Source organism: Phaseolus vulgaris, chromosome 10 (genome assembly GCF_000499845.2).
Source record: "Phaseolus vulgaris cultivar G19833 chromosome 10, P. vulgaris v2.0, whole genome shotgun sequence".
Taxonomy (NCBI): domain Eukaryota; kingdom Viridiplantae; phylum Streptophyta; class Magnoliopsida; order Fabales; family Fabaceae; genus Phaseolus; species Phaseolus vulgaris.
In genome coordinates, this window is record NC_023750.2 from 15,730,552 (window position 1) to 15,802,640 (window position 72,089).

The 72,089-nt window shown below is 46.4% G+C and overlaps 2 protein-coding genes across 2 annotated transcripts; one reads left to right on the plus strand and one right to left on the minus strand.

Annotated features, from left to right (window-relative positions):
* Positions 1-29,804: 29,804 nt before the first annotated feature.
* Positions 29,805-30,767, plus strand: LOC137815426 (uncharacterized). The gene has a single exon (XM_068618563.1). The coding sequence runs from the start codon at positions 29,805-29,807 to the stop codon at positions 30,765-30,767; it is 963 nt and encodes a 320-aa protein (XP_068474664.1).
* Positions 30,768-47,466: 16,699 nt separating this feature from the next.
* LOC137815458 (uncharacterized) lies at positions 47,467-48,020 on the minus strand. Its single transcript, XM_068618583.1, has 2 exons — positions 47,643-48,020; positions 47,467-47,553 (listed from the first exon to the last, which is right to left on the minus strand). The coding sequence occupies exons 1-2, from the start codon at positions 48,018-48,020 to the stop codon at positions 47,467-47,469; spliced, it is 465 nt and encodes a 154-aa protein (XP_068474684.1).
* Positions 48,021-72,089: the final 24,069 nt, after the last annotated feature.

Consider the following 72,089-nt stretch of genomic DNA (forward strand, 5'->3'; position numbering starts at 1 on the left):
GAGGCACTCGGGAACGGAGCCTATCGCTTGGAGACACTGGAAGGAGGGGCGATCCCTCGTACCTGGAACGCCACACACCTGAAGTTGTACTATAGTTGAGAGCTTTGTAAGTAAAGACAAACACAAATATTACATTGCAATGTCTCTGTTAAAACAGTTTTAAGGGGGCACTCTTTTTTCCTAAGGAGGGTTTTTAATGAGGCCACCCAATAAAAGAAGAGTTTTCGAAGTATAAGGTGTTTTCAGATCGCATATGTGTTATTTCCAAAAGTTTCGAAGAAAGACCTTGTCATTCGTACATGATTTGAGGCACGAAAAGATATGTCGCGTGTTTTCTAAAGTTTTAAAGTCCTCATCGTTTTTCGGCGATTAGAGGCACCAGTTAAGTTTTAAAGTCCTCATCGTTTTTCAGCGATTAGAGGCACCAGTTAAGTTTTTAAAGTCCTCATCGTTTTTCGGCGATTAGAGGCACCAGTTAAGTTTTTAAAGTCCTCATCGTTTTTCGGCGATCGGAGGCATCAGATGGAAGACCTCAACGCCCTCGCGCGTTTTGAGGCAAGTTAAAGACCTCCTCGCCGTTGAGCGAGTGCAGGCGAGAAAGAGAAAAAGTCCTCCGTGTTTCTGGGAGCGAGAAGATGCAACTCCCGGGGCAACGTAGAGGCAAGTTAAAGACCTCCTCGCCGTCGTGCGGGCGCAGGCGAGAAAGGTCCTCAGTGCATCCAGGGGGGAGGAGATGTACGCCCTGGGCAAGTTGAGGCACCGGATAAAGTCCTTATCGCCGTTGTGCGAACTAAGGCCCATCAAAGACCTCCTCGCCGTCGAGCGAGTGCAGGCGTGAGAAAGAAAAGGTCCTCAGTGCATCCAGGGGGGAGGAGATGTACACCCTGGGCAAGTTGAGGCACCAGACAAAGTCCTTCTCGCCGATGAGCGAGTTCAGGCGAGTAAAAGTCCTTCTCGCCGATGAGCGAGTTCAGGCGAGTTAAAAGACCTACTCGCTTGTGCGCGAGTATAGGCAAGATAAAATCCTTCTCGTCTTGAACGAGTTCAGGTATGGCGAAGAGGGTGGAAGAAGCTTGAAAGGTGGCTAAGGCAGGTTCGAAGAGAACGCCTAGCCAGCCAGTCTTTAGCTCTGAGGTTCAGGGGAGGTAAAGGAAGGTCCCAAAGGGCATTTCTGCCTCAGATAAAGAGATGACTGCCAAAGCCTGAGGCTAAGGAAAGCTGGTGTTGCCAAGAGGTCTAGGTGATCGCGAAAGTTCAAACACGGCGAGAAGGTTGAAAGACTTGTTTGATAAAGCGGGTCAAGTGGGATGTTGTTTGAACCAATGATTGAACCACAGTTCATTGCTCGGAACTTTTCTTACGATCAAGTTAGTGCCTCAAGGGTACGAGTTGTTTAAAGCGATTATTGCTTAAGTTTGAATTGGCTCGAAGCAGTTGCGCCAAAGGTCATGTTTGCAAAATCGCTAAGTTAAACGCAGCAAAGTTAGGCATACAAAGAAAGTAAAGCGCTCAAGAGAAGTCAGAAGACATATCCAAATTTCGCTATTGAAATAAGTAGCTGTTCGAAATACATGTGCAAGAATTTTTACAAGATAAATACAAATGAATTCATAAAGAGGCAGATGGGGTAGAGTTGGTTGAGCCTTCGGCGGGAACGACCTTCCCATCTACTACTTCGTTGTCTAACGACACCATGCTAAGGTCAAGATCAGGGAAGAGGCATGCAAACTGTTCTCGAGCGGCATCAAACCCGGCAACCAGAATCTGAGCAGAGCTTAGCTTAAGTTCTTCAATTTGCTTCTGAAATCCTTCAACCTGCTGCTTAAGCTCCTTGTTCTGCTGCTCCAGCTCTTCGACCTGTTTTTGGAGTTGTTTGTTGGTCTCTTGAGCTTGGAGAAGGTCGTCAGCCACCTTCTTAGATTCTGTTTGAGCCTGGGCCAACTCGGCAACCATCTTCACCTTCTCTTTGTTTGCCTCGGAGAGATCAGCCATGGCGTCGTCTCTTGCTTTCTCTACTTGCCCAAGCAGCTTCTCACGGTCGATCGACCTTTGCTCCAGCTTCTGTACCTTATCGGCGTTGGCTTGAATTTGAGCCTCCAGGTTGCTCGCCTTGGTACGCAGAGGCACGATTCTGCTTTCAAGCTCGACTTTTTCTTGGGCAAGTTCGTGGATTTTGCGGCGAAGGTCAACAGCTTCCTTGCGCGCAAGCCTAAGCTCGGTGTTTAGGGCATCCTCCACTCGAGAATGTTCCATTTCCGCGAGCGTTAGGCTGAATGACACCTTCTCCACCTCGACCTTCATTGTGCTGTTCTCGGTCTTGAGGTTGTAGATGTCATCCTGTAGCCGCCTGGTGGAGCTCTCCACAGCTCTCGTTATGATTGATGGGATATCCTCTGCAATGGTTTTGAGCTTAGCAGTCAGAGGTTCCCACATCCTCGTGACCTCGAGAGAAAGATTTGCAGCTTGGAGAGGCGCCAGGGGGGCTTGTTGAGGGTTCTCGTCGCCGCCTTCCTTAGCAATATTTTCAGTGGTTGCTTCTTGGCACGGCGACGCAATCGGGGACTCGGTGATTAGGATTGGAGAGGCGTGAGCGACCTCATCCCCGATTGGAACGACTCCTGCAGCTGAGGTGTTGGAAGGAGGGCCCCCTCCTGCTGATATATGTGGAGTGGAGGCGCTCGGGGGGTCCTCTAAGAAGTTTGGCTCTGGGGCCTCAGTTGCAGGTGGCGCAGTGGCCAATGGAACCGCTTGGACTGGAGGTGAAGGAGCTCGCGGCGTTGGTTGGCGATGAGGGAGGAGGGGCAGGTGTTGACGGTGGTGTTGAAGCTGGAAGAGGGGGTGGGGCAGATGGAGAAGGTGGTGCCACCCTCTTCCTTTTTGTGACAAGGCCGTCCTCCGTGACCTCGTCGTCCTCTTCCTCATCCTCTTGGACAACTTGGGGGGCCTTCCGCTTTGGCCTCTTAAGGACCAGTTTCTTTCGTTGGGCGGGCGCCTTAGGCGGTGATCGCCCCTGGATGATGGCCTTCTCGACCGCGGAGTTGGGAACCGTCTGGGAGCCGGTCGCCAACCCATGATTGCGGGCGAGTGCCTTTAAATCGGCGAGCATGTTCTTACCCAACATGGTGTCTGCATGAAATGAAAGTGCATGAGTTAGCTCAAAGGAGAAAGGGGTAAGTATACAAGACAATAAGGCAGCAAAGCAGGTATATGCAGAAAAGATAAAACCAAAGTCTTGTGTGTATTGCACAAGACGCCCAGAAGCAATATCAGAAACATGTCGAGACAAGGATGTAGCGTCCTAACCTATTTGGAATTCCAACTGGTCCTCAAAGAACTCAAAGGAAATCAGGGTGGGGGTCAAGAATGTTATGTGGGCATCTGCCACCCTCTTCCAGAAGAGACAAAGGTCTCTGTCCAAAGCTCCCATGCTATCAGGACTTCTGGGCCTCCTGAAGCAGCTCTTGGACTCCTTTTTCCCCTTGTCCACCCAGTACAAGGGGAAACCGTCGAGAAGGGAAGGGTCTTTGTCGTTTGCGCGGACCTGGATGAACTTCCCCTTCCAATCCTTATACGACTGCTGGAAGATGGTGAAGATGGATCTCCCAGCAATGGCGTTCAGACTGACCCACAGGCGATCGCCTGGGTGTTTGGCCTCAAACAGAAATAAAAATACGTCCACTGACGCAGGCAACCCCAGGTGGGCGCACGTTACCTCAAAAGCTCGGACGAACGCCCAGCTGTTGGGGTGAAGCTGGGCGGCAGCGATATTGAGCTCGGTTAAGAGTTCCCTCTCAAATCGAGTGAGAGGGAACCTGAGTTTAACTTTCTTGAAGAGAGTGGTGTAGACGAAGCAGAAGGGCCCGTCGGCGCTCACTTTATCATCTACACACACTGGCAGAGTGGCTGGGCAAGGTAGCACCATCATTCTCTCATCGTGCTCCTTGTGGAAAGATTGGTGGGCCTCGTCCCCATTGGTCAATCGCAGAACCGCTCCCGCGGTGTTCACCGACGACGTTTCCTTTAAGAGGGTTGAGTTAGCCCATGAGTATAACGTCTTGAAGTCTGGCAGTGGGGTGGGGGCTCCTCCAGCGATTGGTGGAGTCGCCTGGGCCAGAGCGGTTTGAGAAGACGCGGGCCTCACAGCCTGCGAAGAGGGAGCACCACGAACTTGCGTAGAGTCGTGTGCTTGTGAATGGGGGTTTCGCGCTGACGGAGGGGGGTTCGGGGTGATCTTCGTGCGAGTCATGGTAGCAACTGCAAACGAAGGAGGAAGGAAAAATGATCAGGAGGGTTACGAAGGCTGACTCAATCATGAATGGAAGGTGAAAGACGAACGAATGTGAGTTCGTTGCGACAATCGGCAAAGCCCTAAGTCACGCAGAAGGAGAAATGGAAAAACAGCCCACAACGTATGCACCAGACAGTTATAGGATGATGCAAATCGGTGAAAATGCAAGAAAACCTGGCAGATAAAGGAAAGTAGTTACCTTTCGATGATCGGGAGAATGTTAAGGGGAGTTGGTGATCTAGAGCGTCGAGTAACGTCGAGAGCTTTCGCAGAAGAGAAGGAGAGCGTATGCAAGTGTGAAGAAAGTGATGGAACAGTAGGAGCGTGAGGGGTTTAGGGGTTTTCGAACGGTTTTGGGAAGCGCTAACGGCAGATGAAGATGGCCGTTGATGAGAGCCACGTGTCGAATGATGCGTGAAGAGTTTGGTGGAGCGTCAGAGCAGCAGAAAGTACTACCGCTTGGAATTCTGCGCCCATGCCACGTAGACCGGTATTAACGAAGGCTTTTTCAGTCTTTTCGCTAGACAAGTCTTCGCTTAAGACTGAGGGGCTTGTGTACCGCCCTGGTGGTCGGATGCGATGACGTGGCATCCTGTTACAGTGTAGGCGTGTTGACAAGGCGCCAGATTGGCAGTTGAGAAGGAAGTCAGGAGGCACGTGTAGTCGCCGATAGTTAAGTTGGCGTGTTCCGGTCTCCAGCATAGGCGATCGCCAGTTTGGGGATGAAGTCGCCAGATGCGGACTCAGGCGACCAGAACGAGCACATCGCCGAGGTTAAAGGAGAAGCAGATTATGAAGGCGGCCGGCGAGACCACAGGGAAGTTGTATGAAGGCCCTACCTCGCCAGTTTCAGTAGGGATCGCACTCCTGAGTTAGCTATGCACTGGGCAGTACCATGCATAGGTAACTTAGCCAAAATGAGAGTAGAAGCAGCGCCAAGTCAGTGGGCCTCCAGATGATGGCACGTGTACGGTTGGACGCAGGCCACGTGTCCAAGCCTATAACTGCCAGGAGAGAGAAAATCACCAGGGATATAAGAGTTCCTAACAGATTTCCTAAGGTACGCACGTTCAGTTCATACACTTTACGCTTGCGAGAGACAGAGCTGTTTGTGAGAGAGATTTGCACGGTTCCAGTTCTTAGTATTTGGTGATACCGCCACTGACTTGAGCGTCGGAGTGCGATCGGCCGCAGCGGCGCCGTATCGTTTCTTTGCAGGTTCTTGAGATAGATCCAGAGGAGGAACGGAAGTGAGAAGCGGCGCGCACGTCGATCCTTTGACGAGGCATTCTCCAGCGCTCCGGTCAACAGGCAGGATCATAATGTATTTAGATAATTTTAATATTACTTATGATTATTTAATTTATAAAATGTTATATATATATATATATATATATATATATATATATATATATATATATATATATATATATATATATATATATATGTTCCGGCTGGTTGACCTGGGTCGTCTTTATGCGTGGCTTGTTCTAACGAGCTAGGGCACCTTCGTTCTGCCTTGTCTATGAGTACCTGAAAAAGAAGAACAAAGGGGCGCCCTCGCGGCCGTTTGCACTCCGACGATCAAGTCAGCTAGCGAGAAACACCAAAGTGACTAAAGACTGTATGATTATCTCAATGACTGGAACTGTGTTGCCCTAATTGCCTTGTGCTCACAGCTGGGTGTGCCGTCAAGAACAACTAGGGTTTAGTGCTCTGTATAACTATGAAAGCGTACCTTACTAGGGCTCTTTGTGCCCTTTATATAGGTGAAAACTAGGGTTTACCTCTGCGTTGCTTGCTATTATCTAGGGTTCCTTGGAGAAGGTCCTTGCGCCGCTATCTTTAGGATCTTAGCGTATCCGGCCCATGGACTTCCCTTATCTGAAGTGCAATGTATAACCTTGCGGCCACTTGGGCTTTAACTTAAGTGTTGTATTTCTCGCGCCACCATACCATTTGGGTGCCCTAATTAATCACGTGTCATGCGTGCAGCCTTCCTTGGAGATCTTTAATGAGCACGTGGACATTGTCACGTGCCCCTTTGACTCGATCATTTATTCTGTGCGGAGGGTCCCACAGTGCCGCCACCCAACTTTAGGGCGATGTCTTACTTTGGGGCGATGTCTACACTCGGTGACGTCTTACTCGGCGACGTCTTACTCGGCAACGTCTTACTTCTGCGCGATGCTTCTCTTGGGCGATGGGCGATGATCCATCTTGGCGGTGACACATCTCGACGATAACCGATTATTTATACTGCAGAACGTCGCTTCTACATACGGCGACTACGTTGACTTCTTGACCACCTACCTTTCTCTTGTCCACGTCATCACACCCGATGACCTGGTCGGTACACAAGCCCCCCAGTCTTGAGCTGATAACTTGTTTTCGGCAAAAAGACTAAGAAGTTCACCGTTTCATTTTCTTTTTCAATACATATAAATGTGCGCATGGTTTTGCTTTTATCTGCTGTGTAATCATCTGATATAACTGACTAACTCTTGCTTTAAAGAAATCGACTTAGCGCCACCTGGTGCTTAGCTCTGTGAAAATCAACTTAACTAGACAAACTATTAGTTTATAACAATAACATTTAACGCAAAATCACTTACTGGGCAGTAGGCGTGGGTCAGTCTTAGTATTTGAAATCTAGCTCGCCTAATCTGCCAAATGCCATGCGCATTTCTATGTCATCGCCTCAAACTCTGCTAACTTAGTTCTCGCCGTGTACTTCTTCTTCCGAGCTTCAATCACAAAGTCGCGGGCTTCTTTGGATGCTATTTTCCTTTTTATCTGCCAAGGTGTCCTCTTGGGAGCGGCTTCATATCTTGAACTATCAATCTGGGAGGAGAGCTGCCTTTAACGGACCCCCTCTGCCTTCCCTGAGCCTTTAATCTGAAACGACTTGATCTGGGTAGTGAGGTGTCTTTTACGGACCTACCTCAGCCACCCTGTGACTTCTTACCCCCTGATAACTTATCTGTTGTGTGATCACCTGATAACTTGGTTGGTTTCTCTCAACCCAATTAACTTGGCACAAACTGATGCTTAATTTTCTGGCAATCCACTTATCTTAAACAAACGGTTAGTCTATAGCAATAACATTTGGCACGAAATTACTTACTGAGCAGTAGGCGGGGGTTATTTTTAGCATCTGAGATCTCGCTTGCCTGATCTGCCAAGTGACATGTGTATTTCTAGGTCGTTGCCTAAGACTTTGTTGGCCTGGTTCTGCACTGAGGACTTTCGAACTTGCCTCAATTTGCTTAAGCAAAGAGGTCTTGTACTCTGTTCTTGCCTGAACTCACTCTGAGGTGAGAAGGACTTTATCTGGCCTGAACTCGCTCGACGGCGAGAAGGACTTTATCTGGCCTGAACTCGCTCGACGGCGAGAAGGACTTTATCTTGCCTGAACTCGCTCGACGGCGAGAAGGACTTTATCTGGCCTGAACTCGCTCGACGGCGAGAAGGACTTTATCTGGCCTGAACTCGCTCGACGGCGAGAAGGACTTTATCTTGCCTGAACTCGCTCGACGGCGAGAAGGACTTTATCTTGCCTGAACTCGCTCGACGGCGAGAAGGACTTTATCTGGCCTGAACTCGCTCGACGGCGAGAAGGACTTTATCTGGCCTGAACTCGCTCGACGGCGAGAAGGACTTTATCTTGCCTGAACTCGCTCGACGGCGAGAAGGACTTTATCTGGCCTGAACTCGCTCGACGGCGAGAAGGACTTTATCTGGTACCGGGGCTAGCTATTCATACTTGAGGAGGGGGCGTCCCGAAGGAATCCCTTAACCCCTGCTCAAGGACTAGGCGCCCGGGTTTGAACTGTTATCTGGTACCGGGGCTAGCTATTCATACTTGAAGAGGGGTGATGAGAATCAAATAAAGGAGGCTTTTATTAAGGGAGGAAGAGGACATCCACCCTCACATTTGAAGTTCTTCCTTCTAGTCTTCTCAAAATTAAAAGAAGACATAAAATAAAGTAAGGATCAAGCCTAAAGCCAAAGAAGTCTTCAAGCCGTCAAAGAATGGGCTTCAAATAAATATCTCTCTTTATAGTTTCTTTTATAAAATGTAGAATGTTTAAATATATAGTTTTTAGGAAGGTGCTTAGAGGGAAACCTTAGATACCTCTTTTGTAAAAGCATCTTTAGGCATTAGTTTAGAATTTTCTAGAAGGTGACTCTTCATGCTTCACTTTAGGTGCTAGAAGTGAGTAGCATGCAAGGGACTTTTGATTAGCTTGTTTCGTAAGCTTCATGACCAGCCCTTGCTCCTATAAAAGGAGGGCTTAGGTCCTTCATAATGCAGATTTGGAATTTGTAGTAAAGAAACTCTCCCAATTTGGTGATTGAGTGAGTGAGATTTGATTTATCCTCTTCCTAGTCTCATCTTGAGAGCCTTGGTTCCCTCAAGTGGCGGCAATTCACACTTATCTTGGAGCAATCACACTTCAAGTGGCGTGTTCATCAATCAAGTTCTTCATCCACATAAGTTTCCTTTCTTCTCCATTTAGTTCTTCCATTTCCATGTCCATATGAACTCTAAAACAAGTGTAGTTTCTTTTATTCGGTTCATCTTCCTTTTCTTGCATTTTTGTTCGGTTCTTTTCAATTTCTTACTGTTTTAATTCAGTTCAGTAGCTCCTTTTCATGTTTTGTTCGGTTCAATTGCTTTCTTTAGAGTTTCAATCGGTTCATTTACTTTCTTGTTCAATTTAATCGGTTCAATTGGCAAGAAATGGGTCTTCCATTTGAGTTTGGTGTTTGGTGCAAGTTTTTGTGAGTTCTTGAAACATAGAACATTGATCCATTTCTATTAAAAGTGCCTATTCATTCTCCAACTCAAGTTGATTCCATAAAATGTCAAAGAATCATCTATATCTTGCTATTGGAATCATATCAAGGGGGCATCCCGAAGGAATCCCTTAACCCCTGCTCAAGGACTAGGCGCCCGGATTTTAACTCATACTGGACATACCTGTCATCTTGCTCTGAACTCTCGCCTATACTCGTTCTTAGCGAGTAGGACTTCTTAATCTGTTCTCGCCTATACTCGCTCTAGGCGAGTAGGACTTTTTATTCTGTTCTCGCCTATACTCGTTCTAGGCGAGTAGGACTTAAAACTTAACTTTCACCTCCGATTGCCGGGTGGTGACAAGGATTTAAAAACTTTATACTTGTGCTTCCGATCGCCAGGTGGCGACGAGGACTTAAAAACTTTATACCTTTGCCTCCGATCGCCAGGTGGCGAGGAGGTCTTAAGATATTTATACTAGTGCCTCTGATCGCGGCTCGGCGATGAGGACCTAAAGCTCATATTTCACCTCCGATCGCCAACTGGCGATGAGGGTTACAACTTAACTTGTGCCTCCAATCGCCAAGCAGTGATGAGGACTTATACCTTATCTTTCACCTCCGATCGCCAGCTGGCGATGAGGGTTTACAACTTAACTTGTGCCTCCAATCGCCAAGCAGCGACGAGGACTTAAAAAACTTTATACTGAATGCATGCGATCTGAATCTGCCCTAAATTACACAAGGACGACAAAGTCTTTTCTTTGGAAACTTAAAATGACAATCATGCAAACTCAATAACTGGGAAACTTTGATAAATTGGATATTAACTTATGATGAACATACATGTTATCTGATTGATTATCTGGTATCTGGCTGCAACGCCTACTTCTGGCGATACTTTGTTCTAGTGATACCTGTTCTTGGCATCGCTATCTCGGCGACGCCTTGTCTTGGTAGTGCCTTGTTCTGGCGACGCCATCTTGGTTTTCTTCTTTGATCTTTGATTTTACATGGAAGGGAAAAACTAAGGCAGATGTATCTTAATCTCTTCTCGCCTACACCCGCTCACAGCGAGGAAGGTCTTTTTAAACTTTTCTCGCCTACGCTCGCTCACGGCGAGGAAGGTCTTTCTCAACTTTTCTCGCCTACGCTCGCTCACGGCGAGGAGGACTAAAACACTTCACACTTGTGCCTCCGATCGCCATATGGCGATGAGGAGTTAAAACATTATGCTTTAAAACCTTGTACTGAATGCATGCCATAATCTTTAAACTGTTGCCTTAAATCTCATAAAAGCGATAAGGTCTTTTTTCTGAAAACTTAAAACGGTAAGCATGCGAACTTAAATAACTTGGAAACTTTGATAAAACTGTTTTAACTGAAACTACTTCTTAAAGAGTGCCCCTTGAAAAACTGCTTTAACTGAAACTACTTCTAAGTATTACCTTGGAGATCTGGTCTTGTGTCTCGCCGTCTAAAGTTTTCCCCAGCTTAAACGTCTTGTCGTTGATCTTCTTCTCAAGCCACTCCTCGACTGGCTGAGGCCTCTTCTCGTTGGTTAACTCCAACGGTAGACTTTAGCCCTTCTATCTCTGTCTGAGAATCGTATTTCCTTGATCCAGAAACCTCTCACCTGCAAAGACAAAGGGGCAAACCAAAACGGTGGCGAGCGGCGACTTGAGAGTCGCTACGGACCTGTTCAAAGGCTCGAACCACAACGGTGGCGAGCTGCGATCAAGGGTGCCCATGTCCAGATTGCCTCTGAGCCAAGGGTCAGTGCACATGAGTCGTAATGTACCTTTTAGAGGAGTTGTCCTGATGGCTTGACTTTTCATCGACAGGCTTCGTCGTCCAACACTTCTATGACCCTGCATGGTGTAAAAGTTTGATGTTGTACTACCCTTTACCGTCGAGCTACGGTAGGACATAATAATTTGTCATTCTCGACACACGAGTTCTGCAAAATTTGTCAAGGTTGATCTTTTTTGCATGTTGTAGATCGTGAACTAGTACATCAGGTAAGTTCCCAGGAAAGAGAGGTGGGTCACCAACGGACATGCTTAAATACCAAGTCTTTCCTCGCCAGAACTTTCCTAGACATGTACTTTTTCACTACTATGTTCTATGACCAACAACAAGAATAACTTCTCTACTGTGAGAGATCATGATCATGATAACAATATCACAACAAATTTTAAATGATAATTAATCGTTCACGTCATCTTCAGAGTAACATGATAACAGATTCTTAAATATCCGTTATTTCCATGATAATATGATAGCCTATTCAAACAATAATAATTATATCTTTCATATTCAGAATAACATGATAGCAGGTAAAATATCTTTTTCATCTTCTATCTACAGAATAATATCACCACAAATAAAATATTTCTTTATCTTTTATGCAACAGATATAATATCACAACAAATAAAATTTAACAACGCAACAGATATAATAGTACAACAGATAAAATTTAATATAGCAACAGATATAATATTACAACAGATAAAATTTCTCTTTATCGATGATCCTGCCTGTTGACCGGAACGCTGGAAACTGCCTCGTCAAAGGATTGACGTGCGCACCGCTTCTCACCTCCGTTCCTCTTCGGGATCTACCTCAAGAACCTGCAAAGAAACAGTACGGCGCCGCTGCGGCCGATCGCACTCCAACGCTCAAGTCAGTGACGGGGTCACCAAATACTAAGAGAACAAGAACCGTGCAAATCCTCTCTCACAGTCAGCTCTAACTCGCAAGCGTAAAGTGTATGAACTGAACGTGCGTGCCTCAGAAAGTTCGTTAAGAACTCTTATATACCTGGTGGCTTTCTCTCTCCTGGCAGTTACAGATTTGGACACGTGGCTTGCATCCAACTGTACACGTGCCATCATCTGGAGGCTCCCTGACTTGGCGCTGCTTCTACTCTCATTTTGGCTAAGTTACTTATGCATGGTACTGCCCAGTGCATAGCTAACTTGGGAGTGCGATCTCTACTGGAACTGGCGAGTTAGGGGCCTTCATACACCTTCCCTATGGTCTCGCCGGCCAACTTCATAATCTGCTTCTCCTTCATCTTCGGCGATGTGCTTGCTCTGGCGATCTCCAATGACTAGGTCGCCTGAATCCACATCTGGCGACTTCATACTTGAACCTGGCGATCGCCGACTCTGGTAAGCTGGTGATCGGAACACGCCAATATAACAACTGGCGACTACACGAGCCCCCCGACTTCCTTCCCTTCTGCCAACCTGGCGCCTTGTCAACACGCTTATACTGTAGCAGGATGCCACGTCATCACACCCGACCGCCAGGGCGGTACACAAGCCCCCCAGTCTTAAGCGAAGACCTGTCTAGCGAAAAGACTGAAAAAGCCTACGTCAACACCGATCTACGTGGCACTGACGCAGAATTCCAAGCGGTTGTACCTTCTGCTGCTCTGACGCTCCACCAAACCCTTCACTCATCGCTCGACACGTGGCTTCATCAACGGCTCTCTTCATTTGCCGTTTGCGCTTCTTAAACCATTTCGAAAAAACCCTTAAACCCATTTTCACTCAGCACTGTTTCATCACTTTCCCTCGCATTCACGAACGCTCCAACTTCTTTCTGCGAAAACTCTCAACGCTCTTCAACGCTCCAGATCACCATTTTTCTCTATCGTCTTCCTGATCCTCGAAAGGTAACTACTTTCCTTCATCTGCTGGGTTTCCTTGCATTTTCACCGATTCGCATCATCCTGTAACTGCCTGGTGCATATGCTGTGGGTTGTTTTTCCATTTCTCCTTCTGCGTAACTTAGGGCTTCGTCAATCGTCGCGACGAGCCTACATTCGTTCGTTCTTCACCTTCCTTCTATGATCGAGTCAGCCTTTGTAACCCCCTGACCATTTTTCCTTTCTTCTTCCTTTGCAGCTGCTATCATGACTCGCACAAAGATTACCCCGAACCCTCCTCCTTCAGCACGAAACCTTCCTTCACAAGCACACGACCCAACACAAGTTCGTGGCGCTTCATCTTCGCAGGCTGAGAGGCCTGCGTCTTCCCAACCTGTCCTGGCCCAGGCGACTCCACCTAACACTGGAGGAGCCCCCGTTCCCCTGCCCGACTTCAAAACTTTGTATCCCTGGGCCAACTCGACCCTTCTGAAGGAGACGTCGTCGGTGAACACTGCGGGAGCAGTTTTGCGGCTGACTAAGGGGGACGAGATCCATCAATCGTTTCACAAGGAGCACGACGAGAAGATGATGGTGCTGCCTTGCCCCGCCGATCTGCCTGTGTGTGCTGATGACAAAGTAAGCGCCGATGGGCCCTTCTGCTTTGTCTATACGACTTTTTTCAAGAAGGTCAAGCTCAGGTTCCCTTTCACCCGATTCGAGAGGGAACTTCTGACCGAGCTCAACATTGCTGCCGCCCAGCTTCACCCCAACAGCTGGGCGTTTGTTCGAGCCTTTCAAGTAACGTGCCACCACCTGGGGTTGCCCGTGTCGGTGGACGTGTTCTTATTCCTTTTCGAAGCCAAGCACCCAGGAGAGCGCCTGTGGGTCAGCTTGAACGCGATTGCTGGGAGGTCCATCTTTACCATCTTCCAGCAATCGTACAAAGACTGGAAGGGGAAGTTCGTCCAGGTGCGTGCAAACGACAAGGACGCCTCCCTTCTCGATGGCTTCCCCTTGTACTGGGTGGACAAGGGGAAGAAGGAGTCCAAGAGCTGCTTCAGGAGGCCCAGAAGTCCTGACAGCATGGGAGCATTGGACAGAGACCTCTGTCTTTTCTGGAAGAGGGTGGCGGACGCCAATATAACATTCCTGACCACCACCTTGATATCCTTCGAATTCTATGAAGATCAACTAGAATTTCAAATAGGTTAGGACATTCAAACTATTGCTTCGATACTGCTTCTGTTTAACTGTTCTGGGCGTCTTGTGCGTTATGCACAAGACTTTGGTTTTACCTTTTCTGCACATACCATCTGCTCTGCTGTTTATTACCTTATACACTTATCTTTTTCCTTCTTTGAGTTAACCCATGCATTTTCGTTTCATGCAGACAACATGTTGGGCAAAGGCATGCTCGCCGAATTGAAGGCGCTCGCCCGAAACCACGGGTTGGCGACCGGTTCCCAAACGGTGCCCAACTCGGCGGTCGAGAAGGCCATCGTCCACGGGCGATCACCGCCTAAGGAACCCGCCCAACGCAAAAAATTGGTCCTTAAGAGACCCAAAAGAAAGGCCCCCCAAGTCATCCACGAGGAGGAAGAAGAGGATGACGAGGTCACCGAGGATGGCCTCGTTACGAAGAGGAAGAGGGTGGCCCCTTCTTCACCACCTGCTCCACCCCCTCTTCCAACCTCAACACCACCATCGACGCCTGCTCCTCCTCCATCATCGCCACCACCGCAGGCTCCTCCCTCTCCAGTCCAAGCGGTTCCACTGGCCACTGCGCCACCTGCAGCTGAGGCTCAAGAGCCAAATTTCCTAGAGGACCCCCCAAGCGCCTCTACGCCATACATGTCAGCTGGAGGGGGCCCCCCTTCAAACGCTTCAGCTGCAGAAAATGCTCCAATCGGGGATGAGGTTGCTCATACCTCTCCAATTCTGATTATCGAATCCTCGATCGCGTCGCCACGCCAGGAAGCAACTGCTGAAGATGTTGCTAAGGAAGGTGGCGGCGAGAACCCACAACAAGCCCACCTGGCGCCTCTCCAAGCAGCAAACCTTTCCCTTGAAGTCACAAGGATGTGGGAGCCTCTAACCGCCAAGCTGAAAACCATAGCAGAGGATATCCCAGCGATCATAACAAGGGTTGTGGAGAGCTCCACTAGGAGGCTTCAAGACGATCTCTTCAACCTCAAGACTGAAAACAGCACTGTGAAGGTCGAGGTGGAGAAATTGTCTTTCAGCCTGACGCTCGCAGAAATCGAACACTCCCGAGTGGAGGATGCAATGAATACCGAGCTCAGGCTGGCGCGCAAGGAGGCTACTGACCTTCGCCGCAAAGTTCACGAACTTGCCCAAGAGAAAGTCGAGCTGGAAAGCAAAATTGTGCCTCTTCGCGCCAAGGCGGTCGACCTGGAGGCTCTCATGAAAGCTGACGCCGCTAAGGTGCAAAAACTGGAGCAGAGGTCGATCGACCGAGAGAAACTACTTGGGCAAGTAGAAAAGGCGAGGGACGACGCCATGGCTGATCTCGTCGAGGCCAACAAAGAGAAAGGAAAGGTGGCTGCCGAGTTGGCCCAAGCACAATCGGAATCCAAGAAGGTTACTGAAGACGTTCTCCAGGCTCAAACGACCAACGAACAACTCAAAAAACAGGTTGAAGAGCTGGAGCAGCAGAATAAAGAGCTCAAGAAGCAGATTGAGGAACTTCAAGGGCAAATTGAAGAACTCAAGCTAAACTCTGCTCAGATTCTGGCTGCTGGATTCGAAGCCGCTCGGGAACAATTCGCTTGCCTATTCCCCGATCTCGATCTCAGCATGGTGTCGCTGAACAACGAAGTAGTAGATGGAAAGGTCGTTCCTGCTGAAGACTAATCAACTCTTCTTCATCTGCTACTTTTATGATTTCCCTTGTAATATAACTTGTAACAAGCTTTTATGTTCCTCGTATATATGTTCTAAACTGTTATCCACTGTTGCCTGTTAATGACAAAGGTTTTCGTTTTCCCTTTCATAACTTCTTCACTCACCTCAGCTTTCCTTGCTTGCTTAACTTCATCGGATTTAACTTAGTGATTTTGCAAACGCGACTTTTGACTTAACTGCTTCGAACCACTTCAAACTTAAGCAATAATTACTTTAACCAACTTGTACTCTTAAGGCACTAACCTTATCGTAAGAATACCTTTCAAGCAACGAACTGTAACTCAGTTATTGGCTCAAAACACCTTCCCACTCGACCTGCTTCATCAAACAGGTCTTTTAACCTTCTCGCCGCTGTTTGAACTCTTCCAGCTCGCCAAGAACTCTTGGTAATATCACCTTCTTTCTGGCCTCATGCTTTGGCAATGGTTTCTTTATCTGGGGTAGAAGCGCTCTTTGGGACCTTTCTTTGCCCCCCTGAACTTCAGAGCGAGAGACCGGTTAACTAGGCGTTCTCTTCGAACCTACCTTAGTCACCTTCCAAACTTCTTCCACCCTCTGCACCATACCCGAACTCGTTCGAGACGAGAAGGATTTTACCTTGCCTACGCTCGCGTGTAAGCGAGAAGGTCTTTAACTCGCCTGAACTCGCTCATCGGCGAGAAGGACTTTAACTCGCCTGAACTCGCTCATCGGCGAGAAGGACTTTATCTGGTGCCTCAACTTGCCCAGGGTGTACATCTCCTCCCCCCTGGATGCACTGAGGACCTTTTCTCTTTCTCGCCTGCGCTCGCTCGATGGCGAGGAGGTCTTTATCTTGTGCCTCAACTTGCCCAGGGTGTACATCTCCTCCCCCCTGGATGCACTGAGGACTTTTTCTCTTTCTCGCCTGCGCTCGCTCAACGGCGAGGAGGTCTTTATCTTGCCTCTACATTGCCCCAGGGGTTACATCTTCTCGCCCCCAGAAACACGGAGGACTTGTACTGGTGCCTCTACATTGCCCCAGGGGTTACATCTTCTCGCCCCCAGAAACAAGGAGGACTTTTACTGGTGCCTCTACATTGCCCCAGGGGTTACATCTTCTCGCCCCCAGAAACAAGGAGGACTTTTACTTTTTCTCGCCTGCACTCGCTCGACGGCGAGGAGGTCTTTAACTTGCCTCAAAACGCGCGAGGGCGTTGAGGTCTTTCATCTGGTGCCTCCGATCGCCGAAAGACGATGAGGACTTTGAAAACTTAACTGATGCCTCCAATCGCCGAAAAACGATGAGGACTTAAAAACTTCTTAGAAAGCACGCGATATATCTTTACTTGCCTTAAATCACGTACAAGTGACAAGGTCTTTCTTCAAAACTTTTGAAAATAGCACACATGCAACCAGAAAACGCCTTATACTTCGAAAACTCTTCTTTTATTGGGTGGCCTCATTAAAAACCCTCCTTAGGGAAAAAAGAGTGCCCCCTTTCAAACTGTTTCATCAGAGACATTGTATTATGACTTTTTGTTTGTCTTTACTTACAAAGCTCTTAACTATAGTACAACTTCAGGTGTGTGGCATTCCAGGTGCGAGGAATCGCCCCTCCTTCCAGCGTCTCTAGGCGGTAGGCTCCGTTCCCGAGCGGCTCGGTTATTCTGAACGGTCCAGTCCACTTGGGTGACAGTTTATTCTCCATATCGTACTGGTGGGCCTTCCTCATCACCAAGTCGCCTTCTCTAAACTGTCTTGGCATCACCTTCAAGTTGTATCTTCGTTCGACCCTTCTTTTCACGGCTTCAGCCTTCAACCTCGCCTCTTCCCTGACTTCATCCAGTAGATCCAGGTTTAGCCTTCTCTCCTCGTTCGAGTCTTCCTCCACGAAGTTCTGGAATCTCGGCGAGCTCTCCTGGATTTCTACTGGAATCATGGCATCACACCCATAGACCAAGCTGAACGGGGTCTCATGGGTTCCTGACTGCTCGGTGGTGTGGTACGCCCAGACTATACGGGGCACCTCCTCAGCCCAACTTCCCTTGGCTTTCTCAAGCCTTCTCTTCAAACCTCTCAACAACACCCGATTAGCTGACTCCACCTGGCCATTTGTCTGAGGGTGCTCGACGGATGCAAACACTTGTTGAATTCCTACCCCTTCACAAAGCTTCTTCAACAGGTGGCTTGCAAACTGCGTCCCATTATCTGACACCAGGCGTTTAGGCACTCCAAACCGGCACACAATGTTCTTCCATACAAAACCTTCGATCTTGTGTGCGGTGATCTGGGCCACTGGTTCTGCTTCAATCCACTTGGTGAAATACTCAATCGCCACCACCAAGTACTTCATCTGCCTGATCGCCAGCGGGAAAGGTCCCAGGATGTTGATTCCCCAAGTATGGAACGGCCAAGGGCTGTAGATCGACTTCAACTCCTCGGGAGGTGCCTTGTGCCAATCGGCGTGCTGTTGGCATTGTTTGCAACACTGGGCATACTTCTTGCAATCTTCCCTCATCGATGGCCAGTAGTAGCCTGCACGGAGAGTTCTCGCGGCCAGGGCTCGACCCCCGACGTGGCTTCCGCATATACCTTCGTGGAGCTCTGCCATGATTCTCGTGCACTTCTCGCCGTGTATGCATTCCAGGAGTGGGTGAGTGAACCCAAACCTGTACAGATCGCCATCAATCAATGTGTACTTGCTGGAATTCTTCTTTACCTTCCTAGCTTCTGTCGGATCCAGCGGGAGGAGGCCATCTGCCAGGCACCGCTTGTACTGTGTTATCCAAGTGTCTGGCTCATGGGCGGCGCAGACCTGCATCACGTCTACCTTCTCTCCTCGACATGCTCTAACTCTCGAAGATCTCAGAGTTTCTTGCGTCAAAGACTTATGGCTTCTCGCTGCTCTCTCCGTCGACTTGCTTATCTGAAGGACCAGGTGATCTGCCACAAATGCCCTTGGCGTCTTCAGAGTTTCTTGAATCACCGTCCTCTGCCTACCCCCTTGCCTGAGCTGGCGAGCTTGGCAAGCAAGTCAGCTAGGGCATTCTGCTCTCTGGGCACATGCACTACTTCAAAAGAGGCAAAGGAACTCTTCAATTCTTGCACATACGCCAAGTAAGCCGCCATTTGGGGATCTTTAGCCTGGAACTCGCCTGTTACTTGCCCCGTGACTAGCAGCGAGTCACTCTTAGCCATCAGCACCCTAGCTCCCATCTCCTTGGCCAGCAAAATTCCGGCGATCAGCACCTCATACTCTGCTTGATTGTTGCTGGCTTTGAAGGCGAACCTCAGAGATTGTTCGATCAGCACGCCGTTGGGCCCTTCCAATATGACTCCAGCACCGCTGCCCTGCTGGTTCGACGATCCATCCACCGAAAGTACCCAACGGAAATTGTCTCCTTCAACCCGCGTCGCCTTTGATGAGAGCTCAACCACGAAATCTGCAAAGATTTGCCCCTTGATCGGGCCTCGGGGCTCATATTTAATATCAAACTCTGACAATTCTACGGCCCACTTCACCATCCTTCCCGCAACGTCAGGTTTCTTCAAGACCTTCTGGATGGGCAGGTCAGTCATCACCAGTATTGTGAAGTTATGGAAGTAGTGGCGCAACCTCCTCGCCGAAAACACCACAGCCAGCGCAGCCTTCTCCAGGGCCTGATATCTCGTTTCTGGGCCCTGCAACACCTTGCTCACAAAATAAATAGGCTTCTGAGCCTGATCTTGATCCTGGGCGAGCACCGCGCTTACCGCCCTCTCAGTTACAGTAAAATACAACCTGAGAGGGATCCCCACCAGCGGTTTGCACAGAACCGGCGGGCTCGCCAGATATTCCTTTAGTTTGACGAAAGCTTCCTCGCACTCCTTCGTCCAAACGAACTTGTTATTGCGCCGCAGACACTGAAAATAGGGATGCCCCTTCTCTCCGCTAGCTGACACGAAGCTAGATAGGGCTGCCATCCGACCTGTTAGCTGCTGGACTTCTTTCACCGTAGCCGGGCTCCTCATCGCCAAGATGGCGGCACACTTGTCTGGTTGGCTTCAATTCCTCTTTCAGTCAAGAGGAAACCCAAAAACTTTCCAGCCTCCACGCCGAAAATGCATTTCTCCGGATTGAGCTTTAACTTGAACTTGGCGATCGTCGTAAATAATTCTTCCAAGTCCGCCACGTGCTTGCTTTTTTCCTGCGAGGTCACGACCATGTCATCGACGTAGGCTTGCACGTTCCTTCCTAGCATTGGTGCAAGTACTCGATCCATCAGCCTCTGGTACGTGGCCCCCGCGTTCTTCAGCCCAAACGGCATCACCTTATAGCAATAGCACGACCTCTCTGTCATGAAGGCTGTTTTCTCTTCATCCATGGGATGCATCTTGATCTGATTATATCCTGAGAAGGCATCCAGGAAACTCAGCAACTTACACCCTGCAGCACTATCAACCAGGGCATCAATGCTTGGTAGAGGATACAAATCCTTTGGGCAAGCTTTGTTCAGGTCGGTGAAATCGACGCACATGCGCCATTTCCCGTTACTCTTCTTCACCAGCACGACATTTGCCAACCATTCAGGGTACTGGACTTCCCTGATGTGGCCTGCAGCGAGGAGTTTCTGTGTTTCGTCTCTAATCGCCTGCCTCCTCTCCTCGTTGAACTTTCTTCTTCTCTGTCGCACCGGTCTCACCATGTTGTCCATCGCCAGATGATGGCACAAGAAGTCGGGATCAATCCCGGGCATGTCCGAAGCGGACCATGCAAACGCGTCCAGATGCCGCTCAATCACCTTGGCGATCTGGTCTTGGAGATCGACCTCCAGAGATCTTCCCAGCTTGAAGATTTTTCCTCCGATCTCCTTTTCGAGCCACTGCTCGACGGGTTTAGGCCTGGATTCTCTGGCGATCACCGCCCTGGCGATTCCCTGCTCTCTCGCTTCCTCAGGGCGATTCCGCGCCTCTTCCTCCTCCAAACCAGCATCCCTCTCGCCCAGCCCGGCGTCCACCATCTCCACATCTCTTCCGGCGGCCTCCTTCGTTACCGTCGATCTGGGCTTTACACCGGGAGGTGGGGTGGTTGTTACATAACTCACTGATCTTTTGTTTTTCAGGCTATTCTCATAGCACCTTTTCGCTTCTTTCTGATCAGACTTAATCGTGATCACCACCCCTTCCATGGACGACAACTTTACCTTCATGTGCCGAGTCGACGGAATGGCGCCTATCCTGTTAAGCGTGGGCCTTCCCAACAGGATGTTATATGCTGAAGGTGCGTTTACGATGAGGTACTTGATTTTCTCCGTTCTCGAACCAGCCTCATCTGTAAACGTGGTTCTCAGCTCTATGTATCCCCTGACCTCCACCTGGTCACCAGCGAACCCATATAGGCACCCTCCATAGGGCCTTAGCTGGTCAAGGGGCAACTCCAGCTGCGTGAAAGTCGGCCAGAACATCACGTGTGCCGAGCTTCCTTGGTCCACCAGAACTCTGTGGACCTTCCTTCCCGCCGTAACCAACGAAATGACTATGGGATCGTTGTCATGAGGCACAACGTCCCGAAGATCCTGCTTGGTGAACGTAATGTCCACTTCCGGCGAGTGATCTTCAAACATATCCACTGTCATCACCGATCGCGCATACTTCTTTCTCTGCGATGCGGTGCATCCACCACCTGAGAAGCCCCCTGCAATGGTGTGGATCTCCCCGTGGATAGGCATCTCGTGTTGCTGGGCTTCTCCACCTGCTGGCTGGGAACTCGACGCTCCCCCCGTCCTCCTGTCCAGCAGATAGTCATTTAGGAACCCGCTCTTAACCAAATCGTCGAGCTGATATCCCAAAGACAAACACGAGTCCAAAGTGTGGCCAAAACACTGGTGGAACTCGCACCAGGCATCCGGCTTCGACCCCAACACCTTGTCGCCCACCTTCTCCGGCGCCTTCAGCCTAGCAAATATGTTAGGAATGGCGATCAGATCCGCCAGTCCCATGACAAACTTGTGCTTAGGCGGGCGATTGTATTCCCGGCGTGCTGGTTGCGGGCGCGCTTGGCTCCTTCCCTTGTTCCTCCTATCGTAAGGATGGCGAGTCCTCTGGTCCTTCCTGGCCGCCGCCGCTGTCTCCAGCACCCTCTGCGGCTGGATCCTGGTCTGGGCGCGTGGCCTGGCGGGAGCCACGCTCCCTCTCTTCTCGGCGACTTCATTCTCGTCAGCGATGTGAGCCACCGCAAGTCGCCTGACTTCAGCAAACGTCGCAGGGTGAGCCCTGATCAAGGCCTCGCAGAATGGTCCTGGCTGCACGCCCTTCTTGAAGGCATAGACCAGCATTTCTTCATCCTTGGCCGGTGATCTGACCATCTGCGCTACAAAGCGATTCAGGTACTCTCTGAGGGACTCTCCCTGGTACTGCCTTATATCAAACTGGTCATAAGACACCCTGGGCGGCGCCTTATTCACGATGTACTGCTCGACAAAAATCTTCGAGAACTGTTGGAAATTGGTTACGTGGCCGTTAGGCAGGCTCACGAACCACTCTAACGCCGTTCCCTGGAGCGTACTCACGAACATCTTGCAGTAGACGGCGTCTGACCCTCCTGACAGCATCATCTGCGTATGGAACGTGGTGAGATGAGCCTCAGGATCCTCCACGCCGGTGAAAACAGCCTTAACCGGGACCACGCTCGCGGCAATGGGCGTGTCCGTGATCGCCTGAATAAAAGGGATGGGAAAAACACGAGGTGGCGACGATGGCGCAACCTCTTCTGCGGCAGAACGCCCTTGCTGCTCCTGAAGAGCTTGACGCAGCTCCTCAGTCATCTTGCTGAGCTCCTCGTTCCTGGCACGAGAGGCGACCAGGTCCTCATGCATTCTCGCCTGTTCTACACGTGAGGCTTCCACAGTTGCCTGCAACGAGCGCATCATCTCTGCCATCTGCGCCATGGTCATGGCAGCGGCGCCTTCAGCAGCGACAGGTGCCACGGGCGCGACCGGACTTGATCGATTGCTTCTCATTTTTCTCATGAACTTCAGCGAATCACAGGAATGCCGCGAACAACACTTCAACCACGATCGAATTAGCGATCAATCGGAGAAAACAGTGCAAAACTGCGCAAGAAAACTCAAGAACACCGTAAGCCTTCAAAGAAAACCACAACTTCACCAGAAACCCTTCGAACAACCGATCGAGCGAAGGAACTCAAACTCCACCGAACAAAACGCGTGCAAACAGCAGGAAACCTCACTCCACCGATCGAAAAGCCAAACGAGCGGTGCAAAACGCAAATTCACCGAACGAAACTCAGACAAACCGTGAACGATGGTTGCACCAGCACATAACCACGCAGAAAACTTCGAAAAATTTCAAGAACTCGCGCTGTGGATGGGAGCAAGCTTTACACGGCCCCACGGTGGGCGCCTGATGATCCTGCCTGTTGACCGGAACGCTGGAAACTGCCTCGTCAAAGGATCGACGTGCGCACCGCTTCTCACCTCCGTTCCTCTTCGGGATCTACCTCAAGAACCTGCAAAGAAACAGTACGGCGCCGCTGCGGCCGATCGCACTCCAACGCTCAAGTCAGTGACGGGGTCACCAAATACTAAGAGAACAAGAACCGTGCAAATCCTCTCTCACAGTCAGCTCTAACTCGCAAGCGTAAAGTGTATGAACTGAACGTGTGTGCCTCAGAAAGTTCGTTAAGAACTCTTATATACCTGGTGGCTTTCTCTCTCCTGGCAGTTACAGATTTGGACACGTGGCTTGCATCCAACTGTACACGTGCCATCATCTGGAGGCTCCCTGACTTGGCGCTGCTTCTACTCTCATTTTGGCTAAGTTACTTATGCATGGTACTGCCCAGTGCATAGCTAACTTGGGAGTGCGATCTCTACTGGAACTGGCGAGTTAAGGGCCTTCATACACCTTCCCTGTGGTCTCGCCGGCCGCCTTCATAATCTGCTTCTCCTTCATCTTCGGCGATGTGCTTGCTCTGGCGATCTCCAATGACTAGGTCGCCTGAATCCACATCTGGCGATTTCATACTTGAACCTGGCGATCGCCGACTCTGGTAAGCTGGTGATCGGAACACGCCAATATAACAACTGGCGACTACACGAGCCCCCCGACTTCCTTCCCTTCTGCCAACCTGGCGCCTTGTCAACACGCTTATACTGTAGCAGGATGCCACGTCATCACACCCGACCGCCAGGGCGGTACAATCTTTTATCCCCAGAATAATATCACAATATTTTCACAATAATATCTCAACAGATGAAATATCTTTTTATCTTTTATCTCCAGCATAATACCTCAACAGATAAAATATCTCTTTATCTTTTATTTCCAGAATAATATATTTCTTTATCTTTTATCTCTAAAATAATATCTCATAAGATAAAATATTTATTTATCTTTTATCTCCAGAATAATATATTTCTTTATCTTTTATCTCTAAAATAATATCTCAACAGATAAAATATTTATTTATCTTTTATCTCCAGAATAATATATTTCTTTATTTTTTATCTCTAGATTATCTTTTACCTTTGGAATAATATCACAACAGATAAAATATTCCATTATCTTTTATCTTCATAATAATACCATAACAAATATAATATCACAACAAATAAAATATTCCATTATCTTTTATCTTCATAATAATACCATAAGAAATATAATATCACAACAAATAAAATATTTCTTTATCTTTTATCTATAGTAATATCACAACAAATATAATATCACAACAAATAAAATATTTCTTTATCTTTTATCTCTAGATTATCTTTTATCTTTGGAATAATATCGCAACAGATAAAATATCTTTTTTTATCTTTGTTACCTTTTCTGGGTTGACCAACATCTGAGTTGAGCTCACGACTCACCTCTTTGTGCCCAACCACCGATGACCTCCCCCGAACCCTTGGGTCGAGCTGACGGGCTCCCCTGCATGGTGCTCATGCCCCTGTCTTACCTGGCACTAGGTAACCATTTACTCACGGGGCGGCTATACTCGAGTGGTTGCACTGACACCAAGCTAGGTTGACTTTACCTGTGTTGTGCTTAAACAAATCAACAAATAGATTAATTCCACAGAGTGCCTATGCTCGTACTTATACCGAGCTAGGTCAACTTATCATGTGCCAATTCAGATAAATCAACAAAGTTAAATGCATCATCTTCCAAGAACAGATTTATCACACATTGTTCAAAGAGAAAGCATTAAGCACGAATATCTTAGCTGAAATACAACTTAAGGTTTTCCACATTCCACGCTCAAGGAATGGCCTTAATTGGTCAGCCTTGGCTTCTTCATTCACTGATTGGAGGGTTTCTCCACAATTTGTTGTATGGTCATCTCTTCGCTCATAGTGCGTGCAGGTCTCATGTTCGTGGTTTCTGGAAGCCCCCCTTGACTATATGCGATTTGAGGGCTGGAACTAGGTTAGAAACTGCAACTGGAACTGAAAACTTGTGTGGTGGAACCGATGTTTATTTCGGCCCCACGGTGGGCGCCAAATGTTCCGGCCAGTTGACCTGGGTCGTCTTTATGCGTGGCTTGTTCTAACGAGCTAGGGCACCTTCGTTCGGCCTTGTCTATGAGTACCTGAAAAAGAAGAACAAAGGGGCACCCTCGCGGCCGTTTGCACTCCGACGATCAAGTCAGCTAGCGAGAAACACCAAAGTGACTAAAGACTGTATGATTATCTCAATGACTGGAACTGTGTTGCCCTAATATCCTTGTGCTCACAGCTGGGTGTGCCGTCAAGAACAACTAGGGTTTAGTGCTGTGCGGAGGGTCCCACAGTGCCGCCACCCAACTTTAGGGCGATGTCTTACTTTGGGGCGATGTCTACACTCGGCGACGTCTTACTTTTGCGCGATGCTTCTCTTGGGCGATGGGTGATGATCCATCTTGGCGGTGACACATCTCGGCGATAACCGATTATTTTTATACTGCAGAACGCCGCTTCTACATACGGCGACTACGTTGACTTCTTGACCACCTACCTTTCTCTTGTCCACGTCATCACACCCGATAAAAGAAAATTAATATTAATCATGATTTTCATTATTATTATTATGAAAAAATTAATATATTTTAAGAAGTAAATGGGTATTTGAAACATAGATGAACATTAAATAGTCACTCATTGAAAGAAAAAATATATAAAGTTGTTCCCGCCGGTTGACCAGGGTCGTCTTTATGCGTGACTAGTCCTTCCGAGCTAGTTCTGCTCCGTCTGTGAGTACCTGAAAAGAAGTGAACAAAGGGGCGCCCTCGTGGCCGTTTGCACTCCGACGATCAAGTCAGCTAGCAAGAAACATCAAGGGTGACACACCTCCGTATCGGAACAGCGTGACTGTGTGTTCTGAAGGTGGTCCAATAGTACTGAGTGACTAATACTGTGTTGCCCTAATTGTCTGTGCGTACAGTGGGTGCGCAGCTAAACAACTAGGGTTTACGTGTGTGTGAAAACTGCCAGAATTAGGTCAAAATTCGGATCCCCTTTCAAACGTCCCAAGGCCCCTTTTTATACACCTCCCGCATTTAACGCGCGTTAAAGCGCATTGAAAGCGTATAAAAATATCCCTTGAAACGTTCGAAACTTAACTAAATTAACGCGTACCTTAGCGAACTTTTAGGAAAGCCTTGATGTTTTCAGTGCTTATTTGCCACGTGTTCTTCCGACTTGATCGTTTATCCTACACAGAGAGCCTCACAGCGTTGTAACCCAACTTAGGGTTATTCCATTGTGCGAATCCTCTTCCCTTGAAGTGCATCTAGCGCGTGGGATGACTTTCAGGGTGCCAACTCATGCACCCCAGCCTCTAGTCATTCGCCCTGGGAGTGTATCTACCCTTCTCTCGTATCATGCACGTGGTTCTCCCCTGGGCGTGGCCCTCTCATGGGTCGTATCGGCCCTAGGGTCTCCCAGCGGTGGCATGGGTACTTTACGAGTCAGGTTACTCTCTACTGGTACTAGAACTATGGCCTTGAAGCTACCTTTCTCTTCTTTTTATTACTGTTTTGGGCTAGTCTTAACCCGACGATGCTTCAACCTAGCGATACCCTCTCCTGGCGACGCCTTCTCTTGGCGACGCCTCATCTTGGCGACGCCTCACTTTGGCGACGCCCCAAGCGGTCAGTCTATTGACTTCCTTCCTTGGACTCCTCGAGTGGTCCCACTATATGTTGACTTTGACTTAATCGTTGACTTTGACTTTGGTCAATGCCCGGGGACAGGATGGTACAAAAGTCATTATATTTAATCCGAAGAGAGATAAAAACATGTTAATAATTTTAATTAGAAAAAGAAAACACACCCCCACTAACAACATCTGAGTCCTTCTTGTGGAAACCTTCAAACGTTCTTCTAAAAGACATATCTTATTTCTTTGTTTGACAATAATTGCATCTCTTTCATCGCCAACATCTTCAATACACTATTTGAAAAAAATTACATTCTAGAACCATACCACTTCTAATTTGTTTTGAAGAAAAGAATAAAATTGAACAATGAATAACTTTAAAATAACATAGTTAAGCTTGCATCAAACCCAATTGAATAAATTTTACCTTGTACTTAGGACAACCCCAAAATCATTTTCCGACATTTTTTTCCAGTTGTTGCTATTCTCAAAACATCAAAATCGCCACAATCACAAATAGGTGCAACGAAGGCACTTGTGCTCCCACCAGCATGGGTAAAAGTATAACGTTTTTGCACATCACAACCGGTACAACTAGATGATGATTAGGTGTGATATGCAGACATTGAAGGTCACTGAAGCAATGGTCTTGATTCTCCAATAAAGGTAATGGAGCCGAATTTGATAAAGGTTATAAAAGTTGCATTCAAAGAAATATTAAACGATAATGAGTACCATGAAAGCCTGAACATTAAATAACAATTTATCAGTGTTCAACATGAAAAATAAAAATAACAATTACATAATGATAATACAATCATTGGCGTTGATGATGCTCAATCTCATTTATTCGATCCTTTAGTCGCTCTATCATTTCATCAACCCTGTCAAAACGTGTATTATGTCCAACCTCATGGTGCTCATACTTTTCTGGATGTTTTGTATCCCGCCCCAAATTTGTGTTAACATTTCGGCATCATAGGGGATTGTGGGATGAGGTTGACACCTTGAACATCTTCTTGTGGCAATTCAAGGTCTTCATCATCTTCTTCTTGTGGCAATAGAATTGATTTTTGAGAGTAAAGAACCTCTACCAATTTGGTGAGTGAGTGAGAGAGACTTGTGTCTTCTTCTCTTCTAGTCTTATCTTGAGTGAATTCTTGGGCTCTCAAGTGGCGACAACAACAATCATCTTGAAGCCAACCATCCTTCAAGTGGCGTGCACATTCCAAGAGCTTCATCCACATAAGTCCATTTTCCCTTCATTCCAAATTACCCATTTTTGTTCTACTTGTTTGTTTTCACTTTCAATTGGTGCAATCTCTTCCTTATGATGTCCTTTTTCATTTGCTGCACTTATATTCAATTTTAATCGGTGCAAATTGGTTGTTCTTGCTGTTTTGGTCACGTCCTCCATGGGTATTGTACCGACCAGGTCATCGGGTGTGATGACGTGTCTAGCAAGTGACTATGTGGGGCGTGCTCAGCAGGACACGTGGACAAGAGAAAGATGAATGGTTCAGAAGTGAGCATAGTCGTCGTTCGTGCAAGTGGCACTCTGCAGTGTGCATAGTCGGTTGTCGCCGGGTTTGTGTGTCATCGACGTGTTAGATAATGGAAGATCAGGTGATCTGACATCGCCGCAAGGAGTACATCGGCGGGTTCCCCAGTAAACTTAGTTAAAGCTGTTGGAGGCTCAGAAGAGTAAGTTTAAGCGTGTAAGTTCAGTAAGATGATTGTTACGCCAGCATGGGGCGTGAAGGTCGAGTCAGTGGGAGGGAACAACTTGCTCACCAACGGCAGGATTCCCAGAGTGGACATTCTTGGTGGCAAGGTTTCCTCAGCTAGAACATGCATGGCGTAGCAATAAGGAGGGTGGCATTTGCGACAAGCGATATCACAGAGATGGTGTACTTTGTTGCATCCGATACTCGCCTTGTCAGGTGGTGTTCCAGAGCGTGTTACGTGCTAGATTACTCCTTGAATAGGAGACTTGGCCGTGCGACTGGTTACTACATAGCAATAACGCTCAAGTTACCCCAACCCAGATGACAACACGTGTAGGGTTGGATGCTACATGTTACTCCAACCCAGATGATGACACGTGTAGGGTTGGATGCAATATAGAAATGACGCTCGAGTTATCCTAGCTCAGATGATGACACGTGTAGGGCTGGGTACTACCTGCTACCCCAGCCCAGATGGTGACACGTGCAGGGTTGTATGCGAGCCACGCATCCAAAGCGTAACTGCCTGGAGAGAGAAAAAAAAACTAGCTATAAAGGTAAACTTAACAAAATTTGCAGAGGTACGTTCATTACGACTCATTGTTTTGGGTTGAGTGCACTTTAGTACGGTTCTACAGAGTATACTTTTCTCTCAGTTTTTGGGTGTTCTTGTTACTGATTTGAGCGTCGGAGCGCCACCGGCCGCAGAGGCGCCATCTTGTGTTTTCAGGTTCTCAGGGAGACAATCTGTGGTGTGGACTTGAAGGGCACGTGGTGTCAAAGCTGATGAGGAATATTGTGACGAGGCATCGCTCTTGCGCTTGGTCAACCGACAGGATCATCTGGCGTCCACCGTTGGGCCGTTTAAAAGGTGATTCGCAACCACAGTTCGAGTTTGTTGAAGTTTTGGCATTTTCTGTTCGACTGCTTGATGTCGCAGTCGGTTTTCGGAGTTTTCACCGTTCGTTTGGAGTTCCTTTGAGTTGCTGAGTTTGCTGAGAAAGGATGAGGACAACACGGTCCAGTTCAGTCGCGCCGTCAACCGAAGAGGACGCTGTGTCTATGATGCAGGTGATGGAGATGATGAGGACGTTGCAAGAGAACGTAGCTGCATCGTGTTCTGAGCAAGAAAGAATGCACGAGGCACTAGTGGCCTCACAGGCTAGGAATGAAGAGCTCAACAGGATCAACGAAGAGCTGCGTAAAGCTCTTCAGGGACGGGAGGAGCGTGCGATTGGGGACAGATCTGCACCCCCATCCCCACGGCGTAGCTTTCCCATGCCGTTTTCTTAGGAGATCATGGACACGGTGGTCCCTGCAAATACGGTAGCGGTGAAAGCATCTTTCACCGGGGTGGAGGACCCTGAGGCTCACCTCACAGCGTTTCACACTCAGATGATGCTCTCAGGAGGGTCAGACGCGGTCTACTGCAAGGTGTTCATGAGCACTCTTAGTGGAACAGCGCTGGACTGGTTCGTCAGTTCACCTACTGGCCACATTACCATGTTCCAGCAGTTTTCCAAGATGTTCGTTGAGCAGTACATAGTGAACAAGGCACCGCCTTTGGTGTCTTACGATCTGTTCAACGTGAGGCAGTATCAAGGGGAGTCTCTGAAGGATTTCTTGAACAGATTCGGAGCTCAGATAGTCCGCTTGCCAGGTAAGGATGAAGAAATGTTTGTACATGCCTTCAAGAAGGCCGTGTTGCCTGGGCCTTTTAGTGAATCGCTGATCAGGAGTCACCCCGCCACGTTCGCTGAAATCTGGCGACGTGTCGTGGCTCACATCGCCGCTGAGAGCGAAGTCTCCGAGAAAAGGGGAAATGTGGCCTCAGCTAAGCCACGCGCTCAGACGAGGATCCAGCCGCAGAGGGTGATGGAGGCGGCGGCGGGGAAGAGGGATCAAAGGATGCGTCATCCTTATGACCCAAAGAATAGTAAGGGGAAGGGACCGGGGCGGCCAAGAGAGACTAATCGCCCGCCGAGGTACGAGTACGTGATGGGATTGGCTGACCTGATCGCCATCCCGAACATTGCTGCCAGGCTCAAAGTGCCTGAGAAGACAACGGATAAGGTGTTGGGACCAAAACCAGACGCGTGGTGTGAGTTCCACAAGAGCTTTGGCCACTCTATCAAATCGTGTCTGGCTTTGGGATACCAACTCGCCGAGTTGGTCAAGTGTGGGTTCTTGAAAGATTACTTGCTAGAGAAGCAAGCGGGGCAATCATCAGGTTCCCAACCGGCGGGCAGTGAGGGACAGTAGCACGAGGTACCCATTCACGGTGAGATGCACACCATCGCTGGTGGATTCTCGGGTGGTGGGTGTACTGCATCGCAGCGAAAGAAGTATGCAAGGTCTGTGATGTCAATGGAGGTTTTTGAGGATCACTCACCCGACGTGGACATTACGTTCACTAAAGAAGACCTTAGGGATGTTGTGCCTCATGAAAATGACCCTATTGTAATCTCGCTTGTTACGGCGGGAAGGACGGTCCATCGGGTGCTGGTCGATCAAGGAAGCTCGACAGATGTGATGTTTTGGCCGACTTTCGAAAAGTTACAGTTATCCCCTGACCAGCTGAGGCCATATGGGGGCTGTTTATACGGTTTTGTCGGTAATTAGGTGGAGGTCAGGGGGTACATTGAGTTAAGGACAACGTTCAGAACGCTACGTCGGCATACAACATCATGTTGGGAAGGCCAACACTCAACAGGACAGGAGCTGTGCCTTCAACAAGGCACGTGAAGGTCAAGTTACCATCAATGGAAGGGGTGGTTATCACCATCCGTTCTGACCAAAAGGAGGCAAAGAGGTGTTATGAAAACAACCTCAAGAACAAGAGATCGGTATGCCATGTAACCACAACGCCGCCCCCTGGTGTGTGACCTGAGCAGGAAGACCGGCGAGTTGTGGATACAGCGTTGGAGGTGGCCGCTGAGGGCGATGTGGCAATGGAGGATGTCGAGGCGAAGTCCGAGAGCGCCGCTCGGGTGGAGGAAGAGAAAAATGCCCGGAGATCGCCAGGGAGTCAGGTATTGCGAGAGCGCTGATCGCCAGCGAGAAGAGGCCTCAGCCGGTCGAGGAGTGGCTTGAGAAGAAGATCACCGACAAGACGTTTAAGCTGGGGAAAACCTTTGATGGCGAGACACAGGACCAGATCGCCAAGGTAATAAGTAGACACCTGGACGCGTTTGCATGGTCTGCTTTAGACATGTCGGGGATTGACCCCGATTTTTTGTGTCATCGTTTAGCAATGGATCCCCAGGTCAGGCCAATCCGCCAGAGAAGGAGAAAGTTCAACGAAGAAAAGAGACCGGCGATCAAGGACGAGACGCATAAACTCCTTGCAGCCGGCCATATCAGGGAGATCCAATATCCAGAATGGCTCGCCAACGTCGTTCTGGTCAAGAAGAGCAGTGGGAAATGGCGAATGTGAGTTGACTTCATGGATCTGAATAAAGCCTGTCCAAAGAATTCTTATCCTTTGCCAAGTATACATGCCCTGGTGGACAGTGCGTCAGGGTGTAAGTTGCTCAGCTTCCTGGATGCCTTCTCAGGATACAACCAGATTAAAATGCATCCCATGGATGAGGAACAGACTGCTTTTATGACGGAAAGGTCGTGCTATTGCTACAAGGTGATGCCCTTCGGGCTGAAGAATGCGGGAGCCACGTACCAGAGGCTAATGGACAAGGTGCTCGCCCCTATGCTCGGGAGGAATTTGCAGTATATGTTGACGACATGGTCGTAACATCTCTGGAAAAGAGCAGGCATGTCACTATCTGGAAAAGTTGTTCGTTACAATAGCCAGGTACAAGCTGAAACTGAATCCTGAGAAGTGTATTTTCAGCGTGGAGGCAGGAAAATTTCTGGGATTTCTCTTGTCGGAGAGGGGAATCGAGGCAAACCCCGACAAATGTGCCGCCATTCTGGCGATGAGGAGTCCTGCCACTGTAAAGGAGGTGCAGCAGCTCACGGGCCGGATGGCCGCTCTGTCTCTATTCGTATCCACCAGTGGAGAGAAGGGCCACCCGTACTTCCAATGCTTGAAGAGGAATAACAGGTTTGTCTGGACGAAGGAGTGTGAAGAAGCTTTTGTGAAGCTCAAAGAGTACTTGGCGAGCCTGCCGGTTCTGTGCAAACCTCAAGTGGCAACGCCCCTCAGGTTATATTTTGCCATAACTGAGAGGGCGATAAGTACGGTGCTTGTCCAGGATCAAGATGAAGTCCAGAAACCCAACTATTTTGTTAGCAAGGTGTTGTAGGGCCCAAAAGTGAGGTATCAGGCCTTAGAGAAAGCGGCGCTGACGGTTGTATTTTCGGCGAGGAGGCTGTGCCATTACTTCCAGAGCTTTACAGTGTTGGTAATGACTGACTTACCCATCCAGAAGGTTTTGAAGAAACAAGATGTAGCTGGGAGGATGGTAAAATAGGCGGTGGAGTTGTCGAAATTCGATATCAAGTATGAGCCTCGAGGACCGATCAAGGGGCAAATCTTCGCTGACTTTGTGGTCGAGCTATCTTTTGAAACAGTGCAGAGCGCCGAGGATAATTTTCGTTTGGTGCTCTCGGTGGATGGGTCGTCTAACCAGCTGGGCAGCGGGGCTGGAGTCATTTTGGAGGGACCCAACGGTGTGTTAATAGAGCAATCTCTGAGGTTCGCCTTTAAAGCCAGCAACAATCAAGCGGAGTATGAGGCTTTGATCGCCGGTATTTTGTTGGCAAAGGAAATGGGAGCAAAGGTGTTGTTGGCCAAGAGTGATTTGTTGTTGGTCACTGGGTAGGTAACCGGCGAGTTTCAGGCCAAAGATCCGCAGATGGCGGCCTACCTGGAGTATGTGCAAGATTTAAAGAGGTCCTTTGTTTTGTTTGAAGTGGTGCATTGCCAAGAGAGCAAAATGCCCGAGCTGACTTGCTAGCCAAGCTCGCCAGTTCGGGCAAGGGGGGCAGGCAGATGACCGTTATACAAGAAACTTTGAAGACACCTCGAGCGTTTGTGGCAGATCACCAGGTTCTTCAAGTGTGCAAGTCAATGGAAAGGTCGGCGAGGAGTCATAGATCCTTGACTCAGGAGACATTGAGGACGCCGAGAGTTAGGGCACACCCAGCGGGAGTGACAAAGATGACGCAAGTTTGCGCTATCCATGAGCCAGATACATGGATACCCTACCAGTGCTACATGATGGATGGCGTGCTCCCAATGGACTCGACGGAGGCTCGAAAGATAAAGAAGAACTCCAGCAGGTTCACCCTCATCGATGGCAAGTTGTACAGGTTCGGGTTCACACATCCTCTTTTAGTATGCGTATATGGAGAGAAGTGCATGAGAATTATGGCTGAGCTCCATGATGGGATTTGTGGGAGTCACATCGGGGGTCGAACTCTGGCAACAAGAACCCTCCGCGCAGGCTATTACTGGCCCACGATGAGGGAAGATTGTAAGAAATATGCCCAGTGTTGCAAGCAATGCCAGCAACACACCGATTGGCATAAGACACCTCCAGAAGAGCTGAAATCAATTTACAGCCCCTGGCCGTTCCATACATGGGGAATCGATATTCTGGGACCTTTTCCTTTGGCGATCAGGCAAATGAAGTATTTGGTTGTGGCGATCGAGTACTTCACAAAGTGGATTGAAGCAGAGCCAGTAGCCCAGATCATCGGGCACAAGATTCAGAGTTTCGTGTGGAAGAATATTGTGTGCCGATTTGGTGTGCCCAAGCGTTTGGTATCAGATAATGGGACTCAGTTTGCAAGTCACCTGTTGAAGAAGCTGTGTGGGGATGTTGGGATACAACAGGTGTTTGCTTCTGTGGAGCACCCACAAATGAACGAGCAAGTGGAGTCAGCCAACCGGGTCTTGTTGAGAGGGTTGAGGAGGAGGTTGGAGAAGGCCAAAGGGTCCTGGGCTGAAGAGGTTCCCCGTATAGTATAGGCTTACCATACCACTGAGCAATCGGGAACCCACGAAACCCCGTTTAGTTTGGTGTATGGGTGTGATGCGATGATTCCAGTTGAAACTCAGGAAAGCTTGTCGAGATTCCAAAACTTCGTGGCGAAAGACTCGAACGAAGAAAGGAGAATGAACTTGGATTTGCTGGATGAGGTCAGCGAGGAAGCACGGGTGAAGGCTGAGGCAGTAAAGAGAAGAGTTGAACGCAAGTACAACTCCAGAATAAGGCCGAGGCAATTCAGAGATGGTGACCTAGTGATGAGGAAGGCCCACCAGTATGAGATGGAGAACAAATTGTCACCCAAGTGGATAGGACCGTTTAGAATAACCGAAGCACTCGGGAACGGCGCCTACCGCTTGGAGACGCTGGAAGGAGGGGCGCCTCGCACTTGGAACGCCACCTGATCCTGCCGGTTGACTCGAGTGCAAGAGTCTTGCCACGCCAAAGGTATCTTCTCTCGATCAGCTTCGCACCACGTTAGCTTCCGTCCTTCACACCTCGATTCTCCGCAAGAACCTGAAAAAGACAAAGTGGCGCCGCTGCGGCCGATCGCGCTCCGACGCTCAAGTCAGTGACGCAATCACCAAATACTAAGAGAGAAAAGCTAAAACTCAAGGAACCGTTGAGATAAATTTTTTAAAATCGCTGCCAGATTACCGTATTCTTTTCGGCAAAATTGTACACTTTTTTTTATTTTATTTATCATTTTTTGTGTACTTTGAATTTTTGAATGATTCTTTTTTCTACTCTTTTCTAACACTTTGAATATCACAAATCCAGAATTTCAGAATTTTCCAGTGAGTAAATCAATTGCAATAAGGAAAACAGTAAGCACACTTTTTCAGAAACAGAGGAATCCTAATAGGAATGAAAAACAGAATTATGAACTAGCAAAGACATAATGGAAAATGATGTATTGGAACTTGTATAGGTCTAGAATACAAGTATGAACTCAATTCTAAAAAGAAAATGCACAAAGGATCAATATCAATTCAGAAAATTATATGACACTAAAGCAAGAAACAATCAAAGCAATAAAAGTACTACTAGAAGTAATGACAATTATGGAATAACATGACTAAGACAAAACTTGACATGATTACAAAATTAAAAGACACATCACAAATTTTAACAACAAGTGAAAGGAAGCTTAAGGTAAACTCTAGGAAGGATAATGCCATTCCAAAAGAGCAACCATACTCATAAGAAGAATGAGTGCCATAAACCTTTTCACAAGCACTTGGTGTAAAAGAAAAACAGCAAGAATACTCAAGTAAAATTCTAAAACAGAAACTTAAATTGCAAAAAATTAAAGAGTTCTTGAAATTAAAGTGCACACAACTCAACAATTAAACAAGAATGAACCTAAGACTCATGATACCACATGATGTGATTCCACTAGCCATATAGAGAAAGGTTCTTGACCTTCTTAGGAATCACCTTGAGTTGGACAATATAGAGGCACTTTTCTTAGAGTTGGATCATTGTTCTAAGACAAGAACTCATCAAAAACTAGTACCAAATCCCAAACTCATTAGGATGCTCCAATTATAGTCAAATTGAACCGAACAAAAAGGCACAAAAGCTAAGCAAACTGAATTTGAAAGCTAGAAAGTAAATTGAACCGAACAAAAACTGGAAAAAGAAGAGAATAAGATGAAGGACAGCAAAGAACATAAAAGAACCGAAGCTACACACATTAAATCCGAAAATGCAGAACTAAAAACAACAAAGAACAAGCTAAGACATGGAATTAACAAAGAAGGAAGGAAGGAGAAGAGAATTGCTCATGAAGATGGAAGGATGATGGATGATCTCGCCACTAGAAGTGTGGAATGCTCCTAGATGAGAGTGATGCCCCCACTTGAGGACTCCATTGATCCATCAAGATAAGACTAGAGAAGAAGGCTCCAAAAGCTCTCCAAAGTTCACTCAAAATTTGAGTAGAGTTTTCTTAGATTAATTCCAATCTGAATTTTACAAAGGAAGCACCGCTATTTAAGCTTGGGCCTCATCTTTATTTTATGTCTTCTTTTAATTTTGAGAAGACTAGAAGGAAGAACTTCAAATGTGAGGGTGGATGTCCTCTTCCTCCATTAATAAAAGCCTCCTTTATTTGATTCTTACCATCAAGGGTTCTCAAAAGCGTAAAGAAGTGTTCTAAACGCGCGTACCTCAGAAGTTCGTTAGAGTTCCTTATATACCTGAGCACTTTCTCTCTCCTGACGGTTACACCTCTGGACACGTGGCTCACATCCAGCTGTACACGTGTCACCATCTGGAGCCACCTTCTACTTGAGCGTCACCTCTACTCTTTAAGCTATTCGACTAAGTTACTCATGCGAGGAGTAACTACAGCTTCCTTTGAGCGCGACCCCTTAAGCGGCGAGTACGGGGTGTCACCATGTACACCTTCTTTGTGGTCTCGTCTGCTGCTATCACGATCTGCTTTACTTGCACATCGTGCATGTTTTGGTAAATTGTTCCCTTGCCTCGACCTCTGGCCAGGGAATGACCACCTGATAACCTCGTCCTTCGTACTCGTGCCCTTTGAAAGCCTTAAGCAAGCCTTTCCGATCCTTCGGCGATGTGCCCCTTTCGGCGGTCTCTGACCACTTGTTCGCCTAAGCTCACATACGGCGACTATGACACAAGCCTGGTGACCGCCGGTTAGATATGCTAGAGATCGGAGAACGCCAACTTAACAATTGGCGACTACACAGACTTCCCGATGTACTTCCCTTCTGCCAGCCAGGTGTTCCGCTCAACACGCCCATATTATCGCTTGCTGCCACGTCATCACTTCCGACTACCTGGTCGGTACACAAGCCCCCCAGTCTTAAGCTGAGACTTGACCAGCGAAAAGACTAAGAGGTCACGTCATCGTCGATCTACGTGGCACTGGTACGGATTTCCGTACGTCCGTACCCTCTGCTTTTCTGACGCTCCACCAACCTCTTTTTCCATCACTCGACACGTGGCTTCATCAACGGTCGTCTTCAGCTGCCGTTTGCGCTTCCGAAAACGTTCGAAAAACCCTTAAACCCTTTGCGCTTCCACTGTTCCATCATTTTTCTGCACTCTCAAACGTTCTAAGTATTTTCTCTACGAACCACGAAGCTTTTCGTCACTCTCAATCTCCAACTTTCTTCAACACTCATCCGATCACAAAAAGGTAACCCTTTTACTCCTTCTATGGAAATTTGCTGCATTTTAATCGGGTTGCAACATCCATTATCTGTCTGAAGCATACGTTGTGGGCTGTTTTTTCCTTTTCTCCTTTTCTCTTAACCTAGAGCTTCGCCTTTCATCACGTTCATCCCAGCGAACTCTTGTTCGTTCGTTCTTCCTCCTTCGTCCTCAATCGAGTCGTTCTCTGTGATCTTCGTTTCATCCCTTTTCTTTTTCCCTTGCAGTTCTTGTGATGGCTCACCCGAAGTCCACCGCTAACCCTCATTCCTCGCCACGAAACCCTCCACCCCAAGCGCGTAGGGTTGCTCCTAGGGCAAATCCTCCACCAGCGCGCAACCCACCACGAGCATCTGGTGCTCCTTCTAACCAGGCTGAGAGGCCTACTTCTTCTCACGCCAATCCCACTTAGGCAACTCCGCCAGTCGCCGGAGGAGCTTCCCTTCCCCCACGAGACTATAAAGAACTCTATCCTTGGGCCACCCCAACCTTGCTAAAGGAGACTTCTTCGATAAACACCGAGCTTGACATGCACCGATTGAGGAAAGGAGACCAACCCGACCTTTCCTTCCATAAAGAACATGATAGCAAGGTGGCCGTGCTGCCCTGCTTCCCGGGTGAACCGGTCTGCGCGGACGATAAGGGGAGCAACGACGAGTTGTTCTGCTTCATCTACACCACCGTGTTCAAGAAAGTGAAGCTTAGGCTTCCTTTTACCCGCTTCGAGAGAGAGCTGCTAACCGAGCTCAATATCGCCCCCGCCCAGCTTCATCCCAACAGCTGGGCGTTTATAAGGGCATTCCAAATTCTTTGTGCACATTTATTGTTACCGGCCTCAGTCGACGTCTTTCTCTTCTTATTTGAGGCAAAGAACCCTGGAGATCGCCTCTGGGTCAGTTTGAACGGGATTGCTGGGCCCTGACTTTTCAGTTCATCTTGCCTAAACTCACTCTGAGGTGAGAAGGAATTTTTCTGGTGCCTCAACTTGCCCAGGGCGTACATCTCCTCCCCCCTGGATGCACTGAGGACTTTTAACCTTGCCTCTGTCTGCTTGTGCAGAGAGGTCTTTCAATCTGTTCTCGCATGCGCTCGCTCAAGGCGAGGAGGACTTCTTTCATTCTCGCCTGCGCTCGCTCAAGGGCGAGGAGGACTTCATCTTTTCTGAACTCACTCAAAGGCGAGAAGGACTTTTTCTTGCCTGAACTCACTCGGAGGTGAGAAGGACTTTTTCTTGCCTGAACTCACTCGGAGGTGAGAAGGACTTTTTCTTGCCTGAACTCACTCGGAGGTGAGAAGGACTTTTTCTTTCCTGAACTCACTGTGGAGGTGAGAAGGACTTTTTCTGGCGCCTCAACTTGCCCAGGGTGTACATCTCCTCCCCCCTGGATGCACTGAGGACTTTTTCTCTTTCTCACCTTCGCTCGCTCATAGACGAGGAGGTCTTTTACTCTTTCTCGCCTCAAGACGCACGAGAGCGTTGAGGTCTTTAATCATCACTGGTGCCTCCGATCGCCGAAAGACGATGAGGACTTTAAAACTTTAACTACTGCCGCCGATCGCCGAAAGGCGATGGGGACTTTAAAACTTTTCCCTGATGCCGCCAATTGCCGAAAGACGATGGGGACTTTAAACTTTTCACTGATGCCGCTAATCGCCGAAAGACGATGGGGACTTTAAAACTTTTATATAGAAAGCATGCAGCATAACTTTGAACTTGCCTTGAATCACGTACAAGTGATAAGGTCTTTTTTCTAAAACTTTCGAAACAACAAGCATGCAATCTTAGAAGCTTTAGACTTTGAAAACTCTTCTTTATTGGGTGTCCTCATTAAAAACCCTCCTTAGGGAAAAAAGAGTGCCCCCTTCAAACTATTTTAACAGAAAGCTTGTAAAAAATCTCTTCATGTTCGTTTTTACTTACAAAGCTTTAACTGTAATATAACTTGAGGTGTGTGGCGTTCCAGGTGCGAGGAATCGCCCCTCCTTCTAACGTCTCTAAGCGGTAGGCGCCGTTCCCGAGCACCTCGGTTATTCTGAACGGTCCTGTCCACTTAGACGATAACTTGTTCTCCATCTCGTACTGATGGGCCTTCCTCATCACCAGGTCGCCCTCTCTAAACTGCCTTGGCATCACCTTCGAGTTATACCTTCGCTCAATCCTCCTTTTCACTGCCTCAGCCTTTACCCTTGCCTCTTCCCTGACCTCATCCAGTAAATCCAGATTCAACCTTCTTTCTTCGTTCGAGACTTCCGCCACAAAGTTCTGGAATCTCGACGAGCTCTCCTGGATTTCAACTAGAATAATTGCATCACATCCATAGACCAAGCTGAACGGGGTCTCGTGGGTTCCTGACTGCTCGGTGGTATGGTACGCCCAAACTATGCGGGGTACCTCCTCAGCCCACGATCCCTTAGTTTTCTCTAGCCTTCTCTTCAAACCTCTCAGCAACACCCGATTGGCAGACTCTACTTGGCCATTTTTCTGTGGGTGCTCGACGGATGCAAACACATGTTGTATTCCAACCTCTTCGCACAACTTCTTCAGTAGGTGGCTTGCAAACTGAGTCCCATTGTCTGACACCAGGCGCTTAGGCACACCAAACCGGCACACGATGTTCTTCCATACAAAGCTCTCAATCTTGTGTGCGGTGATCTGGGCTACTGGTTCCGCTTCGATCCACTTGGTGAAGTATTCAATCGCCACCACCAAGTATTTCATCTGCCTGACCGCCAATGGGAAAGGTCCCAGAATGTCAATTCCCCAAGTATGAAATGGCCATGGGCTGTAAATTGACTTTAACTCTTTTGGAGGCGCCTTGTGCCAATCGGCGTGCTGCTGACATTGCTTGCAACACTGTGCATACTTCTTGCAGTCCTCCCTCATCGTTGGCCAGTAATGACCTGCACGGAGAGTTCTTGCAGCCAGAGCTCGTCCCCCGACGTGACTCCCACATATACCTTCATGGAGCTCGGCCATAATTCTAGTGCATTTTTCTCCGTGTACGCATTCTATGAGTGGGTGTGTGATCCCAAACCTGTACAGCTCGCCATCGATCATGGTGAACTTGATGGAGTTCTTCTTTATCTTCCTAGCCTCCGTCGGATCCAGCGGGAGAAGGCCATCTGCCAGGCAGCGCTGGTATTGTGTTATCCACGTGTCTGGCTTATGCGTAGCGCAGACCTGCGTCATGTTCACCCTCTCCCCCCGACATGCTCTTATTCTCGGCGATCTCAAGGTCTCCTGGGTCAAGGACCTGTGACTCCTCGCCGCTTTTTCCGTCGACTTGCTTATCTGAAGAACCAGGTGGTCTGCCACAAATGCTCTAGGCGTCTTCAGAGTTTCTTGGATCACTATCCTCTGCCTACCCCCCTTGCCCGAACTGGCGAGCTTGGCTAGCAAGTCAGCTCGGGCATTTTGCTCTCTAGGCACATGCACCACTTCGAACGAGGCAAAGGAGCCCTTCAACTCCTGCACATACTCCAAGTAAGCCGCCATTTGTGGATCCTTGGCCTGGAACTCGCTTGTTACTTGTCCTGTGACCAATAACGAGTCACTCTTGGCCATCAGCACCCTAGCCCCCATCTCCTTAGCCAACAAGATTTCGGCGATCAACGCTTCATACTCTGCTTGGTTGTTGCTAGCTTTGAAGGCAAACCTCAGGGACTGTTGTATCAGCACGCCGTTGGGCCCTTCCAGAATGACTCCAGCACCGCTACCCTGCTGGTTAGACAATCCGTCCACCGAAAGTACCCAACGAAAATCGTCCCCTTCAACTCGTGCTGCTTCTGACGAGAGCTCGACCACAAAATCAGCGAAAATCTGCCCCTTGATCGGTCCTCGAGGCTCATATTTGATGTCGAACTCCGACAGCTCCACCGCCCACTTCACTATTCTCCCAGCTACATCAGGCTTCTTCAAGACTTTCTGGATGGGCAGGTCGGTCATCACCAGCACTGTAAAGCTGTGAAAATAGTGGCGCAACCTCCTCGCCGAAAATACTACCGCCAGTGCAGCTTTCTCCAAGGCCTGATACCTTACTTCTGGGCCTTGCAACACCTTGCTGACGAAATAAATAGGCTTCTGGGCCTGATCTTGGTCCTGGGCGAGCACCGCACTCACCGCCCTCTCAGTTACAGCAAAATACAACCTGAGAGGGGTTCCTACTAAGGGTTTGCACAAAACCGGCGGGCTCGCCAGGTACTCTTTAAGCTTCACGAAGGCTTCCTCGCACTCCTTCAACCAGACAAACTTGTTGTTTCGCCTTAAGCATTGGAAGTACGGGTGGCCTTTCTCTCCACTAGCTGATATAAAGCGAGACAGGGCGGCCATCCGACCTGTAAGCTGCTGCACCTCCTTTACGGTAGCCGGGGTCCCCATCGCCAAGATGGCAGCAAACTTGTCAGGATTTGCCTCTATTCCCCTTTCAGTTAAGAGGAAACCTAAGAACTTCCCTGCCTCCACGCCAAAAATGCACTTCTCGGGGTTTAGCTTTAATCTGAACTTGGCGATCGTGGTGAACAACTCCTTCAGATCCGAGACGTGCTTGCTCTTCTCCAACGAGGTCTCGACCATATCATCTACGTACGCTTGCACATTCCTCCCCAGCATCGATGCAAGTACCTTATCCATCAACCTTTGGTACGTGGCCCCCGCATTCTTCAGCCCGAAGGGCATCACCTTGTAATAGTAGCACGACCTTTCAGTCATGAAGGCAGTTTTCTCTTCATCCATAGGATGCATCTTTATCTGATTATACCCCGAGAAGGCGTCCCGAAAACTCAGCAACTTGCACCCTACTGCATTGTCGACCAGGGCATCTATGCTTGGCAAAGGGTATGAATCCTTTGGACAAGCCTTGTTCAAGTCGGTGAAGTCGACGCACATGCGCCACTTCCCGTTGCTCTTCTTCTCCAGTACGACATTAGCTAACCATTCAGGGTACTGGACCTCCCTGATATGGCCTGCGGCGAGGAGCTTCTGCGTTTCATCCCTAATCGCCTGTCTCCTCTCCTCATTAAACTTTCTTCTTCTCTGTCGCACTGGTCTGACCTGTGTGTCCATTGCCAAATGGTGACACAGGAAATCGGGGTCGATCCCCGGCATGTCTGAAGCAGACCATGCAAAAGCATCCAGATGCCGTTCTATCAGCTCGGCGATCTGGTCTTGGAGCTCACCCTGCAAATATCTTCCCAGCTTGAAGACCTTGCCCCCGATCTCCCTCTCGAGCCACTCCTCGACGAGTTTGGGTCTGGTTTCCCTGGCAATCACCGCCCTGGCGATTCCCGACTCCCTCGCTTCCTCTGGGCGATTTCTCGCTTCTTCTTCCCGTCAGACGCTCTCTCTCTCAGCCTCATCATCTATCATGGTGACATCGCCTCCGGCGGCCACTTCCATCGCCGCATCAACAACCCGCCATTCTGTTGGCCTGGGCTTCACACCGGGAGGCTGCGTCGTGGTGATGTAACTTACTGACCTTCTATTCTTGAGGCTATTTTCATAGCACTTCTTCGCCTCCTTCTGGTCAGATCTGATGGTGATCACCACCCCCTCCATTGATGGTAACTTAACCCTCATGTGCCGGGTTGAGGGCACAACTCCTATTCTGTTGAGGGTCGGTCTCCCCAACAGAATGTTATACGCTGAGGGGGCGTTCACGATGAGGTACTTGATTTTTTCCGTCCTTGAGGCCGCCTCGTTCGTGAACGTAGTTCTCAACTCGATGTACCCCCTGACCTCCACCTGGTCGCCAGCGAACCCATATAAGCATCCTCCATAGAGCCTTAACTGGTCAAGGGGTAGTTGCAACTGCGTGAAAGTCGGCCAGAACATTACATCTGCCGAGCTTCCTTGGTCCACCAGTACCCGGTGGACTTTCCTTCCCGCCGTGACGAGCGAGATAACTATGGGATCGTTGTCGTGAGGCACAACGTCCCTAAGATCCTCCTTTGTGAACGTAATGTCCACATCTGGGGAGTGATCCTCGAACATGTCCATCGTCATTACAGACCTTGCGTATTTCTTCCTCTGTGATGCAGTGCATCCACCACCCGAGAAACCTCCAGCGATGGTGTGGATCTCGCCATGAGTGGGCATCTCATGCTGCTGACCCTCACTACTCGCCGGCTGAGAGCTCGACGCACCCCCCGTCCTCTTGTCCAGCAGGTAATCATTCAAGAAACCGCTCTTGACCAGGTCGTCGAGCTGGTATCCCAGGGCCAAACACGAATCAACGGTGTGACCAAAACTCTGGTGGAACTCGCACCAGGCGTTTGGTTTTGGTCCTAACACCTTGTCACCCACTTTCTCAGGCGCCTTAAGCCTGGCTGCTATGTTGGGAATGGCGATCAGATCCGCCAACCCCATGACAAACTTGTACTTTGGTGGGCGATTGAACTCCCTAGGGTGCCTTGGGCCCCTTCCCTTGTTTTTCCTTGGATCATAAGGATGGCGAGTCCTCTGATCCTTTTTGGCCGCCATCGTCTCCAGCACCCTCTACGGCTGGATTCTAGTCTGGGCTTGTAGCCTAGCAGGGGCCAGGCTCCCTCTCTTCTCGGCGACCTCACTCTCGTCGGCGATGTGGGCCACCGCAAGTCGCCTAACTTCAACAAACGTGGTGGGGTGGGCCCTAATCAGCGCCTCACAGAAAGGTCCCGGCAGCACGCCCTTTTTGAAGGCGTATACCAGCATCTCCTCGTGTTTAGCAGGCGAGCGGACCATCTGTGCTCTAAAGCGATTCAAATAGTCCCTGAGGGACTCTCCCTGGTACTGCCTTAAATCGAACAAGTCATAAGACACCCTAGGTGGCGCCTTGTTCACAATGTACTGGTCGACGAAAAGCTTCGAAAACTGCTGGAAATTGGTTATGTGACCTACTGCTTCTCCACCAAAACACCCGTTTCACCGGTCAGAAACATGAACGAACGGTAAAGACTTCGATTTACCGATTGAAACTCCCGCTAATGGCGAAAAACTTCAACTCTCCGAACAAGAACTCAAACGAACAGGAAAAAACATCAATTCACTGAACAAAACTCAAGCGAACGGTGAAGAACTTCAATCTACCGATTAAAACTTCGAACGAACGGTAAAAATGCCGATACACCGAATGGAAACGCAAACAATCGGTGGAAAACGCCGGAAATGGTTGCACCAGCACATAACCACACAAAAATCTCAGAAACCTCAAGAACTCACGCTGTGGATGAGAAACAGGTTTTACAAGGCCCCACGGTGGGCGCCTGATGATCCTGCTGGTTGACTCGAGTGCAAGAGTCTTGCCACGTCAAAGGTATCTTCTCTCGATCAGCTTCGCACCACGTTAGCTTCCGTCCTGCACACCTCGATTCTCCGCAAGAACCTGAAAAAGACAGAGTGGCGCCGCTGCGGCCGATCGCGCTCCGACGCTCAAGTCAGTGACGGAATCACCAAATACTAAGAGAGAAAAGCTAAAACTCAAGGAACCGTGCAAATGCTCTCTCAGCGTACTCAAGTATTCTCAAAAGCGTAAAGAAGTGTTCTAAACGCGCGTACCTCAGAAGTTCGTTAGAGTTCCTTATATACCTGAGCACTTTCTCTCTCCTGACGGTTACACCTCTGGACACGTGGCTCACATCCAGCTGTACACGTGTCACCATCTGGAGCCACCTTCTACTTGAGCGTCACCTCTACTCTTTAAGCTATTCGACTAAGTTACTCATGCGAGGAGTAACTACAGCTTCCTTGGAGCGCGACCCCTTAAGCGGCGAGTACAGGGTGTCACCATGTACACCTTCTTTGTGGTCTCGCCTACTGCTATCACGATCTGCTTTACTTGCACATCGTGCATGTTCTGGTAAACTGTTCCCTTGCCTCGACCTCTGGCTAGGGAATGACCACCTGATAACCTCGTCCTTCGTACTCGTGCCCTTTGAAAGCCTTAAGCAAGCCTTCCTGATCCTTCGGCGATGTGCCCCTTTCGGCGGTCTCTGACCACTTGGTCGCCTAAGCTCACATACGGCGACTATGACACAAGCCTGGTGACCGCCGGTTAGATATGCTAGAGATCGGAGAACGCCAACTTAACAATTGGCGACTACACAGACTTCCCGATGTACTTCCCTTCTGCCAGCCAGGTGTTCCGCTCAACATGCCTATATTATCGCTTGCTGCCACGTCATCACTTCCAACTACCTGGTCGGTACACCACCCATCTCAAGTTTTATTACAGTTAAAGCATTGTAAGTAGCAATTAACTCGAACTGTTTAAGATGTTTCAGTTAAAACAGTTTTTCAAGGGGGCACTCTTTTTTCCCTAAGGAGGGTTTTTAACGAGGCCACCCAATAAAGAGGGTTTCGAAGTTTATCAAAGTTTCCCAGTTATTAAGTTTGCATGCTCATCGTTTTTTAAGTTTTCGGAAAGAGACTTTATCGTCCTTGTGTAATTTAAAGCAATGGTGAATTCAGATCGCATGCATCCAGCACAAAGTTTTAAGTCCTCATCGCCACTTGGCGATCGGAGGCACAAGAATAAAGTTTTTTAAGTCCTCACCGCCACCCGGCGATCGGAGGCACAAGTATAAAACTTTTTAAGTTCTCATCGCCATCTGGCGTGAAGAGATTAAAAAGACCTTCCTCGCCTCGAGCGAGTGTAGGCGAGAAGAGATTAAAAAGACCTCCTCGCCTCGAGTGAGTGTAGGCGAGAAGAAATTAAAAATACCTTCCTCGCCTCGAGCGGGTGTAGGCGAGAAGAGATTACAAAGACCTTCCTCGCCTCGAGCGAGTGTAGGCGAGAAGAGATTAAAAAGACCTCCTCGCCTCGAGCAAGTGTAGGCGAGAAAAGATTAAAGTCCTCCTCGCCCTGAGCGAGTACAGGCAAGAGCAGATTACAAGACCTCTTTGCGTAAGCAAATTGAGGCAAGTTTGAAAGTCCTCAGTGCATCCAGGGGAGGAGGAGATGTAACCCCTGGGCAAGTTGAGGCATCAGGAAATGCCCTTCTCACCCTCGAGTGAGTTCAGGCAAGATAAAGCTGAAAAGTCAGGGGTGTTAATGATCTTAAGTATGGGAAAGGAAGGTTGATGAGAACGCCTTTTCCCTTGAGTGAAACATCAATATTGACCTAGTAAGGCCAGTTAAAAAAGAAGTTAAAGGTTGGCTGGGGAAGGTTCGCAGAGGACACCTCACCACCTAAATCATTGTTCTAAAACTCAGGGAGGTAGAGAAGGATCCGAAAGGCGGCTCTACCCCCAGATGAGGGAACAATGATTTAAGCTATCTCAGGTTAAAGACTCGGGGAAGGTAGAGGGAGATCCAAGAGGCATCTCTCCTTCTAGATGAGCAAAGGATAAATCATGAGGCGGCCCCGCAAGGGACGTTTTCAGTCAAAAGGAAAATGGCGTCGCCAAAAGCCTATGGCTTTGAGATTGAAATAAAAAGAGGATTACACGGCGAGAGCCAAATCAGCGAAGTTTTGGGCGATAACGTAGAAATACGCTTGTCCCTTGGCAGATCAGGCGAGCGAGATTTCAGATACTAAGATCGACCTGCGCCCCTATTGCCCAGTAAGTGATTTCGCGTTGAACGTTATTGCTATAGACTAACAGTTTGTTTAAGTTAAGGTGATTTCCAGAGAATTAAGTACCAATTTGTGCGAAGTACATTGGGTTGAGTAAAAACCAGCCAGTTATACCAGGTGATCGCACAACAGATAAAATTAGAAGCCATATATATACACATGTATATCAAACAGTTTGAGCAAAATGAAAGTTATTACATATAAATCGAAGTTAAATACAAGAGATTCAAAGGCGGTAAAGTTGAAGTGGCGGATGGGAGCAGCAATTAAGTCGGAGGCATGATCTTGCCATCCACCACCTCGTTGTACACCGAAAACTCGGAGAGGTCAAGATCAGGAAATTTGCAAGCGAACTGCTCCAAAGCCAGAGGTAAGAACTTGGACAGCTTCAAGCTGAAGCTCGTCGATCTTTGTCTTGAACCCACCTGTTCTCTTCACGAACCTGGGCAATTTCAAGCTCAAGCTTGTCGACCTTCTTCTTGAACCTGCTGTTCTCTTCGCGAACTTGGGCAAGCTCGGCAGTAGTTTCGCTTAGTTCTTTGGAGGCCTTGTCCCGATCTTGTTCAACTTTCCCCAGAAGGGTTTCCCTCTCGGTCGACCTCTTCTCCAGCTTGGCCATCTTTTCCGCGTCAGTTTTTCGGGCCTCCTCCAGCTCTGCAATTCGCTCCCTCATAGGAACGAGTTTGCTCTCCAACTCGACGGCGTCCTGAAGTTTGTCGTGTAGTTTCCGGCGCAGTTCAGTCTTGTCCTTGCGCAAACTTCGGAGCTCTTCATTGAGACCGTTTTCCACCCGCGAGAACTCGAGCCCTTGCATCATCATGTCACATTTGACTTTCTCAGCTTCGGCTCTCGCGGTGCTCGCCTCCTCCTAACGGATGCGGTTATCGAGTTTGAACTTGTCCAAGGAGTCTTTTAGCCCTTCACCGACGATTTGAGGAAGACACTCGTCGACCATGGCGTTTAGGCACGCGGTGAAAGACTTCAAGGCTTCCTGGAAGGGCTGGAGTTGAGGGAGGAGGTGAAGGTTGGTTCTCACCACCACCCTTGCAAGGTTGGATGGCGAGGGGAGCCTTGAGGCGGGGTGGTGAGGCGGGAGTTCTGTTGCGGCTTGAGAAGAAGCTTGCGTATCAGCAAGTTGTTCAGGTACAGCTTCAGCGACCGAGGCGTTTGAAGCAAGAACGTCCCCAGCGGACTCGAATGGCGTGGAGGCGCTCGGGGGGTTCTCGACGTAATCTGAGGTGGCGCCCTCAGCTGGTGGTGGTTCCATTACAGCTCTCCTCTTCCTCTTGCAGACTAGCCCATCCTCGGTGCTTTCGTCAGCCTCTTTGTATGACACCACCCTAGGGGCTTTCCTCTTAGCCTTTTTGAGTGGTAGTTTCTTCCGCTCGGGGGCTGGAAGAGCAGCGACAGTGGATGGGCCAACTGGCGGAGGTTTGCCTTGGGCGGCAGCGATTTCTGCAACAGAGTTTGGAACGGTTTGGGAGCCCGCCGCCAAATTGTGAAGTTTGGCTATGGAGCGCAGCTCAGCCATCCTTCCTTTCCCCAACATCATATCTGCACAAGAGAAGCCAACAATCACAAACCAGTCCAACTCAAACAGTTGATGATGCACAAGAAAATAAGCAGTGTGAATCAATGCATGGACTAGCTAGTTAAGACTACGCGCGAATCAGAACGACAACATCAATGTAAAAGGCAAGGTGACGCGAATTCAAGGAAAGGGAACTCGGGGAGGAGGGAAGGACAAACCTATATGAACGTCCAGTTGGCCTTCGTGAAATTCATAGCCGATGATGGAGGAGGTGCCCAACGTTACATTGGAGGAGGCAACTCCTTTCCAGAAGTTGCATAGGTCTTTGTCGAGCTCCTCCATCTTTTCTGGCCCTCTAGCCCTCCTGAAGCTAGTCTCTTTCTTTCCCTTGTCCACCCAATACAAGGGAAACCCGTCTAGGAGAGTGGGGTCTTGGTCATTGCAGCAAGCGCGCACGAACTTCCCCTTCCAGTCTTTATAGGATTGTTGGAAGATGGAGAGGATGGACCTCCCAGCAACCCCATTGAGGCTGACCCATAGACGATCGCCTGGGTTCTTGGCCTCGAACGGATAAAGGAGCACGTCCACCGAAGCTGGATGTCCCAAGTGTGCACAAATGATTTGGTATGCCCTAACGAATGCCCAGCTGTTGGGATGAAGCTGGGATAGAGAAATTGTACACAGTTGTTTATACTGGTTCACTCCAAACCCAGAGCTACATCCAGTCTTCTCAGAACCCTGGGGAAATCCACTAAGTAATCACACCTTGATCACTTACACAACAACCAAGAGAATGACCTTGAACACCTCAAGAAACACACTCTCCTTGGTCAACACACCAACACTAAGATTGCTGATCTTGATCCCCTCAAGAACACACAGCCAATCTCAGCAAAACACAGAAACAAATACTTGTTCAACAGAGTACAAGGATTACACTTGTTATAGAAGATAATCTGAAATCAATACAAGCAGAATCCTATTCCATACACTTTGATCAATCACAAACTCTTAGCAATCTCAACTCTTTGAAAAACTCAAAAACTCTTAGCAAAAACTTGTCAAAGATTAATTGTCAAATATATTTTTCTGAATTTATTCAAAGATGTAGTTTGGTATCAAGTCTTAACAAACTCTTAAATTGCATTTAAAGATTGGTCAAAGCATTTAATAACTGGAGCGTAAGCAGTTAAATCATTTAAAGCTCAGTCAAAGATAAAATAGTTTTTCTGTTATGGTCCCAAAACAAACAATCGGTTGTTTCCTCGAATCAATCGGTTGTTTTGGTTCTTAATAGTTCAACCATTTTAAAAACAGTTTTCAATCTTTTTCTCAAAACACCTAAGTATAAGCAATCAGTTGTTTCGACAAAACAATCGGTTGTTTTAACTTAGTTTGAAAACATTTTACTTTCACAAAGATTGAGAATGCCTATGCTTTAGATTTAATCAAAGGGTGGATTACAACATCCAAACTACCCCAAAACTAAGCTAAACCAGCACAACAACATCAAGCATAGTAGAGGCTTCAACATCCTTCAAAGGATTTGGATTCTTCAAAGCTTGAACACCACTTCGTTCAACAATCTCCCCCTATTTGATGAAGACAAATCCCTGATGCTTGTGTTGTACCTGATTGAATCTGAAGCAGTTCCTGCAAAATACAGTTTTGAACAAAGCATAGAACTTCTGATATTTGGTTAGCACAGATAAACAATAATAAACTTCAGAGCTAAATATTAGAAAATATTACTCATCCCAAACTGTTTTAACAAATAAAAAATGAAACTTAAACATAACATATATCTCCCCCTATTTCTCTTCACAAATAGACAAAGAGAAGAGATAAAACAAGATATTGTTTTGATTACATCAGAATTAAAACAGCAACAACAGAAAGAAAGAAATTTAAAAACCAGATATAACCATAAAAAACAATCGATTGTTTCGATAACCAATCGGTTGTTTTTCCTTCATTCTTCTTCATCAGCAAACTGAAGATCAAAGATTTGGTTTTGGACAACTTCAATCTATTCATCCAGAGTCATGAATCTTGCATCCATGTTGTCAAACCTGATGTCAATCCTTTGGAAATTACTAACACAGAGATCATGGAGGCTCCTTTGATTTTCAGCAAAGCTATCAAGCCTATTCACCGTGAGTCTTTCAAAAGAAGACATGGATTGCATCCTTTCTCCTTGATTTCCAGCACCAGTACTTGGTCCAACATCTTGATAATCTTCAGGTGGATCTTCATTTTGAACATCCATATCAGCAGGTTCATCTTGTTCAAGATTAGCAGCACCACTAGATGAGGCACCATGATCACCATCCTTACTAATCCATTTTCCACCTACTTTGGTAAAACCCATCTTGCTGAGTGATCCATTGTTCAACTCTTGAGTTGACTTGACCAACTCAGAAGTTTCATCTTCAAGGTTAACTTCAAAATAGAGTAGAAATTTAGATATCAAAACAACATATGGATAATGATAATCACCTAACCTCATGGCTTTTTGCATGTGTTCTTTGATGATATGGGTCCAATTGATTTTGATTTTCTTGGTGATGCAGAAGATATATACCAGATCTTCTTCAGTTAGCACATAATGATTACTCCCCCTTGGAGTTAGAATCCAAGTTACAATGAGACCAAGCAATCTCTCATCAAGCTTTAGACCTCCAACCGAGCATGTACTTACTTGAGTATGTTGATTCTTCAAGCAACTCTTGTAGAATTGGATTTTGTTAAAATCCTCCACCACTCCAAGGTTTCCCTTGTTGATTCTAAGACTAGAGAACTTGAGACCAGCAACAGCAGTCCATACTTCATGAGTTATCTCCATTTCTACACCTTTCACATGAGAAACTAGATTGTTTCCCTCAAACTTGAGATTTGTGTAGAACACCCTCACTAAATTTGGATATATGTTTCCCTTCATCTCCAGAAACTTTCTGAGAGATTGATCCTTGAGCAGCCTTCTCACATTATCAAGCCTTTGACATTTCAGCCAATCAAAGCATACAACCTTGGGGTTGTTTATCTTCTTGATACTTGTTTCATACCTATACTTCTCAATTAGACCATTGTCTCCAGAAAACCAACCTTCTAGCCTTCCTCCAAACCTTACAACTCTGGATTTGACTCTCTTTGAAGTGGGAGGAGTTGATTCCATGATGGCAGAGAAGAAAACAGAGAAGAAATCACTTCACAGATTTTTTGCAAGAGATGTTGCAATTGGTTGTTCTTGTGGAAGAGATCTGCACCAGATTTTATAGCAGAAAAAGGAATCAATTTGAATTTAATTTCATTAGTGGGTACCTGATTTTCAGAGAGAGAGGACTTGACTCTGCTCTGCACAGAAAATGTCAAAAAAAACTGAGAATCACATGGTCTTCACATGTGATCTTTGACTAGTCATTAATTTTGGGTTTAATAGTGCCAAAGTTCAAAAGGGGGGGTGAATTGACCTTTTAAATCTTTCTCGCAGAAACAATGTTTAACACAGTTTACAGAAAATAAATCGATTTATGTGAAAATGAACAGATTTATTTTGGCACTGTTTGTGTTTGAAAAGCGTTTATTCAGCAAGGTTAATCACAAGATTATGCAGATAGATTTTCCAGATGCACACACAAGATAAGCCTAAAACAGAAACTTAAATTGTAAGAAATTAAAAGAGCTCTTGAAATAAAGTGCTACACAACTCAACAATTAAACAAGAACACACCTAAACTCATGATACCACATGATGTGATTCCACTAGCACAATTAGAATGATTCTTGACATTCTTAGGAATCATCTTGAGTTGGTTAAGAGCTAGGCACTTCATTATAGAAATGGATCAAGATCCTATGAACAAGAACTCACCAAAACTAGTGCCAAAACACAAACTCATATAGAAGATCCAATTATTGTCAAATTAAACCAACAAAAAGAGGTAAAACTTAAAACCACCGAATAGAATTGGAAAGGAAGCAAACTGAACCGAACAAAATGTAAATGAAAGGCAAAGAACTGAAAATACTTGCTGGAAAATAAGAATAACCGAACCAAAAATTCAAGAACGCAAGACAACATGAACAATTGAAAGAGAAGGAAGGAAGGAGAAGAGAATGCTCATGAAGATGGAGGCAAGGTTGGATGATCACGCCACTAGAAGGATGGATGCTCCTAGATGAGTGTGCTGCCGCCACTTGAGGACACCATGGATCCTTCAAGATAAGACTATAGAAGAAGGCTCAAAAGCTCTCCAAAGATCACTCAAAATTTGAGTATAGTTTCTTTTCTCTAAAATTCAAATCTGAAATTTACGAAGAGAGCACCTCTATTTATAGCCTAAGGTGCTGAAAAAGCAAGCTAAACAATTTCAAATTCCCCCCCTAAAACAATCTAGAACTGGCGCCTATTTACAAGGCATGAGGAAGGTATGACTTCTTCCTTCACTTTGGCACCTCCTATTCTACTCCTACACCTATCTACTAACACCCCCCCTCCTAAAGCTCCTAACTAAAACCTAAAAGATGCTATAACAAAAGAGGTTTCTAATGTTTCCCTCTAAGCACCTTCAACCAAAGAAATTACAAAAAGAGAAAATAAATGTCCCCTAGCTCCTAAAGCTTTGAACATGCTTCTTGTAAGTCTTTGAGGTGGGCTTTGACCTCCATGGGCGTCCTCCATTTGTGCCTCTACTTCTTCTTGATCTTATTGATTGGCCTCCATGTCCTCTTGAGCTTGATCTCCATCACTGATATTAGAACGAAAAACAGTGAATCACCAAAACAGTAACCTTCAATTTCAAGCAAGTGATTAAGGTTCAATTAATGGCTTGACAGTTTATTGAGTGATCTATTACAGTCAACCTGTTCTAATGGCTTTTAACAGATTATAAGTGTTCTTATTGAAATCAACCAGTTTTCCAGAAATTAAGAACAATATGAACCGTGCCTAGAAAGAACAAATCTATTTTTAATTGAATAGATTTATTTCTTTGCTGTTTTATCAATTATGCAGAAACTTAATTGCAGAGATTGAGAGAGAATGAACACAAGGCAGTTATACCGGTTCACTCAACTGAGCTACATCCAGTCTTCACCTACAACCAGGTGAAATTCTCTAAATCACAATACAAACAAACACAATTCCCACTGTTCTTGAAACCTACAAGAACTTAGGTACTCTTGCTGAAAAAACCTATTTAAGCTCACACACACTCTTCAAGAAAACCTATCAAGAAGAGTGTTCAACCAAACTATTACAAGGAATGAACAGTGAAACGACTACACCTGATTAAGGATACAAAGATCTGCCTTAAACCAGTAGGCAAGATTGCTAGAACAGTAGCAACACCTCACACCAAGCTTTTGGAACCAAACCAAGAACAAGCACTTTGTGATTTTTGAAATCTTTGAAGAACAAATCCTAATCCTTTGTAAACTCTTAATTCTCTACTGTAAAACTTGTTTTTACAAATGTAAGAACGATATTTAAACTCAGAAACAAGTTTTCATTTTATAGAAAACCAACTTATAACAGAATTTTGAAAAACAGTTAAAGCTGTTATAAAATGAACAAATTGAAAATAAAATGAACAGATTTATTTTCAAAAGCAGTTAGAGAATTTGTTAAGTGAGGAGACTTAATCAACCATTATGGTGCAGAGATAAAACTGAAAAACGTTTAAGCTAGATATGGCACCAGAGACAACATGAATCTATTCATTTACACATGAACAAATTTATTTTTCAAAACGAGAACAGAAAATCTTAACTATTTAAACACAGTCGTTTTGAAAGGTAGAAGACTTAGTCAAAATACATGATGCACAAAATCTAATTTTTACAAGACTTAACCAAGGCATCAGTTTAAAAATGAATCTGTTTGTTTAGAAAAGAACAGATTTATTTTTATGTAGTAAACGTGTTTTTTGTAAAACATGTGAAAAACAGTTTAAGAAATCTTATGCTTGTTCTTATCACATGACCAGTGGTTATGAGGTGAGTTATTCAGCAAAAAGCCCACTCTTAAACAACCTCTAAGCACTACCTAAGACACACTTAAAGCAAAGCAAAATACACATGAAATGTACATAAAAGTGTACATCAAACACAATCTTGAAGGGGTAGCAACCATCTTCAACAATCTCCCCCTGTTTGATGGAGACAAAACCTTATAGCTCTATTGCTTGAAGAACCTACACTGCACCAAAATTAAACCAGAAAATCAGAAACATTGCATAGCATGAAAAATGGTTTTAAGGTGCAGAATTAACTCCCTATTTCAGCTAGCTTCACCTAGCATGGTGAGCTATTTTTCTCCCCCTTTGGATTCATCAAACAGCATGTAATTATAGGGAAAACACCAGAAGCATAACCATAATAGTCCAAAAGATAGAGACAAATTGTTCATCACTACAGACTTTTAAACTAATAAAGAAAGCATGAAAAACAGAAGACTATTGATCCTTGTAGTAAAGCTCTGCAAGTTGTGCCTGAACCCCTTCAATCTGATCATCAAGGTGTTGAAACCTTGCTTGAGTAGTTTCAAAGTATGCCCTTTGTTCTGTAGTCATTACATCAAGGCGATACAACACTTGCCTTTCAAACATAGACATTGGTTCTCCTCGGTATTCTGGAGCTTGATAGGCAACTATGACATTTGCAGAAGCTTCCTCACGCACAGATTGGGTAGCAGGTGAGTCGTCCTCCATGGGAACAGCTTCATCCTCATCCTCATTGTTAAGGTTTGATGCTTCATGTTCTGCTTGATGGTCCTTTCCTTTAAGAACCACCCACTTGTCCTCAATTTTGTGAAATCCCATTTTGGTGAGAGTTGAATTATCAATCTCACTTACAGCTTTGATAGGGTCGTTTCTCTCATTTGTAACATCAACACCAAAGTAATCAATCAATTTGGAAACAAGAATAGCATAGGGAAAGCGGTAATCAGCCAACCTTTTTTATTTGAGCATGTGTTCATTGATAATGAAAACCCAATTTACCTTAATCTGGTTCATGATGCAATATAGAAGAATTAGATCCTCTTCATGTAAAACTGCATGGTTTGTACCTCTTGGGATAAGTTGCCATGCTATGATGTAGGCAACAAGGCGTGGAGTGAGGTTCAAATGCCCTGCATGGAACCTGCTTATACTCTCTGTAGAATTCCTCATGCAACTTTTATAGTATTGCAGCTTGTTGAATTCTTGAATTCCACTGTTGTTTCCCTTTCCTACTTTCAGTCCAACATACTTTATTCCAGCCACAGAATTCCACACCTCACTTGTGATCTTCATCTTGGTCCCTTTCACATAAGAGACAACATTCTTTCCATCCAATGTGAGGTTAGTGTAAAACACCTTAACCAAGTCAGGATATACGTTACCCGTTAATTCCAACAGCTTTTTCAGTTTCTGGTGCTTCAACACAACCCTTGTTTCTGCCAGTTTCTCAGATTTCAGCCAGTTGAAATCCAGCACCTTCGGTATATTAATCTGCTTCCTGCTTGTCTCGTGGATGTAGGCATTGATTGCTTCTTCATTTCCAGCGAACCAACCTTCTAGCACACCTTGAAAGGTGGTTTGCTTGCCCTTATTTTTCTGTTTCTTTGAAGAAGAAGCCATGGTTGAACCAGAATTTTTCTCTTGTTTCAAATGGTGAGAACAGAAAATGGGTAGCCAATGTGGGTAGCAGATATTCACACAGGTTTATATAGAAATGAATAGGTTGATATGGCAGTTATGAGTGGATATGCATGAAGATTTTATGCTCTGAATTTGTGCAGAGAATCTTTGAAAATATGCAGCAAATATTTAGGGTCACGATGCACACAATTCATACCTTTATTGAGCACCCAAACCATCAAATCGGTTACATAACCATGACCAAAACCGTCAAAGGTACAGAGGTTAATGCCCACTAGGTCAGTCAAGCAGTCAAAGATCAAAATTTCTCTTTCCTAGTCATAGATGCATATCAGTACAAAAAATAAACACATTCAATTACGAATAAACAAATTTAATTTTTCACTGCTAGGCACAATTGACATTTATAATACCTAATTCATTTAGCAGAAAATTAAACCTATCTTTGGCTAATGGTTTTGTGAACAAATCAGCAAGTTGTAAATCAGTACCAATGAACTTAATCTCACATGTTCCATTAGAAATGTGTTCCCTTAGAAAATAATGCCTAATTTCAATGTGTTTGGTTCTTGAATGCATGACAGGATTTTTGGTTAAGTTGATTGCACTTGTATTATCACACAGCAGAGGTATATGGTTAAGTAAGATACCAAAATCATTTAATTGTTGACTTAGCCATATAGTTAAGCAATGTATTTTGGTTAAGCATTGGAGAGAGTTACACAAGCCTGCTTTTTGCATTGCCATGAGATCAAGCTTGATCCTAGCAAATGACAGGTTCCACTTGTGCTCTTCCTATCTATTTTGCAACCTTCAAAATCTGAATCAGAATATCCAGTTAAACTTAATGAAATATTACCTGGATACCACAAGCCAACTTCTTTAGTTCCTTGCAAATACTTCAAAATCTTTTTGACAGCACTGTAGTGTGATTCTTTAGGAGCAGATTGAAACCTTGCACACATGCACACTGCAATCATTATGTCTGGCCTGCTGGCAGTGAGATACAGTAGTGATCCTATGAGTCCTTTGTATTCGGTTTCATTAACAGAAATTCCAGCTTCATCATGATCCAAATGACAGCTTGTTGAGAAGGGTGTGCTGATTGGTTTACACTTGTCCATTTCAAATTTCTTCAGCAGATCCTTGCAATACTTAGCTTGACTTAAGAAAATGGCATCCTTAAGTTGTTTGACTTGCAAGCCTAAAAAATAGTTCAACTCACCCATCATTGAAATTTCAAACTCACTCTTCATGACTTTCATGAAAGCTTCACACAATTCTCCATTATTTGATCCAAAAATGATGTCATCCACATATACTTGTACTAGAATTGAGTCATCTCCTTTCTTCTTAATGAACAAGGTCTTATCTGATGTGCCTCTGTCATAACCTTGTGAGGTGAGAAAATCACTTCTCATACCATTGCCTAGGAGCTTGCTTGAGTCCATAGAGAGCCTTTTTGAGTTTGAACACATATTTTGGATGTTGATGGTCTTCAAAACCTGGTGGTTTTGAAACAAATACCTCTTCATTTATATAACCATTTAGAAAGGCACTCTTCACATCCATTTGAAACAGCTTGAACCCTTTGATGCAGGAGAAGGCAAGCAGCAATCTAACAGCTTCTAACCGAGCCACTGGTGCATAGGTCTCATCATAGTCTATCCCTTCTTCTTGATTGTACCCTTTAGCTACTAGCCTAGCCTTGTTTCTGGTGATCACTCCATGCTCATCCATCTTGTTTCTAAATACCCATTTTGTCCCAATTATATTCATCTCAGGTATTCTAGGTACAAGAGTCGAGACCTCTTTAAGAGAAAATTGATTTAGTTCCTCTTGCATGGCTAAAATCCAGTTGCTGTCCTTGAGAGCTTCGTTCAGATTCTTGGGTTCAACTTGAGATACAAAGGCCATTGCTTCACAGAAATTGTTCAAGGATTTTCTAGTTGACACTCCTTTCTCAATGTTCCCAATGACATTATCAAGGGTTAAGTCTCTTGGGGTTTTCCACTATTTTGGAAAACCTACAGCTGCAGTAGATTCTTGTATAGCATGTGTATCAGCAGTATCAAAATTAATCGATTCATTTTGATTTAAAACAGATTTAAGGGTTTAAGGGTTTTTCGAACGTTTTCGGAAGCGCAAACGACAGCTGAAGACGACCGTTGATGAAGCCACGTGTCGAGTGATGGAAAAAGAGGTTGGTGGAGCGTAAAAAAAGCGCAGGGTACGGACGTACAGAAATCTGCACCCGTGCCAGGTATATAAGGAACTCTAACGAACTTCTGAGGTACGCGCGTTTAGAACACTTCTTTACGCTTTTGAGAACACTTGAGTACGCTGAGAGAACATTTGCACGGTTCCTTGAGTTTAGCTTTTCTCTCTTAGTATTTGGTGATTCCGTCACTGACTTGAGCGTCGGAGCGCGATCGGCCGCAGCGGCGCCACTCTGTTTCTTTCAGGTTCTTGCGAGGAATTGAGGCTTGAAGGACAGAAGCTAACGTGGTGCGAAGCTGATCGAGAGAGGATACCTTTAACGTGGCAAGACTCTTGCACTCGAGTCAACCTGCAGGATCATCAGGCGCCCACCGTGGGGCCGTGTAAAGCGTGTTTCCCATCCACAACATGAGTTCTTGAAGTTTCTGAGATTCTTGTGTGGTTGTGTGCTGGTGCAACCATTTTCAGCATTTTCCACCGTTCGTTTGAGTTTTCATTCGGAGTATCGGCGTTTTTCACCGTTCGTTCAAGCTTTCGATCGGTAGTTTGAGGTTTTCCACCGTTTGTTCGAGTTTTGTTCGGCGAATTGAAGTTTTTCTCCGTTCGTTTGAGTTTTTGTTCAATGAGGTGAAGTTTTTTGGCGTTTGTGCGAGTTTCAATCGGTGAATCGAAGTTTTTATAGTTCGTTCGTGTTTCTGACCGGTGAATCGGGAGTTTTGGTGGAGAAGTGGTAGTTTCGTGTCAAGGTTGCAAGTTTCTGTGGAGGTTTTTGCTGTTGTGATTGCGTTCTTGGAAGTTCTTTGGAGTTTACGAAGTTTTGACTGATTGATTGCTGGATCGATCGTTTCGCTGGTGAAGGTTTTGTTCGCTGAGGTTTGGTTTGTTGTTTTTTCATGAGAAAGATGAGAAGTACGCGTTCCAGTCCCGTTGTGCCAGCTGCTGCGGAAGGCGCCATGACCATTGCGCAAATGATGGAGATCATGCGCGCGTTGCAAGAAAATGTGGAGGCATCGCGCATAGAGCAGGCGAATATGCATGAAGACCTGGTCGCCTCTCAGGCCAGGAATGAGGAGCTCAACAAGGTCACAAAGGAATTGCGTCAGGCTCTTCAGGAGCAGAGAGGACGCACAATCGTTGAAGAAGTTGTGTCGTCATCGCCGCCGCGCGTTTTCCCAATGTCGTTTGCTCAGGCGATCACGGACACGCCGATCCCTGCGAGCGTGGTACCTGTGAAAGCCTCTTTCACCGGCGTGGAGGATCCTGAAGCACATTTCACTACGTTCCACACGCAGATGATGCTGTCAGGAGGCTCAGATGTTGTCTATTGCAAGATGTTTGTGAACACGCTCCAGGGAACAACGCTGGAATGGTTTGTTAGCCTGCCTACAGGTCACATAACCAATTTCCAGCAGTTTTCGAAGCTTTTCGTCGACCAGTACATTGTGAACAAGGCGCCACCTAAGGTATCTTATGACCTGTTCGATGTGAGGCAGTACCATGGAGAGTCCCTCAGGGACTATTTGAATCGTTTTGGAGCACAGATGGTCCGCTCACCTGCCAAAAACGAGGAGATGTTGGTATACGCCTTCAAAAGGGCGTGCTGCCGGGACCTTTCTCTGAGGCGCTGATTAGGGCCCACCCCGCCACGTTTGCTGAAGTTAGGCGACTTGTTGTGGCCCACATCGCCGACGAGAGTCAGGTCGCCGAGAAGAGAGGGAGCGTGGCCCCTGCTAGGCCACGAGCCCAGACTAGAATCCAGCCGCAGAGGGTGCTGGAGACGATGGCAGCTAAGAAGGATCAGAGGACTCGCCATCCTTATGATCCAAAGAAAAACAAGGGAAGGGGCCCAGGGCACCCCAGGGAGTTTAATCGCCCACCAAGGTACAAGTTTGTCATGGGGTTGGCGGATTTGATCGCCATTCCCAACATAGCAGCCAAGCTTAAAGCGCTTGAGAAAGTTGGCGACAAGGTGTTAGGACCAAAGCCAAACGCCTGGTGTGAGTTCCACCAGAGTTTTGGTCACACCCTTGAATCGTGTTTGGCCCTGGGTTACCAACTCGACGACCTGGTCAAGAGCGGCTTCTTGAATGATTACCTGCTAGACAAGAGGACGGGGGGTGCGTCGAGCTCTTAGCCGGCGAGTGGTGAGGGTCAGCAGCATAAGATGCCCACTCATGGCAAGATCCACACCATCGCTGGAGGCTTCTCGGGTGGTGGATGCACTGCATCATAGCGAAAGAAGTATGTAAGGTCTGTGATGGCAGTGGATGTGATGTGATTCCACTAGCCATATAGAGAATGATTCTTGACATTCTTAGGAATCACCTTGAGCTGGACATTATTGAGGCACTTTTCTTAGAGTTGGATCATTGTTCTAAGACAAGAACTCACCAAAAAACTAGTACCAAATCCCAAACTCATTTGGATGTTCCACATATTGTCAAATTGAACCAACAAAAAGAGGTAAAACTAAAAAGCACCGAATAGAATTGAATAGGAACACATTTGAACCGAACAATGTGAAATTAAAAGGCAAAGAATAGAAAATAGGTGCTGGAAAACAAGAATAGTCGAACCAAACAACAAGACAACAAGCTAGAACAAGGAATTAACAAAGAAGAAAGGAAGGAGAGAAGAATTGCTCATGAAGATGGAAGGATGATGGATGATCTCGCCACTAGAAGTGTGGAATGCTCCTAGATGAGAGTGTTGCCGGCACTTGAGGACTCCATGGATCCATCAAGATAAGACTAGAGAAGAAGGCTCAAAAGCTCTCCAATGCTCACTCCAATTTTGAGTATAGTTTCTTTAGATAAATTCCAATCTGAATTTTACAAAGAGAGCACCTCTATTTATAGCCTAAGGTGCTGAAAATGCAAGCTAAACAATTTCAAAATTCCATCCTAAAACATTCTAGAACCGGCGCCTATTTGCAAAGCATGAGGAAGGTGTGATCCTTTCCTCCACTTTGGCACCTCCTATTCTACTTCTACACCTATCTACTAACACACCCCCCTTAAAGCTCCTAACTAAAGACTAAAAGATGCTATAACAATAGAGGTTTCTAAAGTTTCCCTCTAAGCACCTTCAACTAAAGAAATTACAAAAAGAGAAAATAAATGTCCTCTAGCTCCTAAAGCTTTAAACATGCTTCTTGTAAGCCTTTGAGGTGGACTTTGACCTCCATGGGTGTCTTCTATTTGTGCCTCCACCTCTTCTTGATCTTGTTGATTGGCCTTTATGTTCTCTTGATCTTGATCTCCATCATACTCCCCGAGTTGGAGAGAATTCGACCACGAATTCTGGAGACCTACAGAAAAAGGAGTTAGATCGCTGACATTAAAAGTATGACTACCTAAGAATGTATCAGGCATATCTAACTCATAAGCATTGTCATTAATCCTCTTGAGGACTTGGAAAGGTCCATCCCCTCGAGGCATTAGTTTGGACTTCCTTTGAGTAGGAAAACGATCCTTGCTCAAGTGAAGCCAAACCCAATCGCCCTCATCAAACAACAATGGTTTTCTCCTTTTATTGGCAAGTTCAGCATACTTGCCAACCTTCTTCTCAATTCTCTTCTTGATGTCTTTATGCAAAGTTTTCACAAAAGAAGCCTTTTCATCCCCATCTTTGCACAAGACATCTCCAAGAAGGGGAATACGAAGAAGATCAAGAGGTGTTAGGGGATTAAACCCATAGACCACCTCAAAAGGAGAATGGGAGGTGGTAGAATTTACTACACGATTATATGCAAACTCAACATGGGGTAGTAAATTCTCCCACACTCTAGGATTCCCCGAAATAAAACATCTCAATAGTTGTCCTAAAGTTCTATTCACCACCTCGGTTTGACCATCAGTTTGTGGGTGGCAAGTGGTAGAAAATAAAAGCTTAGTCCCATGCTTGCCCCATAAGGTCTTTCAAAAGTGACTCAAGAATTTAGGATCTCTATCGGACACTATAGACCTAGGAATCCCATGTAAGCGAACCACTTCATGGAAGAAGAGGTTTGCAATGTGGCATGCATCATCCACTTTGTGGCAAGGAATAAAGTGAGCCATCTTTGAAAAACGATCCACTACCACAAAAATGGAGTCCTTTCCCTTTGATGTCTTGGGTAAGCCTAAGATGAAATCCATAGATATATCTACCGAAGGCATTGAAGGGATAGGAAGAGGAGTATAAAGACCATGGGGATGTATTTTAGACTTAGCTTTGCGACAAGCTATGCATTTATCAAACAAACTATGAACATGTTTATGCATATGTGGCCAAAAGAAATGTTCATGCAACACATCCAAAGTTTTAGCAACCCCAAAATTTCCCATTAAACCCCCCGTCATGAGCTTCTCTAACAAAAGATAATCTAATAGAGCATTGGGGAACACAAAGACGTTTTCCTTTAAAAAGAAAGCCATCTTGAATAAAAAAGTCTTTGTGTCCTCCCTTAAGACACTCTTGATAGATGAGAGAAAAATCAAGGTCATCATGATAAAGTTCCTTAATGTGATCAAATCCAAGATATTGAGAGGTTAAAAGATTTAGCAAAGTGTATCTTCTAGAAAGAGCATCCGCCACAATATTTACTTTGCCTTGCTTGTGTTTGATCACATAAGGAAATTGCTCAATGAATTCCACCCACTTAGCATGCCTCTTGTTAAGTTTGTTTTGGCTTTTCAAATATTTAAGAGATTCATGATCACTATGGATCACAAACTCTTTGGGAAAAAGATAGTGTTGCCAAGTAAACAAAGCCCTAACAAGTGCATATAATTCCTTATCATAGGTGGAATAATTGAGATGACTCCCCTTCAATTTCTCACTAAAATAGGCTATGGGGTGGCCCTCTTGAAGGAGAACAGCCCCAATACCTATGCTTGAAGCATCACACTCAATCTCAAATGTCTTAGTGAAATTAGGAAGGGCCAAGATGGGAGCATTAGTCAATTTTTCTTTCAAAGTGTGAAAAGCATTTTGTTGTGCTTCTCCCCATTGAAAGACCACATCCTTCTTCACTATGTCATTGAGTGGTGCGGCAATGGTACCAAAGTTTGGGACAAATCTTCTATAGAAAGAAGCAAGTCCATGAAAACTTCGGACCTCATTCAAAGATTTTGGTGTAGGCCAATTTTGAATGGCTGTCACCTTTGTTTTGTCCACATGGACCCCTTTACAACTCACAACAAACCCTAGAAATTCTATATGATCAAGAGCAAACATACATTTAGCAAGGTTAGCATACAAATGTTCCTTCCTAAGGGTTTCTAAAACTTGCCTAACATGCAACCTATGGTCATTCAAAGATAAGCTATAAATGAGAATGTCATCAAAGTAAACAACAACAAACTTACCAATGAAAGGTCTAAGAACATGATGCATGAGGCGCATGAAAGTACTTGGTGCATTAGTTAGGCCAAAAGGCATGACTAACCACTCATATAAACCAAAGTTGGTCTTAAAAGCCGTCTTCCATTCATCACCCGGTTTGATACAGATTTGATTGTAGCCGCTTTTAAGATCAATCTTTGAAAAGATTTTGGAACCATGTAATTCATCCAACAAATCATCTAGTCTAGGTATGGGATGCCTATACTTAATTGTTATGTTATTGATGGCCCTACAATCCGAACACATTCGCCATGTGCCATCCTTTTTTGGCACTAAGATGATAGGCATAGCACAAGGACTCATGCTATCTTGCACCCACCCTTTCTCAATCAAAGCCTCAACTTGTTGGCGAATTTCCTTAGTTTCACTTGGATTGGTCCTATATGCTGGACGGTTTGGTAAAGAAGAGCCCGGTATCAAATCAATTTGGTGCTCAATCCCTCTCAAAGGTGGAAGTCCATTTGGAGGATCTTGAAACACATCTTGGAACTCTTCTACCAAATTTTCCAAGCAATGAGGACTATCAACAAGTGATTCTACTCTAAGAGTTCTAGGGATGGCTAAAAAAAGAGGATGATGAGCCACTATTTCCCTTTCAATGTCACGCCTAGACACAAGGAGTGTAGGCTTAGAACTCTTATCTTTTTTATCTTTTTCACTCTCCCTCTTTTTCTTCATGATAACTTGGTCCTCATGGACTTCTCTTGGAGAGAAAGATTTGAAAGTAACCTTGTGACCATGGAATTCAAAAGATATTTTATTGGTAAAGCCATCATGTAAAACCTTTCTATCAAATTGCCAAGGCCTTCCCAAAAGAACATGAGTGGCTTCCATGGGCACAACATCACATAATACCTCATCTTGATATTTTCCAATGGAGAAATGGATGAGGACTTGTTTATTAACAATTATTTCTCCTACTTCACTAAGCCATTGTAATTTGTAGGGCTTTGTATGAGAGATAGTAGGCAATCCAAGCTTATCTACTACTCTTGTACTAGCCACATTTGCACAACTACGCCCATCCACTATCAAGGAACAAATGTTGTTTTGAATAAGACATCTTGTATGGAAAATATTTTCCCTTTGACTTTCATCAAAAGGTTGTGAAACTTGTCCAAGAAGTCTTCTCACAACTAACAAGTCCCCTTCAAGTGGACATTCGCTCTCTTCCTCACTAGATGCATGAGAATGCAATGAATGCTTAGGAGAATCCGAATCATGCTCACTAACTACAATGCCCTCATGCATGTACATACTTCGTTTGGAAGGACAATTTGCAGCAATATGACCATAACCCATACATTTAAAGCATTCAGTATTAGACGTTCTAGTGGGAGATTTAGGCCTAGAAGTAGATGGCTTAGATTCCTTGGGTTTGAAAGAAGAATCTTTGGAAGGATGTTTAGAAAAAGAAGTTTTGTTTCTCCAAGACTTGGAGTAGTATCCATCATTGGAAGCATTTTTAAAAGAGTTTTTCTTAGCAAGTTGGGCTTCCACCTTCATTGCAAGATGAACTAAAGAGCCCAATGATGAATACTCTTATAACTCAACAATGTCTTGAATATCCTTCCTAAGACCACTCACAAACCTAGCAACCATGGCTTCTTCACTTTCTTCTAATTCAATTTTAAGCACAAGCGTCTCAAGCTCCTTATAATATTCATCCACATTTAGCGTGCCTTGTTGAAACCGTTGGAGTCTCAACATGAGGTCTTTCCTAAAATATGGGGGCACAAACCTAGCGCGCATATGATCCTTCAAAGAGTTCCTAGAGTCCACGGGAGGACCCTTGTGATAGATAATGTCCTTTACAATTGGCATAATCACTAAACTCTAGGGTGGCTAGCTTAAGCTTATGCTCATCTTGGATCTCATGGATCTCAAAAATTTGTTCACACTTAGCCTCCCAATCTAAATATACATTTGGATCACTAGAACCATTAAAACAAGGTAGCTTGACCGAAGGAAGCCTAGACTTTGCATCATGATAGAAGCCATTGCCGTAGTGAGTTCTTTCTCCTTGATGATGATGTCTTTGTCCATGGACTTGAGGTGGAGTTCTCCTTCTCCTATGCTCATCTTCACGGCCAAAATCATTTGAAGATGCTCTTGTTGAAGGTCTATGTGCAAGATGCTCATCATGGATGGAAGGAGATGGTCTAGTTTGTTGCACCTCCAACTTTTGCAATTTCTCCTCCAACCGTCTAATTGTTCTTTGAGCTTCAACTAATTCACCAAGGATTGAAGCTTTGGAAGGAGAATTCTGCTTGTAGGATGCATCACTTGAAAATCCAGCCATTTGTAATTAAAAACAGCAACACACAAAAAACAGCAAACAAGTTAAAAATTAGCAAAAACAGTGAGCTTGGCAATGAAACTGCCGAAGTGAAATGAGGCAGAAAAAGAGATCACTCTCAAAGAAATAATGTTCTTGCACCAATCTGATCTTGAGGTCTTGGAATCCTCAAATGAAAGATGTCAAAGCAAGCACACCAATCTCAAGAGCAACCACCACAAAACCAAAGAAACAATAAAGACAAACAAGAAAAGGTATAAGCAAAGAAAGGTAATTGCAAAAGAAATACTATATGTAAGACAAACTCAAAGAGTAAGAATGAAGACAATCAAGAAAAATAAAGAACTCAATGAGAAAAGTAGGCACACAAAAGAATACTTAAGGAAAAGCACTAGAGTAGATGAAGAAAACAATTCAAATTCAAGGTGCTGAAAAATTCAAGCTAAAACAATTCAAATTTCCCTCCTAAAGCAAGCTAAAACCGGCGCCTATTTCAAGTCATGAGGAAGGTGTGACTCCTTCTTCCACTTTGGCACCTCCTATTCTACTTCTACACCTATCTACTAACACACCCCCCCTAAAGCTCCTAACTAAAGCCTAAAAGATGCTATAACAATAGAGGTTTCTAAAGTTTCCCTCTAAGCACCTTCAACTAAAGAAATTACAAAAAGAGAAAATAAATGTCCTCTAGCTCCTAAAGCTTTAAACATGCTTCTTGTAAGCCTTTGAGGTGGACTTTGACCTCCATGGGCGTCTTCTATTTGTGCCTCCACCTCTTCTCGATCTTGTTGATTGGCCTCTATGTTCTCTTAATCTTGATCTCCATCAAAGATTCTCTCCAATGCCAAATGCCAATAGCGACGATCAATATGTCATTACAACCCTGGAAAACTAAACATCCCTTGTGAGCTTTGCCTAACTAGGGATTCCTATAAGCAATAATACAATATGTTAATCATATTATGTAATGAAGTATGTATAGCTAAAAAACAAGAAATTATTATGAACTTACATTTCATTAGGCAATCTTTATTGATTTCTTATATGTTATCTACCCCTTGCTTTAGTTCGAGCCAACTTTTTGTTTCTCTAGTCGACTAGAAAGGGGTGAAGGACAAAGAACTCCTTCAACATAAGTCGTTTTGTTTTCTTTTCTCTTTAACTTCTCTTTCATTAGTTTTTTTTTAACAAGTCATACCCTTCTCGAGACAATTGGGGGGGGGGGGGGAGGGTGTGGTTAAACTCTTTTGTTAGGTGTCTTTAACTTTCTTCCTTTTTTTTTCCTGTAAATAAAATAATACAGATAAATTATGGATTTCATTATATGGTTCAATAAAGTATGATGTGAAATAGAAACAAACTTGCTATGAGGGTCATGTCGAATTTGAAAAAATAGTTGCCATGTTTGTATGTATATACCATATTCCTCACAAGGGGACTTGTCCTTGTATTTTCCATATATTAAAAATTTATCAAAAACATCTTGAATTATGTCCATTTTGTAGCTACATCAGATAATATCTTGTTCCAAAAGAAATCGAAACTCTCAAACTTAAAGTTTGTCTACAAAATAAAATAAATTTAGAACATTATAAATTATTAAACATTCAACATTTTCAATACTAAAATTACATAACCTTTGGGTAAATAAGTTACACAAATATCCATATAGATACTAAAATAGACACCTTTATTCAAGTTAGGACACCCAAATAAACGTTTTCATGCCACGTTAGGTTCTTTGCATCATTACTGTTCCGTCCGGTTGACCTGGAACGTCTTCGTGCGCAACCTCAGCCGTTAGCTAGGGACTCCTTCCCACTGGTTACCTGTGGATTCCTGCAAAGAAGGACAAAAGGGCGCCCTAGCGGCCGTTTGCACTCCGACGCTCAAGTCAGCCAGCAAGAAACACCAAAAACTGTGCACCTCCGTATCGGAGCACCGCGTATGGCACTCTGAAGGTGGTAAAAGGAAACTGTGTCTAGTGTGTATTTCTCCTTCTAGCAAAAATCTTTCCCTAGTCCCTTGTGCGTAACCTCAAGGCTCGAGCAAGCAACTAGAGAGTTTCTGGGAAATTTGCCAAAAGTTCCAACCCTGTTTCCAACATTCCCAGCGCTATTTAAACTGCCCAAGCATTTAAAGCGCCTTAAAGCGCTTTTAATCACAAAACGTAACGCACTTAATTAACGCGTCTAATTAGAAAACGTAGCGCATTTAAGACGTTGAAACGCTTGGGAGCCTTTATAGTACCTGAAAGGCTCGAAACAGAAACTGTATTGAATGACTTTAATTACCTGGTACCTGACTGAAAGGTGTTTCTATTCTGACCTGGCTGTCGTACACGTGGAGGGCCTCACAATGCCATGACCCCATCTGGGGACGTTTCTGCCCATCGGGGAATGTTTCTACGTGTGAGTCCTCCTGCTTGGGAGTGCTACTGCGCAAGGGGTGACTTTTTGGTTGCCAACTCATACCCCAATCATCTAGTCACTCACTTTGAGAGCGTATCTGCCTTCCTCTCGTACCCTGCACCTGGCTACCTTGGGCGTGACCCTCCCCCTGAGTCGTATCTGTCCCAAAGGCGTCTCTGGGCGGCAGGGGTACTTCACGAGTCGAGCTGCCCTACACCGGCGCTGTCACTATGGCCTTGAAGCCATCTTTTCCTTCTCTTTATCTCTATTCCTTGGTTATCAGGGGCCTGAGGCCTTCCCACGGCGTCGCCCCCTCCATGGTCTTTCCTACCCATGGGTGTGGGGGAGTGGCGCTGTGGTCACCTTGCTTTTGTGTCATTCCACCTTGGCGACACCCTGCTAGGCGACGCCTTATCTTGGCGTCGCCCTGCTAGGCGACGCCCTATCTTGACGATGCTTCCTCTTGGCGACGCTTCCTCTTGGCGACGCCGGCGCTTGGCGTCACCCCACCTGGGCGACGCCTTACGTTGACTTTGACCTCGACGCTGACTTTGACCTGTGTACCGCCCTGGTGGTCGGGTGCGATGACGTGGCATCCTGCTACAGTGTAGGCGTGTTGACAAGGCGCCAGGTTGGCAGATGGGAAGGAAGTCGGGAGGTACGTGTGGTCGCCGATTGTTAAGTTGGCGTGTTCCGATTTCCAGTTGACCAGAATAGGCGATCGCCAGGTTGAAGATGAAGTCGCCAGATGTAGACTCAGGCGACCAGGCAGTCGGAGATCGCCAGAATAAGCACATCGCCGAAAGACGAAGGAGAAGCAGATTATGAAGGCGGCCGGCGAGACCACAGGGAAGGTGTATGAAGGCCCTAACTCTCCAGTTTCAGTAGAGATTGCACTCCTAAGTTAGCTATGTGCTGGGCAGTACCATGCATAGGTAACTTAGCCAAAATGAGAATAGAAGCAGCGCCAAGTCAGGGAGCCTCCAGATGATGGCACGTGTACGGTTGGACACGAGCCACGTGTTCAAGTCTGTAACTGCCAGGAGAGAGAAAATCACCAGGTATATAAGAGTTCTCAACAGATTTCCTAAGGTACGCGCGTTCAGTTCATACACTTTACGCTTGCGAGTAACAGAGCTGTTTGTGAGAGAGAGTTTGCACGGTTCCAGTTCTTAGTATTTGGTGATACCGTCACTGACTTGAGCGTCGGAGTGCGATCGGCCGCAGCGGCGCCGTATCGTTTCTTTGCAGGTTCTTGAGATAGATCCAGAGGAGGAACGGAAGTGAGAAGCGGCGCGCACGTCGATCCTTGACGAGGCATTCTCCAGCGCTCCGGTCAACAGGCAGGATCATCAAGCGCCCACCGTGGGACCGTGTAAAACGTGCTCCCATCCACAGCGTGATTTCGTGGAAGTTTTCGAGGTTTTCTGCGCGGTTGTGTGCTGGTGCAACCGTCGTTGGCAGTTTCTTTGAGTCTCGTTCGGTGAGTTTGTGTTTTGTGCCGTTTGTTTGTTTTCAATCGGTGGAGTGAGGTCTCTTGTTGCTTGCGCGCAATCTGTCTGGTGGAGGTTCGAGTTCTTTGGTAATTTTCTGCGAAGGTTTGCGGTGTTCTTGGGTTCTTGCGCAGTTTCTTGAGTTTTCCCTGATTGATCGCTGATTCGTTCGTGTTTGAAGTGTTATTTGCTGTATTTCTGTGGTTCGCTGAAGTTAATGAGAAAGATGAGAAGCAATCGTTCCAGTCCCGTGGCTCCCGTCGCAGCTGAAGGCGACGCCGCCATGACCATGGCGCAGATGGCAGAAATGATGCGCTCGTTGCAGGCGACTGTAGAAGCCTCGCGCGTCGAGCAGGCAAGGATACATGAAGACCTGGTCGCCTCTCGCGCCAGGAACGAGGAGCTCAGCAAGGTAGCTGAGGAGTTGCATCGAGCTCTTCAGGAGCAGCAGGGACGTTCTTCAGCTGAAGAGGTGGCACCGTCGACGCCACCTTGTGTTTTCCCAATGCCTTTCATCCAGGCGATCACCAACACGCCAATTCCCACGAGCGTGGTTCCGGTTAAAGCTGTTTTTACTGGCGTGGAGGATCCAGAGGCTCATCTGACCACGTTCCACACACAGATGATGCTGTCAGGAGGGTCGGACGCCGTCTACTGCAAGATGTTCGTGAGCACGCTCCAGGGAACGGCGATGGAGTGGTTTGTGAGCCTGCCTAATGGCCACATAACTAATTTTCAACAATTCTCGAAAATCTTTGTCGAGCAGTATATTGTGAACAAGGCACCGCCCAGGGTGTCCTATGATCTGTTTGATATAAGGCAGTACCATGGGGAGTCCCTCAGAGACTACCTCAATCGCTTCGGCGCACAGATGGTCAGGTAGCCAGCCAAGGATGAAGAAATGCTGGTCTATGCCTTCAAGAAGGGCGTGCAGCCAGGGCCATTCTGCGAGGCCTTGATCAGGGCTCATCCAGCGACGTTTGCTGAGGTCAGGCGACTTGCGGTGGCCCACATCGCCGACGAGAGCGAAGTCGCCGAGAAGAGAGGCAGCGTGGCTCCCGCCAGGCCACGCGCCCAGACCAGGATCCAGCCACAGAGGGTGCTGGAAACGGCAGCGGCGGCCAGAAAAGACCAAAGGGCTCGCTATCCCTACGATAGGAGAAATAAGGGAAGAAGCCAAGCGCGCCAACCGCCAGCACGCCAACAACCAGCACGCCGAGAGTACAATCGCCCGCCTAAGCACAAATTCGTCATGGGACTAGCGGACCTGATCGCTATCCCTAACATATCTGCTAGGTTGAAGGCGCCCGAGAAGGTGGGCGACAAGGTGCTGGGGTCAAAGCCGGACGTTTGGTGTGAGTTTCACCAGTGCTTTGGCCACAACCTGGACTCGTGTTTGTCCTTAGGATACCAGCTCGACGATCTGGTTAAGAGCGGGTTCCTAAACGACTATCTGCTGGACAGAAGGACCGGAGGAGCGTCGAGTTCCCAGCCGGCAGGTGGAGAAGCCCAGCAACACGAGATGCCTATCCATGGGGAGATCCACACCATTGCAGGGGGTTTCTCAGGTGGTGGATGCACCGCATCGCAGAGGAAAAAGTACGCGCGATCGGTGATGTCAGTGGACATGTTTGAAGATCACTCGCCGGAAGTGGACATTATGTTCACCAAGCAGGATCTTCGGGACGTTGTGCCTCATGACAACGATCCCATTGTTATTTCATTGATCACGGCGGGAAGGAAGGTCCATAGAGTTCTGGTGGACCAAGGAAGCTCGGCAGACGTAATGTTCTGGCCGACTTTCACGCAGCTGGAATTGCCCCTTGACCAGCTAAGGCCCTATGGGGGGTGCTTGTATGGGTTCGCTGGCGACCAGGTGGAGGTCAGGGGGTACATTGAGCTGA

Excerpts from the sequence above, each read along its gene's own strand:
- LOC137815426 (XM_068618563.1), top strand. The coding sequence starts at position 29,805 with ATGGACACGGTGGTCCCTGCAAATACGGTAGCGGTGAAAGCATCTTTC.
- LOC137815458 (XM_068618583.1), bottom strand. The coding sequence starts at position 48,020 with ATGATGATGCAAGGGCTCGAGTTCTCGCGGGTGGAAAACGGTCTCAAT. Across the intron at positions 47,554-47,642 it reads TTGAGCTTGAAATTGCCCAG|TTCGCTTGCAAATTTCCTGA; the intron begins GTTCGTGAAGAG and ends GCTTTGGAGCAG.